Source organism: Chiloscyllium punctatum, chromosome 31 (genome assembly GCF_047496795.1).
Source record: "Chiloscyllium punctatum isolate Juve2018m chromosome 31, sChiPun1.3, whole genome shotgun sequence".
NCBI classification, from domain to species: domain Eukaryota; kingdom Metazoa; phylum Chordata; class Chondrichthyes; order Orectolobiformes; family Hemiscylliidae; genus Chiloscyllium; species Chiloscyllium punctatum.
The window spans coordinates 74,350,551-74,422,639 of NC_092769.1; the positions used below are offsets into that span (position 1 = coordinate 74,350,551).

A 72,089-nucleotide genomic window follows, 5' to 3' on the forward strand; every position below is an offset into this window, starting at 1 on the left:
TCCTTCATTGTGGATGGATAAAAGTCTGGAACTCCCTTTCAACTGCCGCTGTTGGTGCACCTGGTGCATGCCCTAGAGATGTTCCCTGAAACACTACACAAGTTGGCGTCCTGTCTCCTGATGTAGAGGAGACCATATTGAAAAAAATAGATGGAGTAGATGAGGTGGGTGGATGTACAGGAAAATGTCTGCCGGATGTGAGGGGGATGTTTTACACCTGTGGCAGCAAGGGAAGGTTTGATGGGGGACATGGACCTAATGATGGCGTCGCAGAGGGAATGGTCTCTGCAAGCACAGATAGAGATGGGGAGGGAAATATATCGGTGGTGGTGAGGTCTGACTGTAGGTGGCAGAAATGGCAGAGGATAATGTGCTGTACCTGGAGATTAGTTGGGTAGAAGGTGAGGACCGGGGGCTTCTATCTTATTGCAGAAGGAGGGGTGAGGTTCGAGGGCAGAGGTGTGGGAAGTGGAGGAGATGCGCTGGAGGGCAATGTTGATCATGTGGGAGGCGAAATTGCAGTCCCTAAAAAGGACATATGGGATGTCCTGGAGTTGAATTGCTCCTCCTGGGAGCAGATATGGAGGAGGCAGAGAAATTTAGAGTAAGAGATCGCGTTTTTACAGGAGGAGGTGGGAGTCAGTGGGATTGAAAAGATGTCCATGTTGAGGCGGTCTCCAGGGATGTAGACAAAGAGATCTAGGAAGGGGAGCTGTTGGAAATCGTCCATATGAACTCGAGATCAGGGTGGAAGGTCTTGGTGAAGTTGATGATCCATTTAACCTCCTCATGGAAGCACGAGGTGGCACCGATACAGTCATCGATGTAGTGCAGGAAAAGGTGGGGGATGGTGCTGGTGTCATTACAAAAAATGGACTGTTCCACATAAAAAGGCAGGCATAGCTGGGGCAGATGTGGGTCCCTGGCTATCCCTCTGGTCTGATGTGAGTGGGAGGAGTCAAAGGAGAAGTTGTTCAGGGTGAGGACTAGCTCTGCCAATTGAGTGAGTGTGTCAATGGAGGGGAACTGGTCGGGTTGACAGGAGAGGAAAACTCGGAGGGCTTGTAGGCTGGACGTAGGGGTTGGATGTGGACGTCAATTCATATGAGCCACAAGTGAAAATTCAGTCCTTTCTGTCGAACCTGCCATTCTTAGGTTTGTAAGCGAATAGTAAACTGAACTGAATTGGTTGCTCTGCAAGACCATAAGCAGCACAATAGGAGTGAGAACTAGCTTGATGGCTCTTTAACCCTTTACCTTTAGGAAATTTGGACAGGGTATTTCTTTCATCGAATTCATGTAATGGAGATGACATTCGTTGCTTAATATCCAACCAGTACCATTGTTGGACTTGTGACCAACAGGAAGTATACTTTTTGTCCAGAACACACAATAGTCTACAAATCCAAGTTTTGAAATTCAATGAGCTCAGTGGGTCTCGGGATCTGTGATATGATTAACACAATGGCATATATTCTGGCACAAGTTCAGCCATGCCCCAGTTTTGAGTGCAACGGCAGTGGTTCCAAGAATCTCAGGGGTCTGTACGCTGTAAGTCTGCTTGGCCATGAAGGAATCATAACGAAATCCAGTGCTCCACTCGTCTCTCTCTGAGTAGCACTTAGCAACAACAGCACTGTTTAAATTATTTTTCTCTCATCTCAGCCTTCAGTTCTGTTGTAACTTTCCTATCATTCAAATCAAACATTCAGTCTTTTGTTTCTTAATTTGCATAAAAACCAAGAGACAGAGACAAGACCAGTTTCCAATTCAGGGTAATGAACAATTTATTTGATTTTTACAAGGTACACACTTGTCTTACATTCCCATCGTCTACCATAAACTTTGCCATACAAGTGTAGACAGAATTATGAAGAAGAAGTTCTATTAACAACACTGTAGAATGGAACAAAGAAATGGTAAGAAAATCTAGAAAAGTCACAATTTTCCTGTAATTTGTAACAAAAGGAAAGGGTTTGTTATGTTACAGGGAGTTTGGTGCAATCTGTGGATTCAGACAAAGCAGTATTTTAGTGCAGTGCTGTCATATTCTGCTTTATAATGCTATTAAATCAGACCGTGCAGGCTCCTTCATAGGCCTGCCGATACATACATGCTGTTAGCAAGCCCATCTCAGACCACTCTTTCCATTCTGAAATTTACACCTCACAGCAGTGCAGTTAGCAACCAAGTTGTATTGCCGGGACGTAAAGGGAATTGGGAGGAGGAGAGGGTGGGAAGGGAATGGGATATTTGAAGTGCAAATAAGTTGTGTTATTTAATTTAGTTTTCATAGTATTTAATACTTATGACTCAAACTGATCCAAACTGCATCGTTGAACGTTGAATAATTTCTCTAGGCCTTTTTATCTGTGGCTTTGGGAGATAGGTCTTGGAATAAAAGATTACAGCAGCAGGAGCAGAAGATAAAGAGGCATGATGGCATTAACACTCGGGTTCACAGTGGAAACATGCCTTAATTAGATCCACAGACCAACAGTTAGCACATTTTACAAAGAGAAAAAATTAAGCTGTCCTGAATACATTTTTCTGCAGCCCTGTAAGTCTACAAGGAAATAAAATTGGCCAAACATTATTGTGGTTGGACTCTGGCAATACAACATCAATCACTGGACGAATTGAGTCTGTTCTGGCTAATACCAAAATACTTTTTTCATATAGATAGGATAGCTTCTATTGGTCTAAAGACAACTTAAACTCTTCCTCTCCAACTGTCTCCGCTCAAATCATTAATCAATAAAACCTCTCACAGATTAGCTGCATTCCATTGAATAAAGTAAGCTAGAGAGAGCACCAGTGATTACATGTTTTAACACCTCAATTTTACCAGTATATGAAAATAACAAACCACTACATAGAAAATGTATCAAAATAGTTTATTTTTCTGCTAGTAGGCTATTGCTTTCAGCTTGTAGTAATAGAACTTCAGTTTGTTGTGTTAGCTGGTACAGAAGTGTTTGAAATATCTGCAGGTCAGATCTGGCTATGGTTCAATTCTCGCATTGTAAAAACAAAAACAATGACTCAACACTTTTAAATAATCCATTTGACTTTTGACCTGCCAATGAGATAGGGATGAAGTCCAGTGGACCTCTGTGCCTTGGCTTATCAGTTAAAAGTAATGCAGTTAATTTCTATTTACAAGGACTCAGGCTCTATTTACAAAATTATTCTTTGTTTTTGTTGATATTTAGTTCTACCTTAGGAAGACGGAATCCTGCTTTGGATCCACTTTCATTACTGGATGAGGAGGACAGGCGGGTCTTCTTAGAAACTAGAGAGATACCGCTGCCCTCTGCTGCTGCCTCACCTTCACCAAGGGTGACCTCATAGGAGCCCTTTGACTTTGCCCCAAAGCCTCCAAATGTCCCAAATTTCAGCTTTGATTTCTTTCCTTTTGCACCTGCAGTCCCTTCTCCAAAATCTAATCTGCCCTTGGGGGATGATGGTGAAAGGTCATGCTCATCACTCAGAGATGACGACCTATGACGTTCTGATTTTTTGCCTTTAAATAATGAGAAATCTAGTGTGCCAGACTTGCTTTTTGGGGAAGTGCTTATGTCCAAACTAGAAGCTTTACCAGATCCAGCAATTTCTGCTCCTTCCACCTCAACTTCACTGAATCCCAGGCTACCCTTTGAACCCTTAATATCAATCTTTGGCCCCGATACACTAAATTCACCCTCAGCTCCTTCAATACTACCTTTCCCTTTAGACTTAGAAAAATTAAATTTGGGCATTTTAATTTTCCCCTTTTTTACCTTAACCCCTGAACCATCCACATCATCTTCTCGTATGCTAATATTTGTCTGTGGTCCTTTAATGTCGACACTTGGACCTTGTACGCCTGAAGAACTGACACCTGTTGCCATGTGATGTGATTCTACATTTGGCCCTTTTATTTGAAATTGAGAACGTTTGAATTTAGGTATTGTGATTTTATCCAATGGAACATCAAGATCAGCTATTGCTGCTTTAATATCTGCACTTATGTCCGTAGCTTTGACATCAAGCTCTGGACTTTTCAGGTCAATTTTGGAACTGGAAGTATTAACATCACCTTTGATTGTAGGGCCTTTTGCATCAAATTTCACATCGGCTGATGGCAGTTTTACTTCAGGGCTCTTTAATTTAGCACTTAAGTTCACATCTGGTACAGCAACATTTATATCTCCCTTTATATCTTGCTCAAACTTTGGTCCAGAAAATTCTACGTTAGCTTTTGGCACATTAATATCAACACTGGAACCTTTTCCTTTTAAACTAGCAATGTTAATATTTGATGTATCCATTTTCACATTTGGCCCCTTAATGTCCAATTCAGGGCATTTTATGTCAGTGTCCAAACTTCCTTCTAATTTAGGGCCCTTCACATTAACACCAAAATCAGAGGCAGAGATCCCTTTTACCTTCTGCTCTGCAAGGTTTATATCAGCTTTTGGAAGATTGATCTGGGGCATCTTTAGCTTTCCTTCTCCCCCTTTAATGTCAATATCAGCACCACAAACATCGATATTAGGACCTTTTACACCCACATCTGGTCCTCTAAAGCTTCCTTTGATATTTGGGCTGGAAATATTGACATCTCCTTTTATCTGTGGATGCTTTGAATCTAAGTCCATTTTAGGTGCTGAGATATCAACTGATGGTATAGCAATTTTGGGCCCTTTGAATTTACCATCAGCATTTATGTTCACATCAGGTGTTTCAAGATTGACATCTACAACTGGTGTCCTAAGATCACCTCCTACCTTCAGTGCATTTGTGTCAAGATTCACATCAGGACCTTGCAATTTGGTACCAGAAATGTTAATTGCAGGCATGCTCAGCTTTCCTTCTGTACTCTCAAAATGACCATCTGGTAACTTAAGACTTGGTCCTTTCAAGTGTAGATCTGAGTCAGAGATGTTGGGTTGAAGCTCATCAATGTTAACCTCAGGTCCTTTAATTCCAGTGTCTAATTTTGGTATACTAACATTCATGTCCACACCTGAACCTTTGAATTTTGGGCCTGAAATATTAAGCTTTGGTTTCTTAATTTTCATTTTTAATTTACTTTCTGGTTTTTCAATATCAACATTTGGAGCTTCAACATCAAAATCTATTTCGGGTCTCTTTATGTCAATCGTTGGTCCTTTTACATCTCCTGATACTTCACCTTTCAGATTTGCGTCCTTTAAATTAATATCCAAATTTGGCTCAGACATTTTGGGTGATTTGATGTTTAGTAAAGGCAATTTTAATTTTGTGCCCTTAGCTTTGAAACCATGTCCTTCCAAGGCAACATCCGTATTGACATCAACTCCCGGTGCTCTGATGTCAACATGTGGACCTTTAATGTCCAAAGATGAAACATCAATACTAGGTGCTTGTAAGTCTCCTTCAATCTTTGAACTAGGTAGTTCACCTTTCGCTTTTGATGATGCCAGATCAAATTCAACATCTGGAAATGTCAATTTGCCCATTTTTCCAAATCGTTGTTTCTTTACTTTTGGATGCTTGATGTTCAGTTGTCCATCGGATGATCCAAGTGTTACACTTAGATTTGGTGACTTAATACCTGCTTCTGGCTTGGATAAATCAAGTTCACTCATTGGAGTGGTTACCTTTACATCTCCTGCAGGTTTCTTTGATTTGATATTGAATTTGGGCATCTTAAACTTGCCTTTTTTCCCTTTGGTACTTATGTTCAGGTCTGGCGAATCAACACTCAAATCTATGTCAGAACCAGAAATGTCCAGAGATGGAGCATTTATGTCACCTTGTGGTCCTTTAATTCCAAATCCAAACTTTGGCTTCTTCATTTTTGGCAGTTTCAGATGTGCACCTTGACCATCTGTATCCATCTCAGGTGCACTAACATCAACACCTAAACTTGGAGACTTAATATCAGCTGTACCTTCCAGTTTGGGGCCTTTCAAGTCAAAATGCATGTCTGGGGAGGTTATATTGGGAGCTGAAATACCCATGGAGGGCAATGAAACCTTGCCCTCATTTCCTTTCACATCAGGACCCTCAATTTTCATCTCAGGTGCCTTAATATTTACTTTGGGACCTTGGATATCAAAACCTGAACCTTTAATGTCACCCTCCATGTTAATGTCAGCAGCAGCACCATGACCACCTGACAGTTCAGGACCCTTAAACCCAAAATCCAAATTAGGAGCTTTAAGTTTGGGTAAAGAGATGTTAATGCCTGGCATTTGAAATCCAGGACCTTTGATTTTACCATCAACATCCATATCTACGTCAGCAACTTCAACCCCACCTTTTATCTTTGGTCCAGATATAGTAACATCTGTCTCAGGAACATTGGCTTTAATGTCCAATTCAGGTCCTTTCAGTTTGGGTCCACCCATCTTAAATGTGGGCATATTAATTTTTGGCATTTGGAACTGTCCGTGTGCACCGTCCAAGTTAATGTCTGGAGTCTCTACATCAATCTTTGGACCTTTAATTTCTCCCTCTATACTTGGTGAAGAGATGTCACTTGTCTGATCACCCCTTAATTTTGGGGCTTTGAAATTCAAATCAATGTTGGGAGCTGTTATATGCGGCAAATGTATTGAAGGCATTGAAAATTTTGCACCAGTTTCTTTAACATTAGGCCCATCAATATCTAATTTGGTGCCTTTGATGTCACCCTCCATATTAATAGCAGGGACTTCCAAATCCCCAGAGACTTTTGGGCCTTTAAGTTCCAAGTCTAAATGAGGCTTTGGGACCTTTGGAGCAGAGATGCTGATTCCAGGTTTTTTAATCTTTGGGTCTTTGATGTCACCAGCCAAAGTAACATCAGGGACATCCACATCGCCTGACAGTTTTGGACCTTTCAATTCCAGGTCAAAATCTGGCTTTGAGACCTTCGGACCAGAAATTTTGAAACCTGGTAATTTGAATTTAGGGCCTTTGGTTTGACCAGAACCACCATCAATGCCAAGATCTACATCTGGCATTTTTAAATCACCTTCCATTGTTGGTCCTGTGAGATCCACATCTGCCTCAGGAAGACGAGCATCAATATTCACATCAGGCCCTTCTCCTTTCCCTCCACTAAACCCGAATTTTGGCATTCTGATTTTAGGCATATGGAATTTCGCACTTGGACCTTTAATATTAGCCTCAGTAACATCTATATCCACCTTGGGACCTTTAATGTCACCCTTTATTTCAGCAGAGGGGAGGTCAATATCGTGTTCACCTTTCACCTCTGGGCCTTTGAGACTCAAATCCAAATCAGGAACCTTGATCTTGGGCAATGACATGGAAGGCATTGAAATATTGAAACCACTTCCTTTGGCCTCGGGTCCCTCAATATCAACTTTAGGACCTTTAATATTGACATCTGGGCCTTTGAGATCACCCTCGAGATTAACATCTGGGACATCGACATCTGCTCCGGCCTTTGGGCCCTTGAATTTCAAATTCCAATCTGGCTTTTCAAACTTGGGTCCTGATATATTGAAATCTGGCATTTTAAATTTTGGGCCTTTGATTTTACCAGAGCCTCCACCAACATCTAGATCTACATCAGGTACATCAATATCACCTTCAATCTTTGGACCAGTTAGACTGACATCTGCAGCTGGAAGATTTGCATCAATATTGACATCGGGGCCTTCTACTTTACCACTACCAAAACCAAACTTGGGCAATTTGAATTTGGGCATGTGGAATGATCCACTGGGACCCTTAATGTCAGCCTCAGGAACATCTATGTCCACCTTGGGACCTTTGATGTCACCCTTTATTTCAGCAGAGGGGAGGTCAATATCGTGTTCACCTTTCACCTCTGGACCTTTGAGACTCAAATCAAAGTCAGGAACCTTGATCTTGGGCAATGACATGGAAGGCATTGAAATATTGAAACCACTTCCTTTGGCCTCGGGTCCCTCAATATCAACTTTAGGACCTTTAATGTTGACATCTGGCCCTTTGAGATCACCCTCGAGATTAACATCTGGGATATCGACATCTGCTCCGGCCTTTGGGCCCTTGAATTTCAAATTCCAATCTGGCTTTTCAAATTTGGGTCCTGATATATTGAAATCTGGCATTTTAAATTTTGGGCCTTTGATTTTACCAGAGCCTCCACCAACATCAAGATCTACATCAGGTACATCAATATCACCTTCAATCTTTGGACCAGTTAGACTGACATCTGCAGCTGGAAGATTTGCATCAATATTGACATCGGGGCCTTCTACTTTACCACTACCGAATCCAAACTTGGGCATTTTGAATTTGGGCATGTGGAATGATCCACTGGGACCCTTAATGTCAGCCTCAGGAACATCTATGTCCACCTTGGGACCTTTGATGTCACCCTTTATTTCAGCAGAGGGGAGGTCAATATCGTGTTCACCTTTCACCTCTGGGCCTTTGAGACTCAAATCAAAGTCAGGAACCTTGATCTTGGGCAATGACATGGAAGGCATTGAAATATTGAAACCACTTCCTTTGGCATCAGGTCCCTCAATATCAACTTTAGGACCTTTAATATTGACATCTGGCCCTTTGAGATCACCCTCGAGATTAACATCTGGGACATCGATATCTGCTCCAGCCTTTGGGCCCTTGAATTTCAAATTCCAATCTGGCTTTTCAAACTTGGGTCCAGATATATTGAAATCTGGCATTTTAAGTTTTGGGCCTTTGATTTTACCAGAGCCTCCACCAACATCTAGATCTACGTCAGGTACATCAAAATCACCTTCAATCTTTGGACCAGTTAGACTGACATCTGCAGCTGGAAGATTTGCATCAATATTGACATCGGGGCCTTCTACTTTACCACTACCGAATCCAAACTTGGGCATTTTGAATTTGGGCATGTGGAATGATCCACTGGGACCCTTAATATCAGCCTCAGGAACATCTATGTCCACCCTGGGACCTTTAATGTCACCCTTTATTTCAGCAGAGGGGAGGTCAACATCGTGTTCACCTTTCACCTCTGGGCCTTTGAGACTCAAATCAAAGTCAGGAACCTTGATCTTGGGCAATGACATGGAAGGCATTGAAATATTGAAACCACTTCCCTTGGCATCAGGTCCCTCAATATCAACTTTAGGACTTCTAATATTGATATCTGGCCCTTTGAGGTCACCCTCGAGATTAACATCTGGGACATCAACATCCGCTGCAGCCTTTGGGCCCTTGAATTTCAAATTCCAATCTGGCTTTTCAAACTTGGGACCTGATATATTGAAATCTGGCATTTTAAGTTTTGGGCCTTTGATTTTACCAGAGCCTCCACCAACATCTAGATCTACATCAGGTACATCAATATCACCTTCAATCTTTGGACCAGTTAGACTGACATCTGCAGCTGGAAGATTTGCATCAATATTGACATCGGGGCCCTCTACTTTACCACTACCGAATCCAAACTTGGGCAATTTGAATTTGGGCATGTGGAATGATCCACTGGGACCCTTAATGTCAGCCTCAGGAACATCTATGTTCACCTTGGGTCCTTTGATGTCACCCTTTATTTCAGCAGAGGGGAGGTCAATATCGTGTTCACCTTTCACCTCTGGGCCTTTGAGACTCAAATCAAAGTCAGGAACCTTGATCTTGGGCAATGACATGGAAGGCATTGAAATATTGAAACCACTTCCTTTGGCCTCGGGTCCTTCAATATCAACTTTAGGACCTTTAATGTTGACATCTGGCCCTTTGAGATCACCCTCGAGATTAACATCTGGGACATCGACATCTGCTCCGGCCTTTGGGCCCTTGAATTTCAAATTCCAATCTGGCTTTTCAAACTTGGGTCCTGATATATTGAAATCTGGCATTTTAAGTTTTGGGCCTTTGATTTTACCAGAGCCTCCACCAACATCTAGATCTACATCAGGTACATCAATATCACCTTCGATCTTTGGACCAGTTAGACTGACATCTGCAGCTGGAAGATTTGCATCAATATTTACATCGGGGCCCTCTACTTTACCACTACCGAATCCAAATTTGGGCATTTTGAATTTGGGCATGTGGAATGATCCACTGGGACCCTTAATATCAGCCTCAGGCACATCTATGTCCACCTTGGGACCTTTGATGTCACCCTTTATTTCAGCAGAGTGGAGGTCAATATCGTGTTCACCTTTCACCTCTGGGCCTTTGAGACCCAATTCAAAGTCAGGAACCTTGACCTTGGGCAATGATATGGAAGGCATTGAAATATTGAACCCACTTCCCTTGGCATCAGGTCCCTCAATATCAACTTTAGGACTTCTAATGTTGATATCTGGCCCTTTGAGATCACCCTCGAGATTAACATCTGGGACATCGACATCTGCTCCAGCCTTTGGGCCCTTGAATTTCAAATTCCAATCTGGCTTTTCAAACTTGGGACCTGATATATTGAAATCTGGCATTTTAAGTTTTGGGCCTTTGATTTTACCAGAGCCTCCACCAACATCTAGATCTACGTCAGGTACATCAATATCACCTTCTATCTTTGGACCAGTCAGACTGACATCTGCGGCTGGAAGATTTGCATCAATATTGACATCGGGGCCTTCTACTTTACCACTACCGAATCCAAACTTGGGCATTTTGAATTTGGGCATGTGGAATGATCCACTGGGACCCTTAATGTCAGCCTCAGGAACATCTATGTCCACCTTGGGTCCTTTGATGTCACCCTTAATATCCGTAGAGGGGAGGTCAATATCGTATTCACCTTTCACCTCTGGGCCTTTGAAACTCAAATCAAAGTCAGGAACCTTGATCTTGGGCAATGACATGGAAGGCATTGAAATATTGAAACCACTTCCCTTGGCATCAGGTCCCTCAATATCAACTTTAGGACCTTTAATGTTGACATCTGGCCCTTTGAGATCACCCTCTAGATTAACATCCGGGACATCGACATCTGCTCCGGCCTTTGAGCCCTTGAATTTCAAATTCCAATCTGGCTTTTCAAACTTGGGTCCTGATATATTGAAATCTGGCATTTTAAGTTTTGGGCCTTTGATTTTACCAGAGCCTCCACCAACATCTAGATCTACATCAGGTACATCAATATCACCTTCAATCTTTGGACCAGTTAGACTGACATCTGCAGCTGGAAGATTTGCATCAATATTTACATCGGGGCCCTCTACTTTACCACTACCGAATCCAAACTTGGGCATTTTGAATTTGGGCATGTGGAATGATCCACTGGGACCCTTAATGTCAGCCTCAGGAACATCTATATCCACCTTGGGACCTTTGATGTCACCCTTAATATCCGTAGAGGGGAGGTCAATATCGTGTTCACCTTTCACCTCTGGGCCTTTGAGACTCAAATCAAAGTCAGGAACTTTGATCTTGGGCAATGACATGGAAGGCATTGAAATATTGAAACCACTTCCTTTGGCATCAGGTCCCTCAATATCAACTTTAGGACCTTTAATATTGACACCTGGCCCTTTGAGATCACCCTCGAGATTAACATCCGGGACATCGACATCTGCTCCGGCCTTTGGGCCCTTGAATTTCAAATTCCAATCTGGCTTTTCAAATTTGGGTCCAGATATATTGAAATCTGGCATTTTAAGTTTTGGGCCTTTGATTTTACCAGAGCCTCCACTAACATCTAGATCTACGTCAGGTACATCAATATCACCTTCAATCTTTGGACCAGTTAGACTGACATCTGCAGCTGGAAGATTTGCATCAATATTGACATCGGGGCCTTCTACTTTACCACTACCGAATCCAAACTTGGGCATTTTGAATTTGGGCATGTGGAATGATCCACTGGGACCCTTAATGTCAGCCTCAGGAACATCTATATCGACCTTGGGACCTTTGATGTCACCCTTAATATCCGTAGAGGGGAGGTCAATATCGTGTTCACCTTTCACCTCTGGGCCTTTGAGACTCAAATCAAAGTCAGGAACTTTGATCTTGGGCAATGACATGGAAGGCATTGAAATATTGAAACCACTTCCTTTGGCATCAGGTCCCTCAATATCAACTTTAGGACCTTTAATATTGACATCTGGCCCTTTGAGATCACCCTCGAGATTAACATCCGGGACATCGACATCTGCTCCGGCCTTTGGGCCCTTGAATTTCAAATTCCAATCTGGCTTTTCAAATTTGGGTCCAGATATATTGAAATCTGGCATTTTAAGTTTTGGGCCTTTGACTTTACCAGAGCCTCCACCAACATCTAGATCTACGTCAGGTACATCAATATCACCTTCAATCTTTGGACCAGTTAGACTGACATCTGCAGCTGGAAGATTTGCATCAATATTGACATCGGGGCCTTCTACTTTACCACCACCGAATCCAAACTTGGGCAATTTGAATTTGGGCATGTGGAATGATCCACTGGGACCCTTAATATCAGCCTCAGGAACATCTATGTCCACCTTGGGTCCTTTGATGTCACCCTTTATTTCAGCAGAGGGGAGGTCAATATCGTGTTCACCTTTCACCTCTGGGCCTTTGAGACTCAAATCAAAGTCAGGAACTTTGATCTTGGGCAATGACATGGAAGGCATTGAAATATTGAAACCACTTCCTTTGGCCTCGGGTCCTTCAATATCAACTTTAGGACCTTCAATATTGACATCTGGCCCTTTGAGATCACCCTCTAGATTAACATCTGGGACATCGACATCTGCTGTGGCTTTTGGGCCCTTGAATTTCAAATTCCAATCTGGCTTTTGAAACTTTGGTCCTGATAAATTGAATTCTGGCATTTTAAGTTTTGGGCCTTTGATTTTACCAGAGCCTCCACCAACATCTAGATCTACGTCAGGTACATCAATATCACCTTCTATCTTTGGACCAGTCAGACTGACATCTGCAGCTGGAATATTTGCATCAATATTGACATCGGGGCCCTCTACTTTACCACTACCGAACCCAAACTTGGGCATTTTGAATTTGGGCATGTGGAATGATCCACTGGGACCCTTAATGTCAGCCTCAGGCACATCTATGTCCACCTTGGGTCCTTTGATGTCACCCTTTATATGTGCAGAGGGGAGGTCAACATCATGTTTACCTTTTACCTCTGGGCCTTTTAGACTCAAATCAAAGTCAGGAGCCTTGATCTTGGGCAACCCTATGGAAGGCATTGAAATATTGAAACCACTTCCTTTTGCATCAGGTCCCTCCATTTTGGGACCTTTAATTTTCACATTTGGTCCTTTGAGATCACCCTCAAGATTAGCTTCATGGACATCCACATCTCCAGTGATCTTTGGACCTTGCAGCTTGATATCAAAATCAGGTGATTTGACTTTAGGTCCTGAAAGACTAACGTCTGGCATTTTAAACTTGTGCCCTTTGATTTTACTTCCACCGCCAATGTCTACATCTACTTTGGGTACATCAACATCACCTTCTATCTTTGGACCACTTAGGCTGGCATCTGCAGCAGGAACGCTGGTCTCAATATTCATACTGGGACCTTCTACTTTCCCTCCACCTATTCCGAACTTAGACATTTTAAACCGTGGCATCCGGAACTTTCCACTGTGACCTTTGACGTCAGCTTCAGGAACATCTATATTCACCTTGGGTCCTTTCATGTCACCCTTCATATCAGCAGAGGGGAGATCAGCTTTCACATCTGGGCCTTTGAGACTCAAATCAAAATCAGGACCCTTGATTTTAGGTAATCCTATGGAAGGTATTGACATCTTGAAACCACTTCCTTTAGCCTCGGATCCCTCAATATCAAATTTAGGACCTTTAATGTTGACATCTGGCCCTTTGAGATCACCCTCGAGATTAACATCTGGGACATCGACATCTGCTCCGGCCTTTGGGCCCTTGAATTTCAAATTCCAATCTGGCTTTTCAAACTTGGGACCTGATATATTGAGATCTGGCATTTTAAGTTTTGGGCCTTTGATTTTACCAGAGCCTCCACCAACATCTAGATCTACGTCAGGTACATCAATATCACCTTCAATCTTTGGACCAGTTAGACTGACATCTGCAGCTGGAAGATTTGCATCAATATTGACATCGGGGCCTTCTACCTTACCACTACCGAATCCAAACTTGGGCATTTTGAATTTGGGCATGTGGAATGATCCACTGGGACCCTTAATATCAGCCTCAGGAACATCTATGTCCACCTTGGGTCCTTTGATGTCACCCTTTATTTCAGCAGAGGGGAGGTCAATATCGTGTTCACCTTTCACCTCTGGGCCTTTGAGACTCAAATCAAAGTCAGGAACCTTGATCTTGGGCAATGACATGGAAGGCATTGAAATATTGAAACCGCTTCCTTTGGCCTCGGGTCCCTCAATATCAACTTTAGGACCTTTAATATTGACATCTGGGCCTTTGAGATCACCCTTGAGATTAACATCTGGGACATCTACATCTGCTCCGGCCTTTGGGCCCTTGAATTTCAAATTCCAATCTGGCTTTTCAAACTTGGGACCTGATATATTCAAATCTGGCATTTTAAGTTTTGGGCCTTTGATTTTACCAGAGCCTCCATCAACATCTAGATCTACGTCAGGTACATCAATATCACCTTCAATCTTTGGACCAGTTAGACTGACATCTGCAGCTGGAAGATTTGCATCAATATTGACATCGGGGCCTTCGACTTTACCACTACCGAATCCAAACTTGGGCATTTTGAATTTGGGCATGTGGAATGATCCACTGGGACCCTTAATATCAGCCTCAGGAACATCTATGTCCACCTTGGGTCCTTTGATGTCACCCTTTATTTCAGCAGAGGGGAGGTCAATATCGTGTTCACCTTTCACCTCTGGGCCTTTGAGACTCAAATCAAAGTCAGGAACCTTGATCTTGGGCAATGACATGGAAGGCATTGAAATATTGAAACCGCTTCCTTTGGCCTCGGGTCCCTCAATATCAACTTTAGGACCTTTAATATTGACATCTGGGCCTTTAAGATCACCCTTGAGATTAACATCTGGGACATCGACATCTGCTCCGGCCTTTGGGCCCTTGAATTTCAAATTCCAATCTGGCTTTTCAAACTTGGGACCTGATATATTGAAATCTGGCATTTTAAGTTTTGGGCCTTTGATTTTACCAGAGCCTCCACCAACATCTAGATCTACGTCAGGTACATCAATATCACCTTCAATCTTTGGACCAGTTAGACTGACATCTGCAGCTGGAAGATTTGCATCAATATTGACATCGGGGCCTTCGACTTTACCACTACCGAATCCAAACTTGGGCATTTTGAATTTGGGCATGTGGAATGATCCACTGGGACCCTTAATGTCAGCCTCAGGAACATCTATGTCCACCTTGGGACCTTTGATGTCACCCTTTATTTCAGCAGAGGGGAGGTCAATATCGTGTTCACCTTTCACCTCTGGACCTTTGAGACTCAAATCAAAGTCAGGAACCTTGATCTTGGGCAATGACATGGAAGGCATTGAAATATTGAAACCACTTCCCTTGGCATCAGGTCCCTCAATATCAACTTTAGGACCTTTAATGTTGACATCTGGCCCTTTGAGACCACCCTCGAGATTAACATCTGGGACATCGACATCTGCTCCTGCCTTTGGGCCCTTGAATTTCAAATTCCAATCTGGCTTTTCAAACTTGGGACCTGATATATTGAAATCTGGCATTTTAAGTTTTGGGCCTTTGATTTTACCAGAGCCTCCACCAACATCTAGATCTACGTCAGGTACATCAATATCACCTTCAATCTTTGGACCAGTTAGACTGACATCTGCAGCTGGAAGATTTGCATCAATATTGACATCGGGGCCTTCTACTTTACCACTACCGAATCCAAACTTGGGCATTTTGAATTTGGGCATGTGGAATGATCCACTGGGACCCTTAATATCAGCCTCAGGAACATCTATGTCCACCTTGGGACCTTTGATGTCACCCTTTATTTCAGCAGAGGGGAGGTCAATATCGTGTTCACCTTTCACCTCTGGACCTTTGAGACTCAAATCAACGTCAGGAACCTTGATCTTGGGCAATGACATGGAAGGCATTGAAATATTGAAACCACTTCCCTTGGCATCAGGTCCCTCAATATCAACTTTAGGACCTTTAATGTTGACATCTGGCCCTTTGAGACCACCCTCGAGATTAACATCTGGGACATCGACATCTGCTCCGGCCTTTGGGCCCTTGAATTTCAAATTCCAATCTGGCTTTTCAAACTTGGGACCTGATATATTAAAATCTGGCATTTTAAGTTTTGGGCCTTTGATTTTACCAGAGCCTCCACCAACATCTAGATCTACATCAGGTACATCAATATCACCTTCAATCTTTGGACCAGTTAGACTGACATCTGCAGCTGGAAGATTTGCATCAATATTGACATCGGGGCCCTCTACTTTACCACTACCGAATCCAAACTTGGGCAATTTGAATTTGGGCATGTGGAATGATCCACTGGGACCCTTAATGTCAGCCTCAGGAACATCTATGTCCACCTTGGGACCTTTGATGTCACCCTTTATTTCAGCAGAGGGGAGGTCAATATCGTGTTCACCTTTCACCTCTGGACCTTTGAGACTCAAATCAAAGTCAGGAACCTTGATCTTGGGCAATGACATGGAAGGCATTGAAATATTGAAACCACTTCCTTTGGCGTCAGGTCCCTCAATATCAACTTTAGGACCTTTAATGTTGACATCTGGCCCTTTGAGATCACCCTTGAGATTAACATCTGGGACATCGACATCTGCTCCGGCCTTTGGGCCCTTGAATTTCAAATTCCAATCTGGCTTTTCAAACTTGGGACCTGATATATTCAAATCTGGCATTTTAAGTTTTGGGCCTTTGATTTTACCAGAGCCTCCACCAACATCTAGATCTACGTCAGGTACATCAAAATCACCTTCAATCTTTGGACCAGTTAGACTGACATCTGCAGCTGGAAGATTTGCATCAATATTGACATCGGGGCCCTCTACTTTACCACTACCGAATCCAAACTTGGGCAATTTGAATTTGGGCATGTGGAATGATCCACTGGGACCCTTAATGTCAGCCTCAGGAACATCTATGTCCACCTTGGGACCTTTGATGTCACCCTTTATTTCAGCAGAGGGGAGGTCAATATCGTGTTCACCTTTCACCTCTGGACCTTTGAGACTCAAATCAAAGTCAGGAACCTTGATCTTGGGCAATGACATGGAAGGCATTGAAATATTGAAACCACTTCCCTTGGCGTCAGGTCCCTCAATATCAACTTTAGGACCTTTAATGTTGACATCTGGCCCTTTGAGACCACCCTCGAGATTAACATCTGGGACATCGACATCTGCTCCGGCCTTTGGGCCCTTGAATTTCAAATTCCAATCTGGCTTTTCAAACTTGGGACCTGATATATTCAAATCTGGCATTTTAAGTTTTGGGCCTTTGATTTTACCAGAGCCTCCACCAACATCTAGATCTACATCAGGTACATCAATATCACCTTCTATCTTTGGACCAGTTAGACTGACATCTGCAGCTGGAAGATTTGCATCAATATTGACATCGGGGCCCTCTACTTTACCACTACCGAATCCAAACTTGGGCAATTTGAATTTGGGCATGTGGAATGATCCACTGGGACCCTTAATGTCAGCCTCAGGATATTCTATGTCCACCTTGGGACCTTTGATGTCACCCTTTATTTCAGCAGAGGGGAGGTCAATATCATGTTCACCTTTCACCTCTGGACCTTTGAGACTCAAATCAAAGTCAGGAACCTTGATCTTGGGCAATGACATGGAAGGCATTGAAATATTGAAACCACTTCCTTTGGCATCAGGTCCCTCAATATCAACTTTAGGACCTTTAATGTTGACATCTGGCCCTTTGAGACCACCCTCGAGATTAACATCTGGGACATCGACATCTGCTCCGGCCTTTGGGCCCTTGAATTTCAAATTCCAATCTGGCTTTTCAAACTTGGGACCTGATATATTCAAATCTGGCATTTTAAGTTTTGGGCCTTTGATTTTACCAGAGCCTCCACCAACATCTAGATCTACATCAGGTACATCAATATCACCTTCTATCTTTGGACCAGTTAGACTGACATCTGCAGCTGGAAGATTTGCATCAATATTGACATCGGGGCCTTCTACTTTACCACTACCGAATCCAAACTTGGGCAATTTGAATTTGGGCATGTGGAATGATCCACTGGGACCCTTAATGTCAGCCTCAGGAACATCTATGTCCACCTTGGGACCTTTGATGTCACCCTTTATTTCAGCAGAGGGGAGGTCAATATCGTGTTCACCTTTCACCTCTGGGCCTTTGAGACTCAAATCAAAGTCAGGAACCTTGATCTTTGGCAATGACATGGAAGGCATTGAAATATTGAAACCACTTCCTTTGGCCTCTGGTCCCTCAATATCAACTTTAGGACCTTTAATGTTGACATCTGGCCCTTTGAGATCACCCTCGAGATTAACATCTGGGACATCGACATCTGCTCCGGCCTTTGGGCCCTTGAATTTCAAATTCCAATCTGGCTTTTCAAATTTGGGACCTGATATATTGAAATCTGGCATTTTAAGTTTTGGGCCTTTGATTTTACCAGAGCCTCCACCAACATCTAGATCTACATCAGGTACATCAATATCACCTTCTATCTTTGGACCAGTTAGACTGACATCTGCAGTTGGAAGATTTGAATCAATATTGACATCGGGGCCCTCTACTTTACCACTACCGAATCCAAACTTGGGCATTTTGAATTTGGGCATGTGGAATGATCCACTGGGACCCTTAATATCAGCCTCAGGAACATCTATGTTCATCCTGGGTCCTTTGATGTTACCCTTTATATCAGCAGAGGGGAGGTCAATATCATGTTCACCTTTCACCTCTGGACCTTTGAGACCCAAATCAATGTCAGGAACCTTGATCTTGGGCAATGACATGGAAGGCATTGAAATATTGAAACCACTTCCTTTGGCCTCGGGACCCTCAATATCAACTTTAGGACCTTTAATGTTGACATCTGGCCCTTTGAGATCACCCTCGAGATTAACATCTGGGACATCGACATCTGCTCCGGCCTTTGGGCCCTTGAATTTCAAATTCCAATCTGGCTTTTCAAATTTGGGACCTGATATATTGAAATCTGGCATTTTAAGTTTTGGGCCTTTGATTTTACCAGAGCCTCCACCAACATCTAGATCTACATCAGGTACATCAATATCACCTTCAATCTTTGGACCAGTTAGACTGACATCTGCAGTTGGAAGATTTGATTCAATATTGACATCGGGGCCCTCTACTTTACCACTACCGAATCCAAACTTGGGCATTTTGAATTTGGGCATGTGGAATGATCCACTGGGACCCTTAATATCTGCCTCAGGAACATCTATGTTCATCTTGGGTCCTTTGATGTTACCCTTTATATCAGCAGAGGGGAGGTCAATATCATGTTCACCTTTCACCTCTCGACCTTTGAGACCCAAATCAATGTCAGGAACCTTGATCTTGGGCAATGACATGGAAGGCATTGAAATATTGAAACCACTTCCTTTGGCCTCGGGTCCTTCAATATCAACTTTAGGACCTTTAATGTTGACATCTGGCCCTTTGAGATCACCCTCGAGATTAACATCTGGGATATCGACATCTGCTCCGGCCTTTGGGCCCTTGAATTTCAAATTCCAATCTGGCTTTTCAAACTTGGGACCTGATATATTGAAATCTGCCATTTTAAGTTTTGGGCCTTTGATTTTACCAGAGCCTCCACCAACATCTAGATCTACGTCAGGTACATCAACATCACCTTCTATCTTTGGACCAGTTAGACTGACATCTGCAGCTGGAAGATTTGCATCAATATTTACATCGGGGCCCTCTACTTTACCACTACCGAATCCAAACTTGGGCAATTTGAATTTGGGCATTTGGAATGATCCACTGGGACCCTTAATGTCAGCTTCAGGAACATCTATGTCCACCTTGGGACCTTTGATGTCACCCTTTATTTCAGCAGAGGGGATGTCAATATCGTGTTCACCTTTCACCTCTGGGCCTTTGAGACCCAAATCAATGTCAGGAACCTTGATCTTGGGCAATGACATGGAAGGCATTGAAATATTGAAACCACTTCCGTTGGCCTCGGGTCCCTCAATATCAACTTTAGGACTTCTAATGTTGATATGTGGCCCTTTGAGATCACCCTTGAGATTAATATCTGGGACATCGACATCTGCTCCGGCCTTTGGGCCCTTGAATTTCAAATTCCAATCTGGCTTTTCAAACTTGGGTCCTGATATATTGAAATCTGGCATTTTAAGTTTTGGGCCTTTGATTTTACCAGAGCCTCCACCAACATCTAGATCTACGTCAGGTACATCAATATCACCTTCTATCTTTGGACCAGTTAGACTGACATCTGCAGCTGGAAGATTTGCATCAATGTTGACATCGGGGCCCTCGAGTTTCCCTCCACTCATTCCAAAAGTGGGCTTTTTAAATTTAGGGATGTGAAATGATTCACTGGAACCCTTAATATCAACCCCAGGAATATCTATATCTGCCTTGGGTCCTTTGATGTCACCCTTAACAGTTGCAGAGGGAAGATCAATATCATGGTCCCCTTTCACCTCTGGACCTTTGAGACCAAACCTGTGTCCTGATATATTGAAATCAGGCATTGTAATTTTAGGGCTTTTGATTTTACCATAGCCTCCACCAACATCAAGATCCACGTCAGGTGTATCAATTTTACCTTCTATGGTTGGTCCAGTTAGACTGACATTTGCAGCTGGAAGATTTGCATCAATATTGACATCGGGGCCCTCTACTTTACCGCCATCGCGTCCAAACCTGGGCATTTTGAATTTGGGTATGTGGAATGATCCACTGGGACCCTTAATATCAGCCTCAGGAACATCTATGTCCACCTTGGGACCTTTGATGTGACCCTGAACATTTGTAGAGGGAAGGTCAATATCATGGTCAGCTTTCACCCCTGGTCCTTTAAGATTCAAATCAATGCCCTGACTGCTTACTTTGTGTAAACCTACAGCAGGTATCGAAAATGTAAGGTCACTACTTTTGGTATGTGGTCCCTCAATATCAACTTTAGGCCCTTCAATATTCACATCTGGGCCTTTTAGATCACCCTCTAGCTTAACAGTGGTGGCATCAACATCTGCTGTGCTTTTTGGGCCTATGAATTTCAGATTGATATCAGGCTTTTCGATCTTTGGTCCTGAGATGCTTAAATCTGGCATCTTTAAATCGGGACCTTTGATTTTAGCTGATCCTCCTCTGACATTTAAATCCACATCAGGTACACAAATGTCATCATCTATCTTTGGTCCCTTTGAATTAGCATCTGTACTGTGCCATCTAATGTCAGTGTCTGGTATATCTGTTTTTATATCTAGTTTGAGTTCTTTGATCTCTCCCTTTATATTTGCTGAGGGGAGATCAGTACCATGGTCACCCTTTTCTTTTGAGCCTTTAAGACTAAAGTCAATGTCTGCAGTTTTTACAGTGGGCAGATTCATAGAAGGCACTGAAAACTTAAGCCCCCTTTCCTTGATGTCAGGTTGCTTAATACAAACTTTTGAATCACTAGTATTCAGATCTAGACCCTTGACGTCACCCTGTAGTTTGATGTCAGGTAATTCAACATTTGGACCTTTCTGCTCCAAGTAAATATCTGGCTTTGGTACCTTTGGCCCATAGATAGTGAATCCCGTCTTGTTAAGTGTAGGGCTTTTGATGCCAGTCTCCAGTTTAATGTCAGGCACATCAACATTCACTGTTGCTTTTGCACATTTGCCTTCCAGGTTAAAATCAGGCTCACAAATTTTGTGTCTGATTCCTGGCAAGTTAAAATTCGAACTTTTGATTTCACTATCACCCCCTCCAACATTCATATCTACTGCGGGTATTTCAACATCGCTTTCTATCCTCGGTCCAGATATTTTAATGTCTGCCTCTGGAACGTTCATACTGATTTTCAGATCCGGTGCTTCTGTTTTTGTCCGCGTATTTGTATTTATATCTGAGCCTGAAACACTGAAGTTTGGTGTCTTCGTTTTGATATTTAGTTTCCCGTCTTGTGTGTTCAAACTTGAACCATCAGGCTGCATCCTCAACTTTTGACCATCAGTTCTTGGACCTTTTAAATTGTCACAACTTCCAGATACATTAAGATCAGCATCAGTCTTTGGAGAAGCAATTACTGTTTTTGCTCCAATTGTATTAATATCAATAACTGGATCTTTCACATTTGTCACTCCAGCTTTGCAGTCAAGATCAGATATTTGCACCGTTCTTCCATATCGTCCTGCTATATTGGCTTGTGGCATATGGAAAGTAGCTTGGCCGTATTCCATATCTGGTCCAGTTACCTCTACAACTTTTGTTTTCACAATGTGCATTGTATGAGTGGTCCGTTGACAGTCTCCCGTTTGAAATTTCAGAAATTCAGTGTCTGGGAGATTAACATCTACGTCCATCTCTGATGTTTCCAGTTTTGGTCCTGATCTCTCAGTGGTGACTTGCTCATATCTTGGAACTTTTATTTTAAATTCTGGATTCTGGATGTCTGTGTCTGTCATGACTGTAGGACCAGAAGTATGAATAGTACGTGTAATAACCTTTCTGGTGATGTGTACATTGGAAGTTCGGTCGGCTTGATCTGGTGCCTCTGAACCATCTTCTGACTTCAGGCGAGGCTTGATTTTTGTTCTAAAAATCCTCTGATAGTCTTCATCATCTCCACTCTAGAGGGAATATAAAATCTTGTGTCATATCGAACTTCATTTTTTTAATTAAAGTGGATTTGTCAGATTTCTATCCAGGACAATTTCGTCCTAGTTTCAGGCTTGTGCAGACCTTGTCAGTCTCAGCTAGTGTGGCAGCATGAGACCTGGGGAGGAAATAAAATATCAACCAGAATACCCACTCTAATACCAGTGGTTCTTTTGGAAAGAGGTTGTGTGTGGACATTCAGTGAGGATAGGATCAAGCTTAGCTGTAATATATTCCTCTGTCCACAACTGAAATATTTTTGATTATACATGATGCACCTCTTCCAGTCAGTCCCTTCCCACCAGTTATAACTGCAGATGCAATGTGAACCTTTTGAGGCTATCAGGAAACACGTTAGTTACTGTGCTTATTTGGGTGCCATGCCACTATGTTTTTTTTTACTGGCAAAACTTCAAAAAGTGTGCATGTGCAGAACTTTCCATAAGCGCAATGTGAACCTTTTGGGTGTCAGGACACACAGCCCATGATAAATGAGTGATGTTTGGACAACCACAAGCTGCAGGTAGAGTTAGCTCCTTCAGAAGTGATGGAGAAGATTTAGAGAAATATGTGGTCAAGGATTAAAAGAAAAATATATTAAAGAGCTTATTAGTTGCCTCTGATACTGAAGTGACTTCACAATTGGGAGGGTCTAATTACAATGCAAAAAATTTATATTAGCAGTTTCTATTAAAGTGAATATTGGAACTTATAATAAATGAATTTGATGAGTTATGCATGGATTTTAGTGTGCTACATGAAAGATGCAAGTAGTCCGTAATTTTGTTTCAATAAAGAGAGTTGAATATTATTTTGTTATTTATAAACATAAATTTCTGCCACCTCAGGTGACGTAAATGTAGACGTGCATCTGACCTGTTCAACATTGAAACCTGACTGAAGAGTGCTTTTCATCAGTGCCTCAAGAGGGCAGTGTTTGAGGCTGCAAAAACATGACCTCCTTTCATTTCCAATTATTGGAGAAAACAAATTTTAGAAATGTTCAGGGTTTTGATACCATGAACAGCATCCTCTGTTTCTTTTGGTTTCTCTACAATGTTGTCCTCTCCAGTTGTATTCTTGACTGAGTGACCATCAGATACCTTAATTAAGTAACCAGTTACTAAACAGACATATACATGAATAAGATACAAATTAGGAGCTGGCATGGCACGGTGGTTCAGTAGTTAGCACTTCTGCCTCACAGGGTCAGTCAGACAGGTTCGATTCTACCCTTGAGTGACTGTCTGCGTGGAGTTTGTACATTCTCCCATGTTTGCATGGGTTTCCTTTGGGTGCTTTGATTTCCTCCCACAGTCCAAAAATGTGCAGGTTATTTGGATTGGCCATTCTAAATTGCTGATGGTGTCCAGGGATGTGCAGGCTGGGAGAATTAGCCATGGGAAATGCAGGGTTGCAAGGATATGGTAGTGGTGTGGGTCTGCTTTTGGGACAGTTAGTGTGGACTTGAAGGTCCAAATGGCCTGTTTCCACACTGCAGGGATTCTATGAGAATGCTATTTGGCACCTCAGTTCCGCTTCATCATTCATTATGATCATGGCTCATCCAATCATGGCCCGACTTTACGTTCCTGCCTCCCTCAAAATGGATCCTCCACTCCACTCGCAATTATATTTAGCTGACTATGTGTGAACAGATTATTCAACTGTGGGAACCAACACGGAAAGCCCCTATCCTGTCCATGTGCACTCATCATTCATTTCAATCAGGAGCAGGAACCCTGAATAGTGTTCCTTTCATTACTCAAACACTGTGGCCAACTATAGTGTTCCCTACCTTCAGAATAACCTGCTCAGCACAGTTCAGGATGGAATTTTCACCTTCCTGGTCTGCATTATCCATGAGTAATTGGGAAGTCTGGTTATTACTTATTTCATATTTCAATCCCACATTTCCACCACTTACACCCAAAAATAAAGCTACCAAATGCTACTTTGAAACTGTTGGCATATTTGGAGGTACAGTTGTGCAACAGAATGTGCCATGCAGTGTGCCCCACAGAACTAAGGACTTTCAAATATTCTAGGCTCACTCTTTCTTGAAACTTGTATGCAGCATAAAAATAGCATCATTCTCTATCTCCAAGTTGTAAATGAAAGCATTAATTAATTATAATGTGACTTTATTCTATAACGCATTGTACATACCAGTATAGCATCTGGACTTGTAGCTTCAGGTCGATCTGGATTCCATGAATAACTTCCCCCAGGAGAAAGCTTTTCTCCTTTTCGATGCAGCTTCAACCCCACAGTGTGTCGGTCCACAGTTTGTAATATTTTCTGTGCTTCTTCGTATCCCATGTCATCAAAGTAGATAGTTGCACTCACAATTTGGTCACCTAAGAAAAAAAAGGTCATGTTTATACATTTATCCATTGCCTTTCAAATCTCTGAACATTTGAAAGCATTAAGAGACTCCAAGGTAAAAGCCAAGCTCAGCCCTGACTCAGAATAGTCTGCACAGGAGTAGTATGGCTGATTGGGACTAAAACTGCAAAGCTGAGCACTGTCTAGTGTGAATCTATGATATACAGAAACAGTTCCTAGTCTGTGCAGCATTAATAATCTCAGTTGAGCTGCAGAACTAGCTAACATTATTATCACTGCCCCAACCTATACCTTTTTATTATTTGTTCATGGGATGTGGGCATTGCTGGCCCAGCCAGCATTTGGTGCCCATCCCTTACTGCCCCTGAGAAAAGTGGTGCATGTTGTCTTCTTGAAGCACTGCAGTCTCTGAGATGTCAGGGCATCCACAGTGATGTTAGGAAAGGAGTTCTAGAATTTGACTTTGTGACTGTGAAGGAATTGCAATATAGTCCCAAGTCAGCATGATGTATGCTTGAAGGGGAACTTGCAGCTGGCAGTATTCCCATGTATCTGTTGCCCTTTCTACGTACTAGAACTCATGGGACTGGAAGGTGGTGTTTGGTACTGTTGGTGAGTTGCAGTATTTGAAACACACTCATGCCACTGCGAACTCTATTAAATGATTCCAGCTGAAATGTGGAGGTATTTCTGGACATTAGTTGAGGATAGAATTGTGGTTTGGTTGTGATGCTGAACAACTTGCCAACACTCATGGACTTAAGTCTTGTTCAACTAGATGAAGTATTACAGACAGCCATTGGAATCTGCACCTGATCAGGAGTCAGAGTGTGCAGAAAACCCAAAGAAATGCAGATGCTGAAAAGCAGAAATGCAAATAAATTGTGGAAAGCAGAATTTGCAGGTCTCGCTGCATCTGTAGCGAGAAAGCAGAATTAACATTTCAGGTCCAGCGACCCTAAAGAAACAAAGTATTTGTTATCTCATAATGTTGTAGCTTTTGTCAAGAGCAGAGGAAAATTGATACATAATATCAACTATGGCCCAAAATTGACTAATAGGTTCCAAAGTTCCCTAATTGAGTGACCTCAACTGGCCCTTAATTCACAACAATTAAACTTTGCAGCTTTGAATGGACCCAGCTATTGTAGTAAAATAACATATTTCATAATACATAGTTCAACTGTTTTCTATGCTGGGGTTGGGAAGGACAGGGTGCTTTTGAAAATATTACATGGCATTGTAACCTCTCCATCTCAACCACCCAGTCCAGTTGTACACACCAGGTGGTAAAGACAATATCAGCATTCATTTTGTGTACATAAATTGGTAATCCTGTGACAGGTACCAGAATCTTACATGATTAAAATGACACCTAGAATATGCCATTACCACATCAAAATGTTCCCCCTTGACCCTCACCCACCCACCCCCACCCAATGTGAGAACTCTCTGCACGTACAACTTACTGTACAACTTTATAATTAATACAAGGTTTCTCTCGATTATCTTACTTACCTGTGCAAAGGGGTAATTGGAAGGCAAGAGATGCTGTACATTAAAGTTTTGTTTAATTTTTGATCACGGTGGCTCAATGGTTAGCACTGCTGCCTCACTGCAACTGGGTTCAATTTCAGTCTCAGGAGACTGTCAGTGTGGAGTTTGCATGTTCTCTATATGGTCTGTATGGTTTTTCTCCAGGTGCTCTGGTTTCCTTCCACAATCCAAAGGTGTGCAGATTAGGTGAACTGACCATGCTAAATTGCTGATAGTGTTCAGGGATATGCATTAGTTAGGGGTAAATGTAGAGTAATAGGGTAGGGAAAATGGATCTGGGTAGGATACTCTTTGAAGGGTTTGTGTGGACTTGTTGGGCCAAATAGCCTGTTTCCACACCGTAGGGATTTTATAGACTAATAGTTCTATCCTTACAAAATAGTGCACCGTATAATTTATGGCAAACTTGGTCAAGAGAGATTCCATCAATTCATTTTAAAGTCTCTAGGACTGTACTAAACCCAGAATATTTCCGAGAGGTTTCTGATCATGTAGACAATTTTAAAAAGGTGTTTAAACAATCACAGCAAAATCTCCAAGAATTAAGTTAATTAGGTTTGGTTTGGAATAAAATGTGGGGTTAAGAGGGTCTCTATGTTTAGGAATCAAACCATTTGTTTGAGTGTTCAACTGAAGATCTGCGTCCCCTCAAGAGGGGCCTCTTGGTTTGAGTTCAGTCAAAGGAATTGACAAATGCAGTCTATTCAAAAAGCAAGGTTCATTAGTTTATTAAGTTAAGGTACCTTGACGCAATTCTATCCAGCAACACAGAGATTGAAGCTTCTGTGTTCCGTGGTGAAGTTGCGTAATTACATTTGAAAATTACACATTATTTATGTTTTTTAAGAAGTAGTTTAGCCTTAATTACAAGAAAGACCAATCACATATAATAAGGAGACATGATTTACAGCAAGATAATCCAATGATATTTCCTGGAAAAGGGTTCTTAATTACAAAAAAAAGTCCAATCAACTGTAATATGGTGATATGATTGAAGACAGGCTCATCCAATGGTATTTTCTTTAATAAGGATATCTTATTTACATAAATTGTCATGCCATGTATTAGTTCAAGGTTAGTTCAAATGGTCAATTAATGTGTCACTATTCATTTTATGAAAACTCTATTGTCCTCTTATCTTTGAACTACAAGTTAATTCTGCAAATCAGCAGTATGTTCAGCAGTATGGTTCACAGGCCATTTTATTCTTTTAAATCGAGAAACCATTTTGTTGTAATAAAAATCTACATATTTTGTTGCCTAAATTCAAATTTTAGATCCTCACAACAACCAGGGTATAGTATAGGCAAGGAACACGAGCAATGCAGAGCCGAACCATACCTTCCTTCATCACTCCGCTCTTTCCCGCTGGAGAATTCTGCACCACGTCCTTGATGAAGATCCCTTCATCACCACCACTTATACTGAACCCATGCGCAGCTGCTCCTGACCAACTTGGGAGCAGCACATCTAAATCATCTTCCTTTTTTGCCATCTGCCGAAATCAGAAACAGCAAAGTATTAGCTGATCCCTCCTCCCTGAGGGAAGGCTAGAAGGTGAGATGTCAGGCTGTCTGAATTGGGCATTACCATTGCTATGTTGGTTATGAAAAACAAAGTTCAATGCATAGAAGTGTGGGAAGATTGGATAGAGATAATGCCAATAAATGGTACAAACTTAAAGCAGATGCAAGAGACAAATCTGGCACAGTCTTTTTTTACTTTTGAAGATGGAAAGACACGTTAACAAAATATAAAGCATTGGGCATTCTGAATCAAATTAAGTAAGTAATTGTTAAAATTTATAAAATACTATTTGACCTTAATAGGGTCTTGATTTCTATTCTGGGAACCACATTTTAGGAAGGATATGAAGGCTTTGACGAAGGTACAGAAAGTACTTACTGGACCTATTACATTCAGGGCATGGAGTAGTGGGATACATCAGGGCCCAATAATTGGGACCCACAGGTCTGGAAGGAATGTGCTCAGTTCAGGTGTGGGGCCAGGATTTCTGTCCCTGCCCCGATTACTGTTGCCTGGAGAGATTGGTCTTAGATGATGTTACATAAATGGTTTCTAATCAAACTTGTAAAAGATATTGAGATATACGTAGGTGGGACTTGAACCCAGGCCTCCTGGCTCAGAAGTAGGGACACTACCATTGTACCACAAGAACCTACTTTGATTATTTTATTGTTGTATTAGCTATGACCTTCAAGTGTCTTGGATTTAAAAGGCTGGAAATAATTGGACCAAACTGGAACACCAGAGTTCAATTTTAAAGAATACACTTCTTCCTTATTTTGTATAATTTTACTTTCTTGTGATAAATTTACAAAGCTTACAGTAATTTTAAGTATGGGGCTAGTTGAAGCATTGGTGTTTCTTTCTAGGTGGTGCAGGAGATGTAAAATTTGACCCATGTCCACAGGGTGCAATTACAGTGTAACAAGTTGAAACAGTTTCAGTTATCCATGTATATATAGGAACATCAAATAGGAAGATTGGCAATAGGACAAGGCTTTGTAATGAGAAAATACATGCAGGCATTGATTTTTAAAATATGATAACAGTATCTCAATCTAGTTTTCAGATGGGCTTATTCCACCTACTGATGTTATGCTTCGTATCAAACTTTTTAAAAATTGCCCAGCAACAAAAAATACTACCTAACTGGCTTTAAATATTTCTTGCCTCCAATCACCTTGGAGGTAAGGAATTCACAGCAATTAGATTTAAGTTTTGAAAAGGATAGGTTGTTAAAAGCCAAATAATCACCATGTACTTCACATGGAATAATCTTCTTAATAAACTGTGGATCATCGGGGATCTGCTGGTATTTTCTGAACTAAGCAACTACAGAGGAACCTGGATTGTCTGAACGACACGGGCGGGGAGTATTTTGTTCAGATAATTGAAATTTGGATAACTGAATGCCTAATAACACAGTTTAGCCAAGCATTGGGACCTTGTGATCTTGCCGGATAGTCTGAAATTCGGATAATCGAATGCCAGATAATCGAGGTTCCTCTGTACTTGAAATGGGGTGTGTTCACAAACACATTTGTGTGCCATTGTGTCAATGGGGTTTGAGGGGTAGACAAATGGAAAGAACATACCTTTGTGCAGTTTCTCTGTCTCTGAAAGTATGAAACAAAATCGCTGCCGGTTCTTTGGTTGGTGCAAGGTATATTACTTCACTTTTGTGCTTGCTTCAGGCTCACAGCACTGGAAAAAGAGGAGCAGTTGTCACGATTCAGCAAGTTTCAGGAGATTTATTCTAAGTCCCATGTACCATCTATAAGTCTGATCATTTGTTTTACATTTATATAGGGAAATACCTTTTCACCCAGAAAATGGCAGATGCCTGGAATTCACTGCCCGGTTTGGTGGTTGAGGTGAAAACGTTCAACTCGTTGAAACTCAACCTGTGTCTGTAGCTGAAGCACTGTCATGTTCCGGAAAGTGGAATCAGAACTAAACTAATTATTAGTTGATTAGAATGGGCAGTCAGTTTGTTGTTAGTGTTTATTCAGCTGGTCCAGACACGATGGGCTGAATGGTCTCTCTCTGTACCCTCGCATTTCATAGTTGTATGACTCCAGAAAAAAAATTAAGAAAACTGATGGATTGTCACAACAGTATACCTAATGCAATGAAATGAAAACCACTACCCTTACCCATGACTTGTGACTCCATTCCAGTGCTCCCCAATAGCCTGAGCAGGACATCTGAGAAGATCCATCAATACTTTCCCTGGGGAAAGCTCCTGCATTCAAAGAGTTTCCTAACGCCATAAAAACCTCCTGATCTATCATAAATGATACAGAATTTTCTTAACTGCAAGAAAAAGCTCTGCCTCTTTCAGCAGAATAAATGAGAAGCATAAATTATGTTACACAGGCTATCAATTCTGTGCCTTGCTGTTTGTCAGATCAATGATGATGACTGAAATCTTGCTTCTCCCCTGACGACTTTGTTATCAATTGAGTCAAACAGACCCATTCAATAGATATATCAACAAAGTGTCAATTTTGGCCATGAGCCCTTGCAGATTTTCTCATACTATTTTCCCAAACTCACTTATCACTTCCCACAGGCACCCCGCTGGTTAAATTCCCCTACTCACTCTGGGCAGATGTACTGGCCACTGCCAGGACCTCCCAGGATTTCTGGCATTGCCACCATCTTTAAAGACCAGACTTGTACCTGGTCATATTCTGGAGTCCACAGCTGACCTGCACAGTTCCTGTCAACTATGCCAGCATCTGCAGTCCTCACATTTGCCTAACTATCCCAGACGTGTCAGACAAAGGGAAATTGACATCCACTTTGCGGACTTGGGGATCCTGGTGGAGAGGGGTGCATGGAATCATTGTCCTTGGAGTATTCACTGAGATGCTGATGCCCGGTGTCAAGACGGAGGGCTAGAAGAGTAAGCATTGAAGCTGGATTTATCAGCTTACCCCTGATTTTCACGTTGAGAATTCTCGCTATCTAGTTAAATCCAGTGGGTGGGAGAGTGGGAGACTACATATTGATAAGGCAATATTGCATAAAAGTAGTGATGTTAGCAAATAGAACTCTTGTCACTCACTAGTGAGAGCCTCATCTTGCCATTCAACACTTGGAATTGATCGATTATATGAAGTAGGCTTTAGTAGTAGATCTCAAACAAGGCATGACAAAGTCAACGAAGGCTAATTTCTTTACTTGTCATTTTGTTGAATGTGAACATCGAGCAAGGATAGGATAAGACTAGCCTGTAATGGGCACCATGGTTTACTGGCCATGCAGAACCAATTTAAACTGTTGGAAAAAGAACCAAAGATGTCATGAGAAAAAGTGCTTCTTTGCAGAATGGTTAGAATATGGATTGCTTTTCTTGGGAGGCATATTGAAAAAGCGGGGAAAAAAAATTGAAAACAATTAAGGAAATGGTAGGATAGTGGAACTTGGAGGTTACTCTTACAGAGTGCCAACATAGAGACACTTAGAACAAAATGGCTTTATTCCATGCTGTAACCATTCCTGTGATTCTATTATGATCACTTGTTTGTTCTTCTTCATAAGGAAATGCCATCCATGGAAGGTATGGTAATAGAACAGCAAGCCAAGGAAAAGTCCCCCAGCAAGAATTAGTACCTTCAAGAGAAGGAAATGCTTAATATTGACATTGGGAGTTGGACTTGAATGTCCATGCATAGTCTTGTTTTCCTGAGTTCCCTTACTTTGATGAGCACAAAAGCTTCAAAAAGAATCCAGACAAGAACAATCTGCTTTGGAAACAGAATTCTTTTGCACTGGTTATATTCTGGGGAATTAAAATGCTGGTGTTTTGACAGCTGTGAAGGAAATGTAGCTTTCAAAGGGTCAATTCCAGTTCTCTACAGTGATTATCCAACAATGCTTTCCTCATGCATAACGTGCTGGGGCCAGTCTCCCATTACTGCCAACTTTAAATCAACAACTGCTCTTCTAATTTGACAAAACTCTGCTTTAATCTGATTAAAACCTTTTTTGACTATCACAAACACAAAAGAACAATCTTTTTCAACAACTTAAGAGTTTGCAACACTGCTTTGAAATCTAAGGTTGCCTCTTATTAGAGTCATAGAGATGTTCATCACAGAAACAGACCCTTCAGTCCAATTTGTCCTCTGCCAACCAGATATCCTAAATTAATCTAGGCCCATTTGTCAGCGTTTGGCCAATATCATCTGAACCCTTCCTATTCAGATACCCATCCAGTTACTTTTTAAATGTTGTAATTGTATCAGCGTCCACCTTGACCTCTGGCAGTTCATGCTTCAAAACAGGGACAACTTCCCTGCACTTTTTTCTAAATGGTGTTGCGGAATCTTTCACATTCATCAGACAAGCCAGCATTATCTAGCCGTATATGAGGAACTGGGGATTCAGGTATTGAAAGACACCTGTGGATTTGTAATTTGCCATGAGACTGGAAAAGAAAACCACTGGATATAAATCCTTGAAATTAAAGTAAATAAAAGCTGAGTCACTCAGAACACCAGCCCAAACATTTTGGGGTTAGAAACTAGAAAGAGAATCAGACCATTTGGTCCTTTGCATCTGCTTTACCATTTAGTAAGATGATGGCTGATCCTCTAACTTAATGTCGTATTTCCATCTTCACCCATGTTCCTTGATACTTTTAATATCTAAACGTTTATTTTTCTTAGATATATTGTGACCCAGCCCCCAGCCTTCTGTGGTAGTGAATTCCATAAGTTGACTACCCTCTGAGTGGAAGAACTGTTTCCTCATCTCAGTCCTAAGTGGTATATCCCATCTCTTGAGACCATGTCCCTTAATTCTAGAGTCCCATACCGGGAAAACATCCTCCCTACATCTAGTCTCTCTAGCCCTGTGAGAATTTTGTCTGTGTAAAATAAATTGCCTCTCATTCTTCCAAACCCCAATGAATAATAATCAAACAAATTTCTCTTCATTATGACAGTACTGCTGTCCCTGCTATCAGCAAAGTGAACCTCTAAGATAAATATATCCTCTCTCAGGTAGGAAGAACAAAAGTGCACACAATTCTCCAGATGGAGTCCTACCAACAACCAGTTTTTTTTTATTATTTATTCCCAGTATGAGGGTTCCGTTGACTAGGCCAGCATTTATTGCTCATTCCTATTTTCCCAGAAGGCAATTGAGCCAACCAAATTGCTGTTGGTTTGGAGTCACATATAGGCCGGACCAGGTAAGCTTGGCAGTTTCCTTTCCTAAAGGACATGAGTGAACCAGATGAGCTTTTCCAAACAATTGATTTGTAGTTATCATTAGCCAGATATTTGTTGAGCTCACACTTCACCATCTGCAAAGGCAGAATTCAAACCGGGGTCCCCAGTGCATTACCTGAGTCGCTAGATTAACAGTCCAGCAATAATACCACCAGGCCATCGGCAGCTCCTTATAACTGTAGTATAATTGTAGTAAGACACCCCTACATGTGAACTCCAATCCTCTTGCAATGAAAGGCTATCGTACCATTTGCCTTTATACAAGACTGATTTTTACTCATTCGAAATAGGTTGTGAGGTCACCTGACTAAGTGTGTTTTCTTGCCACTGTCAGTCAGCTGGATGGCTGGAATGCTCAGTTCTGCACCTGCTGAGGTTCCCCTGCAGGACTTTCCACCTTAAACTCTCCCTTCAGTGGTAACCCTCAGGTTAAACCCATCATCTCTCTCTCTCTCTTTAACCATTTACTTTTACCATACTGGTCCTCCATTTTGAGTTACACAAGACTAATATATAGAAACTGGTCCGACAGTCCAGTGCAAATCTGAGAAAGTGCTGCATAGACAGGAATGCTGTCTTTCAGACGAGGTGTTGAGCACTTGTTCAGATGAAAGAAAAAAAAACTTAAGATACTAATTGAAGAGCAGGAGATTTCCACAGGACTCTTCATCAACATTTCTCCCTCAAAGAACAATGCCAAAAACATTAACTGGTTACTCACCTCCACAGGAATTGAGCTGTCTATATTTGTCTGCTGACAGAAGAACACTTCTGATGGTTGGTTGTGAAGTGTTTTGAGATGCCACCAAGGATGTGATTAAATGCGATATCAGCACAGGCTCTGTCTTTATTGCATATGGGTTGCTTGCCCAGCCTTGTAAGTATCCCATCTGCTATGGGAGGATTTCAATCTGTCTGTCCTAGGACTACAAACCCACCCCAAATCACATTCCTACAGGGTGACAGAAGCCTGAGAGCGCATTAGTCATATATCAGCAACAATAGACAATCTCATACAGCATTAAAGCTGAAGCAGTTGTAAAGCACTTGAGTTTCTTCCACCACAAGACATGGCCAAACGCTGTTCTCTGTCGACTCTAGTACAACAGGACTCAGCATGTTCCGCAACCATAATCTGTATACAGTCTGACTGAGGGGTATTGAAGCACAGTGAACATAAATATTGGGAAGGATAAGATACTAAAGTTTTCTCTTGCACTGAGGTGGGGAGTGGAAATCAGCCAGGTTTCCATGCCTGCTTATTCATCCAGTGACTCAGTTTGAAAAGTGATTCAGTGTGGTTGCCAGGAATTGAAATGAAAAGCAGAATTATCATGCAGTTCAATTTATAGATGGAGAAGAATGGCCACCCCAAGAGTGGGGAGGGAAGGCAGAGAAAAAAAATCCAAAGGAACAATAAGACTTTACAGGAAATATTATAGAATTGGGACTTGTTACCTTTGATTGATATAATACAGCATTATTTGTGTAAGATGGGTGTGAACTGACAACGGCACCACTATAGACATAGGAAACAGTCAGTTCCTGAAACACAGGCTACTCAAATAAAAAGGTCTTTGACTGATCAAAGGTAAGCAGAACAGGAATCTAGAGACAGACCTGCGTCAACAGGGGGTGCAAAGCAGAACAAATTTAACAGGAATAATGAGTGAAATCACCAACAATGGCATGGACTTCAGGATATTCTGGTTAAATGTGAGCGGGTCCAATCCCTTCTTCCCATAGATAACTACACTTTCTGCACTGAAGGGCCCTAGGTTTGAAGCATTGCACTTCTTTGATGTGCTGATTTGGGAATAGTTGGGGTAATGCTCCTGATACTTACTTAAGCAGATGGCCTCTGGAAAATGCAAGGGTATGGACGTCAGGTTAGATGGCATTTTGTGATTCCCTACCCCCCTCCTTTTATTCAGTGCTGAGGTTGATACTAGGAGGGGTATGCAATCTGTCTCTTCCAAGCTCATCCAGTAAAACTCGTGAAAACCTCAACACCAAGACACTTAAACTCAAAGCTTCTCAGACGAACATTTTCAACCAGAAAATATTATTATGATGTTTACACAGATAGTAAAGGACTCATTTTCAAACTGGGGTTGGGAATTCAACACCTAGATAAATTCCAGATCCCAAACCCATATCTCAGCTGCTGTTTTTGAATGCACAACTTAATTGGGCAGGAAGTAAGCTTGGCACCCATTTAGAGGCAAGAGTGTGGTGCTGGAAAAGCACAGCCAGTCAGGCAACACCCAAAGAGCAGGAAAATCAAAGTTTTGAGGCCTCACTTTCACCCATTTAGAGGCGTTAAGGCACTTCCAAGAGGTGTGTTGGGGTAGCCACTACCTTACTGGGTAAATCCCTCAAAAGGTTAGGCGTGATGCAATGCAGAACACGTCCACAGATGCCAAGTTATAGTGCATTGCTCACTCAGGCTCCAGTTGGTCTATCAAATGTAATTTTAACACAATAACAAATAAACTTTCTAATAGTAATATGCACCAGGTAGTTTAGATGAGCCAGAAGAAAACATGGAAATTTATACAGTGGACTTGCCCCTTTAACAAAACCTTAAAAAAAAATGGAGCGTGTTAACTGGCCCTAAGAGGATTTCTGGTTCGCTCTGGTAGATTTCATGCACCCACACAGTCCCCAATGCCACACATTTGAAATCAAACCCATAACGAATCATTTCCCCACAGCCACTTGAAAATCGGATCCAAAATATGTGACTTTGAAATGGGGGCTGAATGAAACCTCTACATCCTTGTCCAGTTATCCCGGGCTTTCAAACCTGCAGGACCTAAATACCATACATTGTTTTGACTCCTTCGTTTGCTTTTAACTTTGAAATCAATAGAGGGGACGATGAGCATAACAACCTGCTCATCATCATCAATAGCCTTTTGATCACGTTTTGAGAACTAAAATCAGCCACATGGCATCGAATGATAAACTAAACTGTAATTCCACTAAAGTGGACAGAATTAATTCTTTTTGAAAATGACTTTGTCTTTATTTGCTAACTTGCTTCTAAACATGCTCTTTGCAAAGGACATGATTTTTATGTTCTTTTGCCACTTCATGCAAAGTCTTCCTTTACAGATGAGTCTGGGCAGCCTATTCCATCACACAGGTAGCCCAGTCCCCTCCGTACATTTTGCAACAGGAAACATTGAAGAACAATATTGAACCCACATGCAGCCTGGTTGACTTTTGTCTCTCCCTAACTGACTTAAGTCAGGCCATTGCCCCACCCTGCCTGAGAGCAGCGTTCAAATCTGGGTTCTCAGCATTAAAACATCTCTAAGGTCCTTATTTGTTTAAAAGGAGTGAACATCAAACCCTCAGTTGACAAAATGTGGACCTGCCCGGGCCTGCACAGTTAGTATGAGACATGGATCAGTTTGCAGGTTTAATCTTTTGTTGTTGTTGCCTATATTGCAACACACCCAGTGCTTTGTTCACACCTGTACTGTCTGCAGGAAACTCTCAGAGTTTCTCAAGCAGGATTTATCCCTAGGACTAAAGCACTTAAGTATTCCAAGACCTCAACATAAAATATTGACTACATAAACATGGTGGTGATTTAAAATCTGTGCAGGGTGCAGACCTAAGTATGCAAGGCAATCCCTCAAAATTTCATCCAAGTGTCCATTCCATAAATATGTGTGTGTTGATACCAATGTTTGGCTGCACACTGAAAATTTGGTTTACCCACTCAGGTTATCAGACAATCTCATCAATAAAACTGTGGCAATTGCGTCAAGGTCTCATTATGAGACATTATCTTTTTCCTCTGATTGTTTAATAACTGGCAGTATAGATCTTTAAAGAATTTACTGCAAATAGCACAAAGATTGTTTTATTACACAATGGTGTAATTGTAGATAATGCTTGCAATGATTTAGACATGTTAACCTTTAGGCTTCAACATAATTTACACTGAGTACCTCAGCAAGGGCTTCACAGCTGTGATTGTCAACCAGCAGCACATTCCAACATGCACTTTCTAACAGATCATATCTACCCTAAGACTTCAACATTGCTGTCAGAATGTGAGATGCTCTTTAGTAGTCCTCTTGCATTTGTAACTCATAAAGTTGTCCACGCTTTCCCTCAACTTGCAACCCAGAAAATGTCTTCCCTCTGCCACTTGTCCAAAGTCCCAAATGGACTCTTCCTACATTCTTTTTGTTTTGCGCACATGCTGTATTAAAATTAAGCTTCATTGTCCTGCTATCAGTTCTAAAACCACATTTTGAGATTTGTCAGAATTGGGGAACATCTGATGTTATCCATCCAGCCATTCAGTCTCAGGGTCCATCATCATCAACACTGACAAACATCAGTGGTCTCTACTGCTTGGATTGGTAAAGCCAGAATTTATTGCCCATCCCTTGAGACGGTGATAGTGAGCTACCTCTTTGAACCACTGTAGTCCATTTGCTGTAGGTAGACCCACAATATACTTCTGAGTCCAGATAGTGAGTGGCTTGGAGGGGAACTTGCAGGTGGTGGTGTTCCTATGTGTCTGTTGCCCTTGTCCTTCCAAATGGAAGTGGCCTTGGGTTTGAAAAATGCCGTCTAAGGGACTTTGGTGATTTTCCAGAGTGCATCTTGTAGATGGTATCCTGCTGCTGCTGAGCATTGGTGGTGGAGGGAATGGATGCTTGTGGAGAGGTATCCATGTGAGAAGATGTGAGCTCAACCAATCAGACTCATACGTCAGTAATCACAACTTGGGCACAGGGATAGGAAACAGGCAGGAAGGCTAAAACTATAGCCCAGCAAGGATTCAGTACCTTCGCCTAACAAACAAGTTGTTCCAGAAATGACCCTTATTCCGCCAACAATTTACTGGACCGTCAAACCAAAGCTTGGCAAATCCTGATTGCTATGTCTTGATCTATTTTAATGCTGCAAGGCTCTTAGTCTTTCAACAGAGTTTCTCCCTTCTAAACCTACTGTTCCTTCTCTGCAGATTTCAACCCTTACTGCCAAAAGTCTGACCAGCTTCACATTGCCCTTAGTAGGCATGACAAAGCAAAAGAATATCAACTGGCTGCTTTGTTACCGAGTATCACAAATTAGCATGATCTCGGCTTCGCCTAATGACCCCACCCAACAAACATGCATATTCCTCAATGTAGCTCAATACTATACAGTATCGTATGTGGCTCAGTGATTAGCATTGCTGCCTCACGGGACCTGGGTTAGATTCCTGCCTGTCTGTGTGGAGTTTGCACATTCTCCCCATGTCTGTGTGGGGTTTCCTCCTGGTGCCCCCATTTCCTCTCACAGTTCAAAGATGTGCAGGTCAGGTCAATTGGCCACGCTAAATTGCCCACAGTGTTAGGTGCGTTAGTCAGGAGTAAATATAGGGTAGGGGAATGGGTCTGGGCGGGTTTCTTTTCGGAGGGTCGGTGTGGACTTGTTGGGCCGAAGGGCCTGCTTCCACACTGTAGAGAATCTAATCTAATCTAAAGGTTACTAATGTTCCTGATCACTCACAACATGACCAAATGGGTCATATCTATCAGAAATTCCCTTCTCTCTGCTCATCTTTATTAGATTGGAATTTCTTTTCCACCGATGCCTGCAAAGGACAGTAGACAACAGAAATGGTAACACTCACAATAAAAAAATTGAAGTATCCACGAAATTATTAAAACTGCCTACAACGGTCTCCCATCTCTGCCCTACTTCAACTTATGTGCTGCTGGCTCTCACCCACGCTTTCTGACTATTCCAGACTGGGTAGTTGTACCACCATCACCCACCCCCACCTCGTCTTCCACCCTCCTTAAAATTAAGCTCACCCAAATCTTAGGGTGTAGGTTTGCTCGCTGAGCTATAGGTTTGATATCCAGACGTTTCATTACCTGGCCAGGTAACATCATCAGAGGCGACCTCCAAGTGAAGCGAAGCTGTTGTCTCCTGCTTTCTATTTATATCTTTCTCCTGGATGGGGTTCCTGGGGTTTGTGGTGATGTCATTTCCTGTTCATTTTCTGAGGGGTTAATAGGTGGTATCTAGATCTATGTGTTTGTTTATGGCATTGTGGTTGGAGTGCCAGGCCTCTAGGAATTCTCTGGCATGTCTTTGCTTAGCCTGTCCCTATAAATAGAAAGCAGGAGACAACAGCTTTGCTTCACTTGGAGGTTGCCACTGATGATGTTACCTGGCCAGGTAATGAAACGTCTGGATATCAAACCTACAGCTCAGCGAGCAAACCTACGCCCTAAACCTCAACCTGAGCTACAAACCTTCACAAACCTTGCAATCACCCAAAACTCTGTTGGCCCCATGTTAACTCACACAAAAATTTATTTATCCATTATTCCAGTAATGACTGATCGAAAAGGGCATTCACCAACACCTCAGTTTTAAAGTTTTCACTCTTTCAAACCCCAACATGGCCTCAACCCTTGCTGTAGTTGTATAGTTATAGCATTTATAGTTCCTACAAGGTACAAAAGCAAAATAGTAGATTAGATTCCCTACAGTGCGGAAGCTGGCCCATCAAATCCACACTGACCCTTCGAAGAGTAACCCACCCAGACCCATTCCCCTACTAATGCACCTATCGCTATGGGCAATTTAGCGTGGCCAATTCACCTGACCTGCACAGCTTTGATGCTGGAAATCTGAAAATGAACCTTCAATAGAACATCTTACAACTATCTATATTTCTATAATTCCATCTTCTTGTGAATCCATGCTAACCGAAGGGTCGTTTCCATGCACTACATCTCTATGACTCTGTAAAACCAAACCTCTTCAACCAAATCTTGGTCACCTGCCTTAATATCTCCTTCTGTGGCTCAGTGTCAATCTTTTTTTGAAAACGCTGCTATAAAGTCCTTTTGGACTGAAGTTGATGTTGATAAACCTCCGCTAAGAGTCACCCCTCCCACTAATATGTCACATACCCCACATGTCAAAGGGTTTAAAAAAAATAAATATCATAAGCAGTTCCCTCACTTTTCAAGTTTTATGTAACTTATGAACCAATTTCTGGTCCCCGTGATAAATAGAATTTAATTAAAAAGCAGATGATTTGAACTGTTACACAAGCGCTTTGTATAAGTGAGGAAAGCTTGTTTACCACATAACGTCTGGTACTGTCTAAGTATTTAAAAGAAGGATTTGGGAATAAAGCTTCCACAAAGGATGGCAGGAAAGGAATTTCTACAGCAGGAGGAGAAAAGCAAGTCTCGAGATAAAGAGAGAAAAACAGAAACACAACAGTAGCTAGCATGAGAGAGACAAACAGATCACAGATAAACCGACAGTGAATTATACGATTAAGAGGAGAGAGAAAAAAAATTCAATAGTTGGAGAATTTTTGAGTTTTGCTGTAAAAGCCCATTTTGTTGAAGCTTTTCATCTTGCACACATCTGGACGCTTTGTAAGAATACCAATTCAAGAGGACAAACCAACATTTTCTACGAAATCAGAAGAGAATTTGAGAACTGAACTGGTTGAGAACTGAACTCTGGTTGGTGCAAATGTCATCACGGAGAATACACCATGTGATTTAAAATGTTGGGGTTTTTTTCCCCCTCAAATTGGTATTCTTGATGAATTGTCTTGAGGAATGCGAGACAAAAAGTTTGACAAAATGTGTCTTTTTCAGCACCAAATGGCAGCCAGGAAAACATGCATTTATGGACACAGTGAAAGAAAACAGGAACAGAAAAGCAGATAGCCAAACAAAATGGTGTGAAAGATAAACAGACATCAGGACAGACAGTGAAGACAGAATTAAATTAGACAGAATAACAAGAAGTGATAAAAAGAGTAAGAAAAGGGAATCCTTTAAGAGTCACTTGTTGAATGAGACTGGAACTGTTAAATAGCAGGGAGACTCAGAGACAGTAAGGAGGGGTTAGAGAGCCAGTGGTGAAGATGGAAATTAGACATACTGGCTGAGATAAAGCAGTTCTCTGCCAAACCAGCACCTTCATCCCCTCCCCTACTCACCTATTGTACATATGCTACTTTCTCCCCACCCCCACCCTCCTCTCATTTATCTCTCCACACTCTGCCTGTATTCCTGATGAAGGGCTTTTGCCCGAAACATCGATTTTACTGCTCTTCGGATGCTGCCTGAACTGCTGCGCTTTTCCAGCACCACTCTAATCCAGACTCTTGTATCCAGCATCTGCAGTCATTGTTTTTACCCAGCCCTATGTCCACAACAGGCTGACAAACAAGCATCCCGATGAATGTGGGCAGGTCTGACGAACTGATAAATCATCGGAATTAGTCTCAGGGTCTCATTATTCCAATTAATCTCACATGTCCCAGAAAAATGCCCACATTAGCTTCTGTTGGGGTAATGCTGAGGCCAACCTGTCAGGTTTTAGTTCTGGAAAAGTCAGTTGGACAACAACAGGATTAATTGGATAGAACCCTCTTTTGTTAGCTGTCAATTCATTGAATTTAATTTGCTTTATTCTGTTCAGTGCTCTCTTTCTGAACAGGATATGGATCAGCCATGACCCTGAGTCCAATACAATTTGACACACAGCAGTCCACCACTGTTTCACCTATTAGTTGTTCTCCCCCCCCCCCCCCCCGCCCCAAAATGGCAGCTCCCACATCTGGCACACAGTCCCTCACCTATTCTTCTTAGAGTCCTAGGTGATGAGTGGCATAGATTTTACAGCTATGCGAGTATCACTTACACACCAACCCTATCCTCAGCTTGAGATTCACACATTTGGTCCGTCCTCCTAAATCCATTTGTCTCACCATACCCTTCAAGTAGGCGAAGTCTTTTCCCTGGGGTCGGGGAGTTCAGAACTAGAGGGCATGGGTTTGGGGTGAGAGGGGAAAGATATAAAAGAGACCTAAGGGGCAACGTTTTCACCCAGAGGGTGGTACATGTGTGGAATAAGCTGCCAGAGGACGTGGTGGAGGCTGGTACAATTACAACATTTAAGAGGCATTTGGATGGGTATATGAATAGGAAGGGTTTGGAGGGATATGGGCCGGGTGCTGGCAGGTGGGACTAGATTGGGTTGGGAAATCTGGTCAGCATGGACAGGTTGGACCGAAGGGTCTGTTTCCATGCTGTACATCTCTATGACTCTAAGTATCAATCCACGTTCACTAACATCCCTGGATTCTGCATCTATCACTGCTTCTTACTAGACATTCCATGCCCTAGCATTATCCTGCCAAAACAAAACCCAATCTCTCCCTTCATTGTTCAGGAGATGGTGTTCAATTTTTGTTCTCTGCTTACTAAATAAAATAGATTTCCACTAGTTACTTCAGCTAAGTCACCACTATTCTGAATACTTTCAGTAGGACACCTTCTGCAACCACACAACATCCTGACTTGGAACTGCATTGGCTCTGAGTCTAGGAAAGGGGATTTTATTGTGGAGCTGACAAAAGCTGTTCATATCTCCACATTCACATTTTTTAAAAATATAACTTCATACATTTTCAGTAAGGTCTCTTAAAGGATTGTTGTTTTGCTTACTTATGGATTGAAGTAATCCTGAAGTGATCGGTTCCAGGTGAATATTTTCTAGTTTAATGCTAAAACAGGGCTAATTCTGGGATGAACCTATTAGTCAGCTATTAGAAACACCTTAATGAATCTTACATTGTTTCTAATGATGTTCCAGAACAGGAGATTTTATTTTTCCCTTTTAGGTGTAACTCTCTGTGTCTGTTTTCCACAAAGTAAACTTTCAAACCCAGTTTCGAAAATTAAAGGGGTGGTAGGGGTTTGAGACAAGCGGCTGAATTTAGCCCGGTGTGTGATTAAACCTTTCGACTATTTTTTGTTTCTGTTGTCTGCTCCTATGTAAACAACAGGGGCAGTCAGTGGCTTCAAAGGAAATCAGCAAATCTGGACCCTGCACTCATAACATTCTCTGCTGCATTCCTTAGATTCTTAGGCCTTTCTGAAAATTGCCTCAGGCACATGGGGGGCTCTGCATTATTCACTGTGCAGCTGCAAGGATAAACACAATCCAAGCAATTTAAAGCCTTCCTTGTCTCCACACTCCCAAAGATTGGATAGTCCCAATGGCTTCCTGTCTCCTAATGCCACATATTTAAATGTTAATTATTGTGTATAAATCCTTCCATGACCTCATCCATTCCGAGCTTGCTAACCCTCCTTCAACCATAAAACAAAAGCTCTTCTCCATCATCAAATCCTCTGATTGCATACCGTATCTGCTCACTTAATGTTTGTACCATCTTAGGCATTTCGGCTACTGTCAACCAGTCTCTGCAGTTTTCTCTCACCGTGTTGCCCTCATTTTAGGTTGTTAAAGTTTGCCTGTTTGACCAAAGATTTGGTTACTTTTCCTCATGCCATGTTCATTAGCTCAGCTTTCCAACCCTTTAAACTTCTGAGAAGCAGCCTGGGACCTCCTTCTACAGTATTGAAAAACAAGTTGTTGTCTTTGAAATAACTCCACAAAGGCCAGTATCCTGTCAGCAAGTCACCCCTTATTTACACGTGCATAGAATTTGACATTGGGGGGGTCCGGCTTCCTCACAGCCATTTCTCCGAGTGAACAGAACCTCTGACACTCCTGCTTATGTCTGTCAGCCAGGGCTCCCTGATTAGACTAAATTATCAGTCCCAATCAGGGAACCCAAATTCTATGAGGTCTTTCCGGCTGACATTGTTACAATCACTAGTCTTGATACACACATAACTGGTAATAGTTAACGGTATTCCGAAGGCTTGTCAAGGTAAAGTTGCCGTCGTCCCAGAGGACCACAGGGACTGTTCTCTCTAATATAGAGACAACAAGTGATGAGTTTAACCTGAAAGTCATCATGCCTCAAAGCAAAGGGTCAAGGTTGAAAGGTGGGACCTTCATGGTGATCCTCAGCCAGTATAGGAACTGAACCCACATTGCTGGTGTTACTTAACATTTCAGAACTGGAAAATGCTAACATTTGTGGAAATACATAGGTGATAATTGGACAGGCCTCCCTGTGATTCTATCTGAAAGTCCATGGTCTGATTGCAATCAGTCAGCTTGGAGGTACATTGAAACTGCAGGTTTCGCACCAGCTGGTCACAATCCCCATAACTGTACCAATTCGAAAACAATGAAAGACGCTCCTTATATCAACCCAATTTGAAATCTCGTCCTGGTCTGGCCTCAGCTCAAGCCATATTGTCCCACTGCCACAGAGCAGAAATATAGCAAACTGCAATTAACCATGTGGCCAATGGGGTGAATCCAAAGCCAAAGTGAACAACTTTCAAAACAGCCCAAAACAAATGCTTGCTAGCTTTAACATGGAATCATTTCTGGATTCGGTTTTGTCCATGAGCAGAAGTAACTGCCAGACCCATTCTGAATTCACTGCAGGCAAGACGCTGTCTGACTTGACCCAAATAGTAGAAATGGTCAGCTGAGTGAGGTCCAGAACAGTACCACATCAGGAGACTGGCCTTTCAGGAAACCAAAATTGGAGAGGGGGGTGGGTACAAGTAAAAGAATTCTTCCTTCATATTTTATTCGCTTCTGTTTGCTAAAGGTCTCATGAGCCATGGCACGTAGAACTGGAAACCTCTATCTCTCTGCACCAAGAGTTTTTATTTTCAGTTGTGGGACGTGGGCACCACTGGCAGCATTTATCGCTTCGTCCCTAGTTGCCCTTGAGAAGACGGTGGTGAGGCAAATCAAATTCAACGACAGTCTGTTAATAAAAAAAAAACCCAGAAAGAGAAAAAACAACTTCCCTCTCTGCCAGTTTTTTTAAGCGCACACTGAAGGGAGAGCAAACTGCATTCCTCCAGTTAACATCAACAGGGTTCAGAAACAAAGCCAAGAAAAATAACACAGTTCTTTTCAATTCAGCCGAGGCACAGATTCCTTGACCTACATAACAGTTTGTGGCACAGAAGTTACTTGTTTACTTCGTATTTTTTTAGACTTAATTTAAATTGAGACTTGTGTTTAGCAATTAGCTAAATGCTATTAAGAAAAGTTAATTTGCATTCACTTTCGTTGTGAAGGCACCCATTCTTGCAAAGCCCTTGTCCTCTCAGCTGTTTGCTATCACTTGATCACAGTTTGTATGACCAGTCGCTGTTTGTGAGAGCTTACTGTGTGCAAATTGGCTGCTGCATTTCTTACATTACAAAAGTGCCTGCGCTTCAAAAGAACCTTCTTGTATTTTTGGGTCCTTCTGGGATCATGAAAAGTGCTGCAGAAATGGATCAGATTCTGGGTTAGTCAGCTCCTGGCTCTTTGATCTTGGTCTCCGTTAGTCCAAAATACAACTATGCTCTACAGTAAAGAACCAGGTTAAGCTCATCTCAGCTCAGTCAGCACCAACACAGTATAGGAAAAGTATCCTAGGCTTCCTGCTCACAACAGTTACAATTCTTGAAAAGTGAAGACTTGTTTAGTGTGGGGCAAATGAGGCTAGATTTTTGCCCAATAACCATCCTCTCCCCTGCCTATTCATACTGCTTGCAATACTTCATTCACAGCTTAGCTTCACACCTAAGGAAGGCTCTTAGGTGAGGTACAACATGGTGGTCATAACTCCTAGAATACAACGAGAGATAGGCATAAACACACCTTCAGTGCTGTGAAAGCCAGTTGAAGACAGGCATGGAAAGGTGCAATAAGAAAGTGCAGAAAATATATTGCTCATGCAAATATTTGTCAGTAGATAGGGCCTAAATTGGGTTGGGATATCTGGTCAGCATGAATGGGTTGGACCGAAGGGTCTGTTTCCATGCTGTACATCTCTATGACTCTGTGGTCTACAGTTTAGCAAGTTACACTTTTTCTCTGGAAGACTGGACTGTTTGCCAAAACCTAAAGTAGCAACAGCCAAAATTATGTAGCTTTTCAATAGCCCTATTGCATTACATCAAATTCCAACCAGAGATGGTAACGGGAAAGAAATAAGCCAATGTTTCTACACCTGATGGCTCTTGAGTGAACCCCTGACTAAAAACTATGTTGTGATTTCAGGCAAGGACTAGAATTGAGATGTCACCCTCCCATGTTGGTGGATCAGACACCCTAACACATATTGCCCATGTTCGTCCATGAGGTATAACCACTTGTGAGAGGTACTGGAGAGATCGCCACACATTGAAAGAGTCAATGCCTTCAGAAGAGATGAAGGAAATGACGGGCAAAAATGACAAGGGCAAGAATTTAATTGGAACAAGATCACCTCCAAGCTATATACCACTCTGATCTAGGCATAGATGACTGTTCCTTCATGTGGCTTGGCTCTCCAAGCTGGATTTCCCTCCAAATGCCATATTGGTGAAATACCTTCCCAACCATCCCAAAGTGCCTTGCCATAACCTATGGTCAAATAATCCTTCAAAACACTGAATGTAGCCCACTCCAAAGTGGTGTGCAGTATTCAAGCCATCTTCTGCACTGCAACCAAACAGCAAAACGTTCATGCATCGATCCCCAGGACAATCTCAAAAACTTCCCAGGTAACTGGCTGAAGGGCAAAATGTCAAGAGCAGGGTCATTCACTTCCTCAGTTAGAGGACTTATGCATATGTTAAAAAGAGAATCACCCCTTCACAGTGTCTCAGAGGCTTCACCCGGTGTGAGGCTTTCCAGACCAGGAAAGAGTTTGAGAGTTTCCCCAAATACTCTCTGGGGCCAGCAATCAGATGCAAGTTATGGCCACAAAACTGTCAACGAGAACAAATCCATGGACAAAACCAACGTCGTCTACAAAACTCCATGCAAGGACTGCCACAAACACTATGTAGGACAAACAGGAAGAAAGTTAGCCACCAGGATACACGAACACCAGCTAGCCACAAAAAAGACACGACCCTCTCTCCCTCGTAGCCCTACACATGGAGGAAATAAACTACTATTTCGACTGGGACAACACATCTATCCTGGGACAGGCTAGGCAAAGACATGCCAGAGACTTCCTAGAGGCCTGGCACTCCAACCACAACGCCATAAACAAACACATAGATCTAGATGCCATCTATCAACCCCTCAGAAAACGAACAGGAAATGATATCACCACAAACCCCAGGAACCCCATCCAGGACAAACATATAAATAGAAAGCAGGAGACAACAGCTTCGCTTCACTTGGAGGTCGCCTCTGATGATGTTACCTGGCCAGGTAATGAAACGTCTGGATATCAAACCTACAGCTCAGTGAGCAAACCTACACCCTAGAGAAATAAGCTAGACAAATCCAGCTAGGGTGCTGCTCCCATTCTGTATAGGGTCACCTCTATTCTGTAGGTCTAGATCTTAATTGAGGCCAAGATTGCAAAGTCCCACCCGGCTGTTCTGCTCATATTACAGCTCCCCTTCTGAGCCAAATAAGGACCCTGTATATAATGTATCTCAAATGCACTGCAACACTGCCCTCTACTTTCCCACACTTGTGCTTGCTTAAAAATCCATAGTCCCAGCCCCCTGCAAGCAGGAAATCCTAAATTATCTGTGAGTTAACAGTACTCCAGGAATAGCATTAACTGACGGGCTGTGTCTTTGTTGAGGTAGTAAATGCAGCAGCTGGTCTTTTCAGAGTTACTTAATCTTTCTTGTGACATGTAGATATTGTTCCAGTTTCATTCACTAACACCAACACCACTTCAGTCCTGATTCTGCTCTGGTGTAGGACGTACCCGCACGTCATACTCAATGGGCTTCACTTGATGGTTTGCCAGTTTAGGCCACCATGGGAGACATCTCAACTGAAAGAAATTTTGTTTATATCTCATATTCACTTACTATCAGACAGTTATCAGGAGCAAGAACATTCCTCAATTCTACTACTCGTCATTAGCTGGCCCTCTCATTTTCTGCTAACATCCAGCTCCAATGGACTAACCCGAGCACAAAGCAGGAATTGAATCTTCATGCACAGCTGTAACGCATAGCACAGGTTCTCAAACAGGGCCCTCTGCAGCTCAATGGAGTGTGCAAACGGGTTAAATGGGCTGTAAATATTTGAACGAGGTGCCTGGGGAAGAATATGGTTTTCAGACAGTTTCAACATCAGAATGTGTTCCAAATAATGATGTCAGTATTTGTGGGAAGGAAGGTAGCCCTGGGAAGTTATCGTTTTTGCCGGGTGAATCTGTGTCCTTGCAGGATTTGGAGATGCCGGTGTTGGACTGGGGTGTACAAAGTTAAAAATCACACAACACCAGGTTATAGTCCAACAGGTTTAATTGGAAGCACACTAGCAGGGCTCCGAAAGCTAGTGTGCTTCCAATTAAACCTGTTGGTCTATAACCTGGTGTTGTGTGATTTTTAACATTTGCAGGGACTCCTCACAAAATTGCCACCAGGAATGTGCCTGTATTTTCAAGGGGTTCTGGACTGTAAGCTTTGAAATCATTAACTAAAATGTAACCTCAGTATAACTGTGTAATAAAATAACTGTCTAAACCCTCTAAATAATGTGTACATATCTTTCGCATGTGTGGAGCATAAACTAAGGCTGGCCTTATTTTCTATGCTTTAAATACTTTGTAATACAGTACATACTAGTATGCACAAGTCTGCAGGGTTTATATACAATTGTTCCATGTCCCACATTGTTAAATTGCCGAAAAAGGATTATGTGTTATACAAATTAGCTTTTTGATGAATTAATATTAATTATCTACAATATTGCGTAATGACATATTCTAGCTGTGATTGAGCTGCCAGGCTTATGTTTATCCCTGCTCTCAGCTTTTGCAAACTTTATCCACTTTGCAAGTATATACACCTGGTCTTGTCTCAGAAACTCATCAGTGTTTAGCATAAGGCTTCGTTTTGAAAAAACAGTCACCATTGGAATGCAGGAAAACCACAGTCGCCATTTTGTGAACGGCAGTCATAAAGTGAACGTGCAGTCCAGCTGTTTTCGCGAGTGTGTTTGTTCAAAATTGGAACGTTGGCCGAAATACCGGGACAACTCCCTGCTGTTCTTGCAATAGCACAGCGGGACCTTCAGCATCGCCCAACCCAGGAAGTTTGTGTCTTGGTTTAATATTTCATCGGAAAGGCAACGTTAATGACAATGCAGCACTCTCTTTGTACTGCACTGCAGTGTTAGCCTGGACCTATGGGGTCAAGTTTTTCAGAGAAACAGATGTAAACGTCTCGACTTTTTAAGGGTACACAAAATGACTACCATGCTCACACCAGGATAACTGGTTTGATATGAGCAGTAAAAATCTCAAAGCCTGACAAACTCGACATCTCTTTCTGATGATCAATTATTTTGATAGACCATGCTTGACACTCTCTTCCCTTACTACCTGTCCTCTTTACCACAGTCAGTCCAAACAGCGAAGCTCTATTAGAGTCATAGAGATGGACAGCATGGAAACAGACCCTTCGGCCCAACCCGTCCATGCCGACCCTGATATCCCAACCCCAATCTAGTCCCACCTGCCAGCACCCGGCCCATATCCCTCCAAATCCTTCCTATTCATATACCCATCCAGATGCCTCTTAAAATGTTGCAATTATACCAGCCTCCACCACATCCTCTGGCAGCTCATTCCATCCACGTACCACCCTCTGGGTGAAAAGGTTGGTTATTTTCAGTTAAGTCCGAAAACAAATGCTGAGTCTCAGTGTGCTAGGAGTTCTGTGATGCTAGCCACTCCATATTTCTGCCATTTTACCAGAAGTTCAATTCCCGCCTCAGGCGACTGACTGTGTGGAGTTTGCACGTTCTCCCCGTGTCTGCGTGGGTTTCCTCCGGGTGCTCCGGTTTCCTCCCACACTCCAAAGATGTGCAGGTCAGGGTGAATTGGCCATGCTAAATTGCCCGTAGTGTTAGGTAAGGGGTAGATGTAGATGTAGGGGTATGGGTGGGTTACACTTCGGCGGGTCAGTGTGGACTTGTTGGGCCGAAGGGCCTGTTTCCACACTGTAAGTAATCTAATCTAATCTAATCTAATCTAATCTAATCAAAGTACAATACCCATTCTTTGTTAAGGCACTGACAACCAGAGCTATTAGGCCATGGAAGATGAGCCTAATACTCACGGAATACACAGACTAAGGAATCTGGAGCCTCTTATCCTGAAGTCAATTTAGGCTGAATCAGGATTGCAAGAAGGTGGGCTGGGAACCACAGAAGGTATTAAATTTGGAAACATCTAGAAGAATCAGTCAGGCTTCTCACTCCTGGATGCCACACAATGATGCCCCTCTGCAAAGTGTGTGGTTGAAAAGGAGCTGGGACTTAATGGCTCTCAGTAGCTTAAGAGCCCATGGAGAAAGTGAGTCCTGCAGGTGCTGGAGATTAGAGTCAAGAGTGTGGTGCTGGAAAAGCACAACAGGCCAGGCAGCATCCCAGGAGCAGGAGAATCGACGTTTCGAGCAAAAGCCCTTCATCAGGAATTATTCTGATGACTTTCCTGCTCCTCAGATGCTGCCTGACCTGCTGTGCTTTTCCAGCACCACACTCTTGACTCTAATAGCCCATGGACTCTATTTATAGGGGCACACATTAAACAGGTCCACCCATGGGATGAGTTCCCCCATTCTCATCAGGAGTCAGAGGGTCAGGGGAAAAAGTTTTGAAATTTACTTGTCAGCAGTTAGAGCTCATACCAGCTGCAGTATCTGTGTGAGCTACTTTTAATAATATACCAGAGAACTATAGAATGTGCTCAAGAATGACAGTGAATATAAGGGAGTACCTGAAAGAAACCAAATCAAAACTAAACCCTAGACAAAAGTGAATAATGCCAGGAAGGAGATCCAAGAGGTGGGGAATGCAGGAAGAAATGTTGGCAGCAAGGACAAGGGTTGGCTGTCAGTGGAACACTCCCCCAACCCACCGCTCCCTTGTTCCTGCCTGAAACATTGACTCTCCTGCTCCCCGGATGCTGCCTGACCTGCTGTGCTTTTCCAGCACCACACTCTTGACTCTAAGCTCCAGCACCTCCAGTACTCACTGGGTTTTTTATCCCCCAGTGCCACACTCTATCTACACTCTAGCATCTGCAGTCCTGACTATCTCCAAGGTGACAACAGGATAAGAATCTGAAGTGAACATTAATGGGCCACTTAAGGGCCTCAATAATCAGCACAATGGGAAGATCGACAATGGGTCCGCCTGAATTGAACTTAATTCTGATGGAGCCAAAATTCATACCACCTAATTAAATGGTCTTCCCATTTCTTGGCATGCTATCAGAGGATTCCACCCAACATTTTACATTAGATATGAAAATCAGAAGAAGACATCTATGGACCTGAAACATTATTTGTTTCTCTCTCCACAGTTGCTGCCAGACCTGCTGACTATTTTCAGCATCTTTTCATGACATTTGGTACCTCCTAATGGCCGAGCAAGCATGGTGACCCTGAATAAAATTGGCTAACTTGAGAATGCTGTTGAAGCAACTCTACCAGTAGCATCCTTCACCTGGTTTCACGACTGCTCTCTACATCAAGAGACCATTATTTGACCTTGTTTACAGGTGAGTAAGCTGTTTGAAGTACTTTGTTACATGACTAATATGGCGTGGCCTGCACTGATTCAGCAGATTTTATCAGGGGGAGCCTGTACAAGTTTCCTCAATGCTTATAAATAGTTTCGACATTAGTTGATGGGAAGGAACCATCAGGTTTTGTGGATGGGGAAGCAATGGACCAATACAAAATGGCTTGAAAGAACCACCATTTTGTCATTTTGTGGAAAATCTGTAACTACAGCTTGCTCTTAATCTATCTTAATAGAGTCACAGAGACGTCCACTTGGCTGCTCGTGCTACGTTCCCCTGAGAATCCATCACCCCCTCTACATTTTCCAAAACAGCATACCTGTTTGAAATGGGTATATCCACAAAAGACTCCTGCACTAGCTGCCTACCACTCTTACCCTTCCTGGAGTTAACCCATCTATGTGACTGTATCTGAGACATTTCCCCCCTTCCTATAACTGCCATCCATCACATACTGTTGCTGTTGCAAATCCCTCATTACTTCTATCTGTCTCTCCAACCGACCCACTCGATCTGATAAGATTCACATCCAACAGCATTTACGGCAGATATAATCCGCAGTAACCCTTAAACTCTCTTTAAACTCCCACATCTGACAACAAGTACATATCACTTTATTAAAGGCCATTTTTCCTCATTCACAATCTACAGACCCAGAAAATAACACCGTCTTATTCCTCTACAAATTTAAAATTCGTAAATTGAACTACTCCCACTTCAGGACAATATACATCTGATTTCCATTCACTAGAACTTCGAGAGATCTGTTTCGCCACACACCTTTAAGAATATAAACATTACCGCTGAAATAAATGCTGCACAAAACTCTCAGGGATACAAGTGATTCTGAGGCTGACTATTGCTGTAAGCTATCCTGCAAAATTCCTATTTGCCATTTTAACAGGAGTTGCTAATGGGTTAAAATGCTGAATGGAAGCTTTACTTGTGTATGTAAACCAAAAGGTTAGAAAATAATAGTATCTGGAAATGTAACCACTCCAAAACACACCCAGAGTTTAACAAACCCCCGAAGGGTAGGCTCTCATTCACCAAAACCTGGCAGTAAATATTTACAAATTGTTTCCCACGGTCAACACAGCAAATATCCCCACGCAATGTCCTTTCTTTAAAACAAAATTGCAACTTTTTAAAAAAATCAGTTGCTGTGCATTGTTAGTTGGTTGCCACATTCTCAGAGTTAAATTGACAGATTTTAAAATAGACAACATGGAACCTTTGTCTTACACTCTCGGTTTATTTTGTTAACTCACTTCCCACCAAAAATGTTGACACATTCCCAACTATTCTCGCCAATAAATCTCTCTCTGAAGCCAATACACTTTTTTGAAGTTTCTACAGAGCACCTCATCCTATTTTAGAGCTGTCTTAAAGTGCTTCTCGCTCAATCGATTAACTATGAACAGTATTTTGCAAAAGACTAATATTGGCAAAAAGTGTCTGCAATATGCAGGGATATACGCTAGGGCATCTCACAGCAGTACAACTAAAAACTGACAACTGAAAAAAACAATTGATATTGTTGGTTGAGAGATGAATGCTCACCCAGACATAAGGAGAACTTCCGACCTTTAAAAAGTGCCTCATGGTTTTTAGCACCCAGTGAACAAGAGTCTCAGTTTAAAATATTCTGAAAACAATGCCCGGAAAAGTACTTTTTCTCAGCAGTGCCTTCTCTGTCCAAGAAACAAATCTTTTCTTTCATCATTTCTGACAACCTCATTTAAACAGATTTTTCACAGATAAAGTGTGTTCTCATTCAACGTTTCCACTCTTACAAAGCTGCTGTGCTAAAATTGTTAGTAAAGGCTTTTCTTTTTACATCGATAAGTAAAAACCAATTTTTCTTGTGTAAATCATATCTTTGGTCAATGCATGTTTAGGTGAAAATTGTCACGAGTAAAATTATTCAGCCTACATTTAAAATTGCCATCTTATCCAACATATGTAATTTTTTTCAGGTGCATATCTCGTTGGTGTCTGTGCCTCAAAGTTTCCCGGTATCTTCATCAGTCTTTGTCTGTTAGTGTCTGCGTGTTTCAAAGCTTACATGACTTCAATAACTGCGTTGCACCATGACCACGTCTTATCTTAGTTTTTGAGTGCAGTGTCAGTATGGCATATCCACACTTTTCAGTATGTGATGAAGTAGCTGTGTCTCAGTATGTACCTCTGTGCCTGTGGTGCTCCTCGGTAACCTGTATCTCAGTCTGCATTGCTTCTTATCTGCCTGTTTCTAATTAACTTCACTGCCAGCTCGCACTAAAAAATAATTGTACACCCTCAAGATTACTTTCTGAGGTTGGGAAAGCAGGCTAAAATAACATTGTACACTTACAAAAAGAGAGCACAAAGAATCAGGCCAGAACCTAAACCACAGAAACATTTCTCAAAGTTTCCTGGAATCAGTCTTGAACCTGGGAAGACTGCAAATACCAAAAACTTGGATACATTTGCTCGGTAGAGCATGCCTGCAGGGTTGTGTTTGGTCTCTGTGTTTGATCGCAGAAGTCAGAATTCAGCAACACACCGGCAAAAATGTGTGTGTGTGTGTGTGTGTAATTTGGCATGCCATAGTTCTCAAGATATCTCTGTGTAAAAATTTTCATCTTCTTGGTAACCTTCTCCATTTTAATTTCCCGTGACCATAGTTGTAAAGGCAACTATCCCTGTAAACACATCACGCTGTTGTTACACCCCCTAGCCAATGGAGGTGCAGCAGTGCCATCACTGGCCGGAGGGTGGTATGGCAGCCTAACAAGTTTACATAGGACAACCTACACTATTTTTAATTCAGAGGTAGGGATTTATCATATATGAGGATTAGATGTACAGCTTTCAAATAGGGATTGAATTACAGCTGAGCAGCGCATTACTCCTCACTTACTGATTAAAACAGCAAGTGTTGGAGAAATTCAGCACGTCTAGCAGCATTAGGAGTGAGAAACTGAGCCAAGTCCAGTATCAGACTTCTTCAGAACTGCAGTTTCAAAACATTTTTTTAAACTCCAACAACTGCAGTATTTGCTTTTGTCTTATTACTTAAAAAATCTTTACTTTGTTTTAAGTTCCTGTATCCAATGCTGTTACAAACTGGTACACATTAAGGCTCTGATTACAGGGTTGTGGTCATTGAACTCACTCTAATCGTCAGTCAGGTTTGGCTTATTCAGGAAAGATTAGATTAGATTCCCTACAGTGTGGGGACAGGCCCTTCAGCCCAACCAGTCCACACCAACCCTCCAAAGAGTAACCCACCCAGACCCATTTCCCTCTGACTAACACTATGGGCAATTTAGCATGGCCAATTCACCTGACCTGCACATCTTTGGACTGTGGGAGGAAACTGGAGCACCCAGAGGAAACCCACGCAGACACGGGGAGAATGTGCAAACTCCACACAGACAGTTGCCCGAGGCTGGAATCGAACGAGGGACCTTGGTGGTGTGAGGCAGCAGTGCTAACCACTGAACCACTGCGCCATCCCTAATGCCCCAGCTGCTGCCAGATTTGCTAAGTTTCTCCAGCAGTTTGTGCGTTTGTTGTCCCCGTATTGACTCAGCTCACAGACTGAAGACGACCTCCTCCTGATCAGACTGGGGGCATCAAAAGGATGCTCCGATCACTCTGAAGAACCATCACCATGTCACCTCTGCATGACCTCAAGACTTGTAAATCTCTGCCTCGACCCAAAATGCTGACCACTATCCCCCCCCCCCCCCAGTTTGTCGAGCAGCATGGGGGCGGGTGACATTGCTTGAACAGTAATGGGATTTCCCCTTTCCAGGCTCTCTTCCTCTTGCTCCCCTTCGTCATTGTCATCTGGTCCTCGGCAGAGGGGGCTGAGGGTGCAGCTCTGTGGCTCGTCTTAAGGCATCTGGTCCCAGAGGCTACCGGGTGCCCAAGAGTCTGAACAAGGCGTGGTCCGGTCAGCTATTCGGCTAGAAGGGCCATCACTGTCGAGTCTAATCCTGTCTACAAAGCCACCAGACAGCTGGGGGGGGGGTTCTCAATGGTGCGATTTTGCCCAAATTCTGACTTTCCTAACATACAAGCAATTAGATTAGATTCCCTACAGTGTGGAAACAGGCCCTTCGGCCCAACCAGTCCACACACGAAGAGTAACCCACCCAGACCCATTTCCCCTCCGACTATTGTATCGAACACTATGGACAATTTAGCACAGCCAATTCACCCTAACCTGCACATCTTTGGACTGTAGGAGGAAACCCACAGGGCGAATGCACACACACACAGACCCTGGTGCTGTGAGGCAGCAGTGCTAACCCCTGAGCCACTTTGCCGCCCTTTGAGGCAACCTAGACATCTACGCCAAAAAGAGAAAATGTTGGAAAATCTCAGCAGGGTCTGGCAGCATCTGTGAGGAGAGAAAAGAGCTGACATTACGAGTCTAACTGACCCTTTGTCAAAGCCCTTTTGGTTTCAGATTGCAGAATCCGCACTAACTTGCTTTTAGACATTACGCCAGTGAGTTCACTCACTGCAGAGCAAGGCTGTGATGTGGAAACGACCATCATATTGTTTTGTGCACTACATGGTGTGTGGGGGGGGGGAAAGGGGAGCGTTGGGGCAGTAGACTTGCACCAGTCATTTTTGAGTCCTATGATCATGGGGGGGAAGGGGAGCGTTGGGGGCAGTAGACCAAAGCGCAGCGTCCACCCACAGGTCCTTCTGGGTGGATTCGCAGATCTGGCGGGAGGGCATCTCGCCTTTGAAAGAGACCCCAACCTCGCCTGTAAATCCCTGTTCCGATTCATCTGGCCCGCCTCTTTGAGCAGCTCGGGGAGGGTGGGAGGGAGGCTGGTCTTCAAACTTTCGGAAGGGGAAAAAAAACCACCAAAATCCCACTCTCCCGCCGCAGTGCGAGGCGTCACGTTTGAATTCAAAAATAAAAATCCTCGCCCCCCCCCTCCCTTCCCTTCCTCTCCCCAACACCATCTTCCCACATCGCCTTTGTTTCGTAAATGACAAAGTGATTTCTCTGAAAAGCTGCAAAAAGGATTTATTATTGGCTTTGTTAAAAATAAATGCTATCCCGATCGGATATGGGATCCACCCTACTTCAGCGAGAGAGAGAATAAACAGGCAGTCTGGGCACACTGCAGTTTGCAAGATTAAACTCGGAGGCAAAGTGACCCACCCTTCCAATCTTGGTCCAGTTTTACACATGCATCATCTGTCAAGACACTAGCGCGAAAGGCAGGGCAAGAATGGTTTCTATTTTCTGTGTACCTGTTAAATCCATTATCTGGGGGACGGATAAACTAGCAAAAGGCGAAGTGAAAAATCACACCCAACGCCAGGTTACATACAGCCCAACAGGTTTTATTTGCAAGCGGTGCTCCTTCACCAGAGCGTCGCTCCGGAAAGCTAGTGCTTCCAACTAAACCTGTCGGACTGGAACCTGGTGTTTGAGGGGGGGGGGAGGGGTTGAGGTTTTAACTCTCTGTCCAGCCCAAGGCATCTCCGAATCAACGATGACAAAACCTCCCTGATGCCCGAAACGTCGGTTTCTCTTGCTCCCGGGAGCAGCCGTGGGCTTTTGCCAGTAACATACTCTCGAGTCTTCAAAACAAAAATCCTGGGATGCCTCAGTCTGAACTGAACTCTGCCGAATCAGGCGCCGCTTTATTCTGGGTTCCACTGCAACGGGGGGGGGGCATGAGAGGGTTCGACTGTTGGACTAACTTCGGAACTGTATTGTCGACTATCACCCCCCCCAACCCCATCAGTCCGGTCGAGGGGTTAAAGTATGTGAGACAGAACAGCAAACTTCAAATAATATTTGCATATGGGAGACTTGACAAAAGTCAATCTCACGGATCTAAACTTGCTTGTTTAATCTTCAAATAACCTCGCCACACCTAACTCTACAGTCTGCAAGTCACTCCCCCACCCCTCTCACTCTCTCGTTGCCTCACACATAAAATTCTGGCAGTGATTACATTTTTTTCTCTCTCTCTCTCTCTCTTCCCTCACTCACTCTCCACCTCCCACACCCAGTCCCCTCAAAAGTCTGCTTTAAGTTACTCTGTCTTTTCCAACCGCAGTCATGAATTCCAAGGTTAGACTCTGGCTCGCTGCCCAGACCTGGGGTGGGTGGGGGGGGGGAGGGAAAAAAGGCTTTGCCATACCCCTTCTCCACACCCATGTCAAACACGATTGCAGAAACTTCGTGCAAGAGATTTTTTTTAAAAAAAACTTGCCAACAAGGTTTATTTTTCCAGCTTCAGTTGTAAAAACAGAGACCCACTGGAACAAATCTCCACAAATGCAATATTTTTTCTCTCTCTGGTGACATGTGTGAGTGGCCAAAACATTAGGGGGGGGGGGGGGGGAAAGGTTTTGACGGGCAATCAGATTCCTGCAGGTCCCCTGTCTCTGGGCTGCTCGATCTATCTACAAAAACTTTTATGAGTTGTTCAACTTAAATTTTTTTTTGGTTAAGACAGCTCGCAAGCAAGACCAGGGGGCAGCTGAAAGAATCCACGCCCACGTTGGGAGCTCTCGACACTATCCAAAAACAGCAATCGTTTTCGCTTTGCCAAAAAAAAAGTTTTTTCACCCCCCCCCCCCAAAATAAACTTTTAGAGAATTCGACCAGGAGTGAATCGTTGCTGCCACTCGGTAACACGCGCGCATTCATCTCAAAACTCCCAATCGAAATCTTTGCAGCAAGTTCTGAGCAATTAAACACATCTCTTGGAGATTTGCAGTTGGACTTACCTGGCGGCAGCGATTTATAGGCTAAAGCCCTAGCCGTCCCATCGTGCCGGGGCGCCCAATGCTTGTGTGGAATAGCCCGTTCGTCAACGCAGCACTTAAAGTGTAGCACCAACCTCCAGATTCCCGATAATAACACTCTACTGTTACAGGGTTGGGCTCTTGTACATGATCGGGTGGGTCCTTTGGGGGGGGGCGGAGACTCGCTTGGTGATGGAGGATGGACCAAAGGAAAAAATGGGAGAGAGAGCTGACAATCAGGGAGGTGTCCGCGGAGTCATGCGCCCGGGCGAACCCACCTCTCCAACGGTGCCACTAAACAGGGTTGGCAGAGCAGGGGCGCAGGGCAATCTGAGGGTGGGTGGTCAGTCAGATGGAGGGGCACAGCACAGAGGGACACAGTACAGTCTGGTTATAATGTGTCGGTCAGACCAGAGGGACACAGTACAGTCTGGTTATGATGTGTTTGTCAGAGCAGAGGGACACAGTACAGTCTGGTTATAACTGTCTCTGACAGACCAGAGGGACACAGTACAGTCTGGTTATAATGTATCTGTCAGAGCAGAGGGACACAGTACAGTCTGGTTATAATGTGTCTATGAGAGCAGAGGAACACAGTACAGTCTGGCTATGATGTGTCTATGAGAGCAGAGGGACACAGTACATCCTAGATATAATGTATCTGTCAGAGCAGAGGGACACAGTACAGTCTGTTTATTAATGTATCTCTCATAGCAGAGGGACACAGTACAGTCTGGTTATAATGTGTCTGTAAGAGCAGAGGAACACAGTACAGTCTGGTTATTAATGTACCTGTCAGAGCAGAGGGACACAGTACAGTCTGGTTATAATGTGTCTGTAAGAGCAGAGGAACACAGTACAGTCTGGTTATTAATGTACCTGTCAGAGCAGAGGGACACAGTACAGTCTGGTTATAATGTATCTGTCAGAGCAGAGGGACACAGTACAATCTGGTTATTAATGTACCTGTCAGAGCAGAGGGACACAGTACAGTCTGGTTATTAATGTACCTGTCAGAGCAGAGGGACACAGTACAGTCTGGTTATTAATGTATCTCTCAGAGCAGAGGGACACAGTACAGTCTGGTTATAATGTATCTGTCAGAGCAGAGGGACACAGTACAGTCTGGTTATTAATGTACCTGTCAGAGCAGAGGGACACAGTACAGTCTGGTTATTAATGTACCTGTCAGAGCAGAGGGACACAGTACAGTCTGGTTATAATGTATCTGTCAGAGCAGAGGGACACAGTACAGTTTGGTTATTAATGTATCTGTCAGAGCAGAGGGACACAGTACAGTCTGGTTATTAATGTACCTGTCAGAGCAGAGGGACACAGTACAGTCTGGTTATTAATGTACCTGTCAGAGCAGAGGAACACAGTACAGTCTGGTTATTAATGTATCTGTCAGAGCAGAGGGACACAGTACAGTCTGGTTATAATGTATCTGTCAGAGCAGAGGGACACAGTACAGTCTGGTTATTAATGTGGTAAAAACAATGACTGCGGATGCTGGAAACCAGATTCTGGATTAGTGGTGCTGGAAGAGCACAGCAGTTCAGGCAGCATCCAAGTAGCTTCGAAATTGACGTTTTAGGCAAAAGCCCTTCATCAGGATTCCTGATGAAGGGCTTTTGCCTGAAACGTCAATTTTGAAGCTACTTGGATGCTGCCTGAACTGCTGGTTATTAATGCGTCTGTCAGACAAGAGGGACACAGTACAGTCGGGTTATAATGTATCTGTCAGAGCAGAGGGACACAGTACAGTCTGGTTATAACTGTCTCTGACAGACCAGACGAACACAGTACAGTCTGGTTATTAATGTATCTCTCAGAGCAGAGGGACACAGTACAGTCTGGTTATTAATGTATCTGTCAGAGCAGAGGGACACAGTACAGTCTGGTTATAATGTATCTGTCAGTGCAGTTGAACACAGTACAGTCTGTTTATTAATGTATTTGTCGAACCAGAGGAACACAGTACAGTCTGGTTATAATGTGTCTTTCAGAACAGAGGGACACAGTACAGTCTGGTTATAATGCGTTTGTCAGAGCAGAGGGACACAGTACAGTCTGGTTATAATGTATCTGTCAGAGCAGATGGACACAGTACATCCTGGTTATAATGTGTCTGTCAGAGCAGATGGACACAGTACAGTCTGGCTATAATGTGTCTGTCTGAACAGAGGGACACAGTACAGTCTGGTTATAATGTGTCTGTCAGAGCAGAGGGACACAGTACAGTCTGGTTATTAATGTGTCTGTCAGAGCAGAGGAACACAGTACAGTCTGTTTATTAATGTATCTGTCAGAGCAGATCGACACAGTACAGTCTGGTTATTAATGTATCTGTCAGAGCAGATCGACACAGTACAGTCTGGTTATTAATGTATCTGTCAGAGCAGAGGGACACAGTACAGTCTGTTTATTAATGTATCTGTCGAACCAGAGGAACACAGTACAGTCTGGCTATAATGTGTCTTTCAGAGCAGAGGAACACAGTACATCCTGGTTATAATGTGTCTGTCAGAGCAGATGGACACAGTACAGTCTGGTTATAATGTCGTTCTCAGAGCAGAGGGAAACAGTACAGTTTGGTTATTAATGTATCTGTCAGAGCAGAGGAACACAAAACAGTCTGGTTATAATGTGCCCGTCAGACCAGAGGAACACAGTACAGTTTGTCTATAAGGTGTGTGTAAGACCAGAGGAACACAGTACAGTCTGGTTATAATGTGTTTGTCAGAGCAGAGGGACACAGTACATTCTGGTTATAATGTGTTTGTCAGAACAGAGGAATACAGTACAGTCTGGTTATAATGTGTCTGTCAGAGAGGAGGGACACAGTACAGTCTGGCTATGATGTGTCTATGAGAGCAGAGGGACACAGTACATCCTAGTTATAATGTATCTTTCAGAGCAGAGGGACACAGTACAGACTGTTTATTAATGTATCTGTCGAACCAGAGGAACACAGTACAGTCTGGTTATAATGTGTTTGTCAGAGCAGAGGGACACAGTACAGTCTGGCTATAATGTGTCTATGAGAGCAGAGGGACGCAGTACATCCTGGTTATAATGTTTCTGTCAGAGCAGAGGGACACAGTACAGTCTGGTTATAATGTGTTTGTCAGAGCAGAGGGACACAGTACAGACTGGTTATAATGTGTTTGTCAGAGCAGAGGGACACAGTACAGTCTGGTTATAATGTATCTGTCAGAGCAGAGAAACACAGTACAGTCTGGTTATAATATATCTGTCAGAATAGAGGGACACAGTACGGTCTGCTTATTAATGTATCTGTCAGAGCAGAGGGACACAGTACAGTGTTGTTATTAATGTAACTGTCAGAGCAGACAGTCACATTACAGTCGGGCTATATTGTACCTTTCAGAGCAGAGGAATACTGTACAGACTGGTTATAATGTGTCTCTGAGAGCAGAGGGACACAGTACATTCTGGTTATTAATGTATCTGTCAGAGCAGAGGGACACAGTACAGTCTGGTTATTAATGTATCTTTCAGGGCTGAGGAACACAGTACAGTCTGGTTATAATGTGTCTTTGAGCGCAGAGGAAGACAGTACATCCTGGTTATAATGTGTCTGTCAGAGCAGATGGACACAGTACAGTCTGGTTATAATGAATCTGTCAGAGCAGAGGGACACAGTACAGTCTGGTTATAATGTCGTTTTCAGAGCAGAGGGAAACAGTACAGTCTGGCTATAATGTGTCTTTCAGAGCAGAGGAACACAATACAGTCTGGTTAAAATGTGCCCGTCAGACCAGAGGAATACAGTACAGTTTGTCTATAAGGTGTGTGTAAGACCAGAGGAACACAGTACAGTCTGGTTATAATGTGTTTGTCAGAGCAGAGGGACACAGTACAGTCTGGTTATAATGTGTTTGTCAGAACAGAGGAATACAGTACAGTCTGGTTATAATATGTTTGTCAGAGCAGAGGGACACAGTACAGTCTGGTTATAATGTGTTTGTCAGAACAGAGGAATACAGTACAGTCTGGTTATAATGTGTCTGTCAGAGAGGAGGGACACAGTACAGTCTGGTTATTAATGTATCTGTCAGAGCAGTGGGACACAGTACAGTCTGGTTATTAATGTATCTGTCAGAGCAGAGGGACACAGTACAGTCTGGCTATAATGTATCTGTCAGAGCAGAGGGACACAGTACAGTCTGGTTATTAATGTATCTGTCAGAGCAGAGGGACACAGTACAGTCTGGTTATAATGTGTTTGTCAGAACAGAGGAATACAGTACAGTCTGGTTATAATGTGTCTGTCAGAGAGGAGGGACACAGTACAGTCTGGTTATTAATGTATCTGTCAGAGCAGTGGGACACAGTACAGTCTGGTTATAATGTATCTGTCAGAGCAGAGGGACACAGTACAGTCTGGTTATTAATGTATCTGTCAGAGCAGAGGGACACAGTACAGTCTGGTTATAATGTGTTTGTCAGAACAGAGGAATACAGTACAGTCTGGTTATAATGTGTCTGTCAGAGAGGAGGGACACAGTACAGTCTGGTTATTAATGTATCTGTCAGAGCAGTGGGACACAGTACAGTCTGGTTATTAATGTATCTGTCAGAGCAGAGGGACACAGTACAGTCTGGTTATAATGTATCTGTCAGAGCAGAGGGACACAGTACAGTCTGGTTATTAATGTATCTGTCAGAGCAGAGGGACACAGTACAGTCTGGTTATAATGTATCTGTCAGAGCAGAGGGACACAGTACAGTCTGGTTATAATGTGTCTGTCAGAGAGGAGGGACACAGTACAGTCTGGTTATTAATGTATCTGTCAGAGCAGTGGGACACAGTACAGTCTGGTTATTAATGTATCTGTCAGAGCAGAGGGACACAGTACAGTCTGGTTATAATGTATCTGTCAGAGCAGAGGGACACAGTACAGTCTGGTTATTAATGTATCTGTCAGAGCAGAGGGACACAGTACAGTCTGGTTATAATGTATCTGTCAGAGCAGAGGGACACAGTACAGTCTGGTTATAATGTGTCTATGAGAGCAGAGGAACACAGTACAGTCTGGCTATGATGTGTCTATGAGAGCAGAGGGACACAGTACATCCTAGATATAATGTATCTGTCAGAGCAGAGGGACACAGTACAGTCTGGTTATAATGTGTTTGTCAGAGCAGAGGGACACAGTACAGACTGGTTATAATGTGTTTGTCAGAGCAGAGGGACACAGTACAGTCTGGTTATAATGTATCTGTCAGAGCAGAGGAACACAGTACAGTCTGGTTATTAATGTACCTGTCATAGCAGAGGGACACAGTACAGTCTGGTTATTAATGTATCTGTCAGATTTAAGGGACACAGTACGGTCTGCTTATTAATGTATCTGTCAGAGCAGAGGGACACAGTACAGTCTGGTTATTAATGTATCTGTCAGAGCAGAGAAACACAGTACAGTCTGGTTATAATATATCTGTCAGAATAGAGGGACACAGTACGGTCTGCTTATTAATGTATCTGACAGAGCTGAGGGACACAGTACAGTGTTGTTATTAATGTAACTGTCAGAGCAGACAGTCACATTACAGTCGGGCTATATTGTACCTTTCAGAGCAGAGGAATACTGTACAGACTGGTTATAATGTGTCTCTGAGAGCAGAGGGACACAGTACATTCTGGTTATTAATGTATCTGTCAGAGCAGAGGGACACAGTACAGTCTGGCTATAATGTGTCTGTCAGAGCAGAGGGACACAGTACAGTCTGGTTATAATGTGTCTTTCAGGGCTGAGGAACACAGTACAGTCTGGTTATAATGTGTCTTTGAGCGCAGAGGAAGACAGTACATCCTGGTTATAATGTGTCTGTCAGAGCAGATGGACACAGTACAGTCTGGTTATAATGAATCTGTCAGAGCAGAGGGACACAGTACAGTCTGGTTATTAATGTACCTGTCAGAGCAGAGGGACACAGTACAGTCTGGTTATAATGTCGTTTTCAGAGCAGAGGGAAACAGTACAGTCTGGCTATAATGTGTCTTTCAGAGCAGAGGAACACAATACAGTCTGGTTAAAATGTGCCCGTCAGACCAGAGGAACACAGTACAGTTTGTCTATAAGGTGTGTGTAAGACCAGAGGAACACAGTACAGTCTGGTTATAATATGTTTGTCAGAGCAGAGGGACACAGTACAGTCTGGTTCTTAATGTATCTGTCAGAGCAGTGGGACACAGTACAGTCTGGTTATTAATGTATCTGTCAGAGCAGAGGGACACAGTACAGTCTGGTTATAATGTATCTGTCAGAGCAGAGGGACACAGTACAGTCTGGTTATTAATATATCTGTCAGAGCAGAGGGACACAGTACAGTCTGGTTATAATGTATCTGTCAGAGCAGAGGGACACAGTACAGTCTGGTTATAATGTGTCTATGAGAGCAGAGGAACACAGTACAGTCTGACTATGATGTGTCTATGAGAGCAGAGGGACACAGTACATCCTAGATATAATGTATCTGTCAGAGCAGAGGGACACAGTACAGTCTGGTTATAATATGTTTGTCAGAGCAGAGGGACACAGTACAGACTGGTTATAATGTGTTTGTCAGAGCAGAGGGACACAGTACAGTCTGGTTATAATGTATCTGTCAGAGCAGAGGAACACAGTACAGTCTGGTTATTAATGTACCTGTCATAGCAGAGGGACACAGTACAGTCTGGTTATTAATGTATCTGTCAGATTTAAGGGACACAGTACGGTCTGCTTATTAATGTATCTGTCAGAGCAGAGGGACACAGTACAGTCTGGTTATTAATGTATCTGTCAGAGCAGAGAAACACAGTACAGTCTGGTTATAATATATCTGTCAGAATAGAGGGACACAGTACGGACTGCTTATTAATGTATCTGACAGAGCTGAGGGACACAGTACAGTGTTGTTATTAATGTAACTGTCAGAGCAGACAGTCACATTACAGTCGGGCTATATTGTACCTTTCAGAGCAGAGGAATACTGTACAGACTGGTTATAATGTGTCTCTGAGAGCAGAGGGACACAGTACATTCTGGTTATTAATGTATCTGTCAGAGCAGAGGGACACAGTACAGTCTGGTTATAATGAGTCTTTCAGGGCTGAGGAACACAGTACAGTCTGGTTATAATGTGTCTTTGAGCGCAGAGGAAGACAGTACATCCTGGTTATAATGTGTCTGTCAGAGCAGATGGACACAGTACAGTCTGGTTATAATGAATCTGTCAGAGCAGAGGGACACAGTACAGTCTGGTTATAATGTGTCTGTCAGAGCAGATGGACACAGTACAGTCTGGTTATAATGTCGTTTTCAGAGCAGAGGGAAACAGTACAGTCTGGCTATAATGTGTCTTTCAGAGCAGAGGAACACAATACAGTCTGGTTATTAATGTATCTCTCAGAGCAGAGGGACACAGTACAGTCTGGTTATTAATGTATCTGTCAGAGCAGAGGGACACAGTACAGTCTGGTTATAATGTATCTGTCAGTGCAGTTGAACACAGTACAGTCTGTTTATTAATGTATTTGTCGAACCAGAGGAACACAGTACAGTCTGGTTATAATGTGTCTTTCAGAACAGAGGGACACAGTACAGTCTGGTTATAATGCGTTTGTCAGAGCAGAGGGACACAGTACAGTCTGGTTATAATGTATCTGTCAGAGCAGATGGACACAGTACATCCTGGTTATAATGTGTCTGTCAGAGCAGATGGACACAGTACAGTCTGGCTATAATGTGTCTGTCTGAACAGAGGGACACAGTACAGTCTGGTTATAATGTGTCTGTCAGAGCAGAGGGACACAGTACAGTCTGGTTATTAATGTGTCTGTCAGAGCAGAGGAACACAGTACAGTCTGTTTATTAATGTATCTGTCAGAGCAGATCGACACAGTACAGTCTGGTTATTAATGTATCTGTCAGAGCAGATCGACACAGTACAGTCTGGTTATTAATGTATCTGTCAGAGCAGAGGGACACAGTACAGTCTGTTTATTAATGTATCTGTCGAACCAGAGGAACACAGTACAGTCTGGCTATAATGTGTCTTTCAGAGCAGAGGAACACAGTACATCCTGGTTATAATGTGTCTGTCAGAGCAGATGGACACAGTACAGTCTGGTTATAATGTCGTTCTCAGAGCAGAGGGAAACAGTACAGTTTGGTTATTAATGTATCTGTCAGAGCAGAGGAACACAAAACAGTCTGGTTATAATGTGCCCGTCAGACCAGAGGAACACAGTACAGTTTGTCTATAAGGTGTGTGTAAGACCAGAGGAACACAGTACAGTCTGGTTATAATGTGTTTGTCAGAGCAGAGGGACACAGTACATTCTGGTTATAATGTGTTTGTCAGAACAGAGGAATACAGTACAGTCTGGTTATAATGTGTCTGTCAGAGAGGAGGGACACAGTACAGTCTGGCTATGATGTGTCTATGAGAGCAGAGGGACACAGTACATCCTAGTTATAATGTATCTTTCAGAGCAGAGGGACACAGTACAGACTGTTTATTAATGTATCTGTCGAACCAGAGGAACACAGTACAGTCTGGTTATAATGTGTTTGTCAGAGCAGAGGGACACAGTACAGTCTGGCTATAATGTGTCTATGAGAGCAGAGGGACGCAGTACATCCTGGTTATAATGTTTCTGTCAGAGCAGAGGGACACAGTACAGTCTGGTTATAATGTGTTTGTCAGAGCAGAGGGACACAGTACAGACTGGTTATAATGTGTTTGTCAGAGCAGAGGGACACAGTACAGTCTGGTTATAATGTATCTGTCAGAGCAGAGAAACACAGTACAGTCTGGTTATAATATATCTGTCAGAATAGAGGGACACAGTACGGTCTGCTTATTAATGTATCTGTCAGAGCAGAGGGACACAGTACAGTGTTGTTATTAATGTAACTGTCAGAGCAGACAGTCACATTACAGTCGGGCTATATTGTACCTTTCAGAGCAGAGGAATACTGTACAGACTGGTTATAATGTGTCTCTGAGAGCAGAGGGACACAGTACATTCTGGTTATTAATGTATCTGTCAGAGCAGAGGGACACAGTACAGTCTGGTTATTAATGTATCTTTCAGGGCTGAGGAACACAGTACAGTCTGGTTATAATGTGTCTTTGAGCGCAGAGGAAGACAGTACATCCTGGTTATAATGTGTCTGTCAGAGCAGATGGACACAGTACAGTCTGGTTATAATGAATCTGTCAGAGCAGAGGGACACAGTACAGTCTGGTTATAATGTCGTTTTCAGAGCAGAGGGAAACAGTACAGTCTGGCTATAATGTGTCTTTCAGAGCAGAGGAACACAATACAGTCTGGTTAAAATGTGCCCGTCAGACCAGAGGAACACAGTACAGTTTGTCTATAAGGTGTGTGTAAGACCAGAGGAACACAGTACAGTCTGGTTATAATGTGTTTGTCAGAGCAGAGGGACACAGTACAGTCTGGTTATAATGTGTTTGTCAGAACAGAGGAATACAGTACAGTCTGGTTATAATATGTTTGTCAGAGCAGAGGGACACAGTACAGTCTGGTTATAATGTGTTTGTCAGAACAGAGGAATACAGTACAGTCTGGTTATAATGTGTCTGTCAGAGAGGAGGGACACAGTACAGTCTGGTTATTAATGTATCTGTCAGAGCAGTGGGACACAGTACAGTCTGGTTATTAATGTATCTGTCAGAGCAGAGGGACACAGTACAGTCTGGCTATAATGTATCTGTCAGAGCAGAGGGACACAGTACAGTCTGGTTATTAATGTATCTGTCAGAGCAGAGGGACACAGTACAGTCTGGTTATAATGTGTTTGTCAGAACAGAGGAATACAGTACAGTCTGGTTATAATGTGTCTGTCAGAGAGGAGGGACACAGTACAGTCTGGTTATTAATGTATCTGTCAGAGCAGTGGGACACAGTACAGTCTGGTTATAATGTATCTGTCAGAGCAGAGGGACACAGTACAGTCTGGTTATTAATGTATCTGTCAGAGCAGAGGGACACAGTACAGTCTGGTTATAATGTGTTTGTCAGAACAGAGGAATACAGTACAGTCTGGTTATAATGTGTCTGTCAGAGAGGAGGGACACAGTACAGTCTGGTTATTAATGTATCTGTCAGAGCAGTGGGACACAGTACAGTCTGGTTATTAATGTATCTGTCAGAGCAGAGGGACACAGTACAGTCTGGTTATAATGTATCTGTCAGAGCAGAGGGACACAGTACAGTCTGGTTATTAATGTATCTGTCAGAGCAGAGGGACACAGTACAGTCTGGTTATAATGTATCTGTCAGAGCAGAGGGACACAGTACAGTCTGGTTATAATGTGTCTGTCAGAGAGGAGGGACACAGTACAGTCTGGTTATTAATGTATCTGTCAGAGCAGTGGGACACAGTACAGTCTGGTTATTAATGTATCTGTCAGAGCAGAGGGACACAGTACAGTCTGGTTATAATGTATCTGTCAGAGCAGAGGGACACAGTACAGTCTGGTTATTAATGTATCTGTCAGAGCAGAGGGACACAGTACAGTCTGGTTATAATGTATCTGTCAGAGCAGAGGGACACAGTACAGTCTGGTTATAATGTGTCTATGAGAGCAGAGGAACACAGTACAGTCTGGCTATGATGTGTCTATGAGAGCAGAGGGACACAGTACATCCTAGATATAATGTATCTGTCAGAGCAGAGGGACACAGTACAGTCTGGTTATAATGTGTTTGTCAGAGCAGAGGGACACAGTACAGACTGGTTATAATGTGTTTGTCAGAGCAGAGGGACACAGTACAGTCTGGTTATAATGTATCTGTCAGAGCAGAGGAACACAGTACAGTCTGGTTATTAATGTACCTGTCATAGCAGAGGGACACAGTACAGTCTGGTTATTAATGTATCTGTCAGATTTAAGGGACACAGTACGGTCTGCTTATTAATGTATCTGTCAGAGCAGAGGGACACAGTACAGTCTGGTTATTAATGTATCTGTCAGAGCAGAGAAACACAGTACAGTCTGGTTATAATATATCTGTCAGAATAGAGGGACACAGTACGGTCTGCTTATTAATGTATCTGACAGAGCTGAGGGACACAGTACAGTGTTGTTATTAATGTAACTGTCAGAGCAGACAGTCACATTACAGTCGGGCTATATTGTACCTTTCAGAGCAGAGGAATACTGTACAGACTGGTTATAATGTGTCTCTGAGAGCAGAGGGACACAGTACATTCTGGTTATTAATGTATCTGTCAGAGCAGAGGGACACAGTACAGTCTGGCTATAATGTGTCTGTCAGAGCAGAGGGACACAGTACAGTCTGGTTATAATGTGTCTTTCAGGGCTGAGGAACACAGTACAGTCTGGTTATAATGTGTCTTTGAGCGCAGAGGAAGACAGTACATCCTGGTTATAATGTGTCTGTCAGAGCAGATGGACACAGTACAGTCTGGTTATAATGAATCTGTCAGAGCAGAGGGACACAGTACAGTCTGGTTATTAATGTACCTGTCAGAGCAGAGGGACACAGTACAGTCTGGTTATAATGTCGTTTTCAGAGCAGAGGGAAACAGTACAGTCTGGCTATAATGTGTCTTTCAGAGCAGAGGAACACAATACAGTCTGGTTAAAATGTGCCCGTCAGACCAGAGGAACACAGTACAGTTTGTCTATAAGGTGTGTGTAAGACCAGAGGAACACAGTACAGTCTGGTTATAATATGTTTGTCAGAGCAGAGGGACACAGTACAGTCTGGTTCTTAATGTATCTGTCAGAGCAGTGGGACACAGTACAGTCTGGTTATTAATGTATCTGTCAGAGCAGAGGGACACAGTACAGTCTGGTTATAATGTATCTGTCAGAGCAGAGGGACACAGTACAGTCTGGTTATTAATATATCTGTCAGAGCAGAGGGACACAGTACAGTCTGGTTATAATGTATCTGTCAGAGCAGAGGGACACAGTACAGTCTGGTTATAATGTGTCTATGAGAGCAGAGGAACACAGTACAGTCTGACTATGATGTGTCTATGAGAGCAGAGGGACACAGTACATCCTAGATATAATGTATCTGTCAGAGCAGAGGGACACAGTACAGTCTGGTTATAATATGTTTGTCAGAGCAGAGGGACACAGTACAGACTGGTTATAATGTGTTTGTCAGAGCAGAGGGACACAGTACAGTCTGGTTATAATGTATCTGTCAGAGCAGAGGAACACAGTACAGTCTGGTTATTAATGTACCTGTCATAGCAGAGGGACACAGTACAGTCTGGTTATTAATGTATCTGTCAGATTTAAGGGACACAGTACGGTCTGCTTATTAATGTATCTGTCAGAGCAGAGGGACACAGTACAGTCTGGTTATTAATGTATCTGTCAGAGCAGAGAAACACAGTACAGTCTGGTTATAATATATCTGTCAGAATAGAGGGACACAGTACGGACTGCTTATTAATGTATCTGACAGAGCTGAGGGACACAGTACAGTGTTGTTATTAATGTAACTGTCAGAGCAGACAGTCACATTACAGTCGGGCTATATTGTACCTTTCAGAGCAGAGGAATACTGTACAGACTGGTTATAATGTGTCTCTGAGAGCAGAGGGACACAGTACATTCTGGTTATTAATGTATCTGTCAGAGCAGAGGGACACAGTACAGTCTGGTTATAATGAGTCTTTCAGGGCTGAGGAACACAGTACAGTCTGGTTATAATGTGTCTTTGAGCGCAGAGGAAGACAGTACATCCTGGTTATAATGTGTCTGTCAGAGCAGATGGACACAGTACAGTCTGGTTATAATGAATCTGTCAGAGCAGAGGGACACAGTACAGTCTGGTTATAATGTGTCTGTCAGAGCAGATGGACACAGTACAGTCTGGTTATAATGTCGTTTTCAGAGCAGAGGGAAACAGTACAGTCTGGCTATAATGTGTCTTTCAGAGCAGAGGAACACAATACAGTCTGGTTAAAATGTGCCCGTCAGACCAGAGGAACACAATACAGTTTGTCTATAAGGTGTGTGTAAGACCAGAGGAACACAGTACAGTCTGGTTATAATGTGTCTTTGAGCGCAGAGGAACACAATACAGTCTGGTTAAAATGTGACCGTCAGACCAGAGGAACACAGTACAGTTTGTCTATAAGGTGTGTGTAAGACCAGAGGAACACAGTACAGTCTGGTTATAATATGTTTGTCAGAGCAGAGGGACACAGTACAGTCTGGTTATAATGTGTTTGTCAGAACAGAGGAATACAGTACAGTCTGGTTATAATGTGTCTGTCAGAGAGGAGGGACACAGTACAGTCTGGTTATTAATGTATCTGTCAGAG

The 72,089-nt window shown here is 42.8% G+C and overlaps 1 protein-coding gene across 1 annotated transcript; it reads right to left on the minus strand.

The window, feature by feature from the left end:
* Window positions 1-1,762: 1,762 nt before the first annotated feature.
* On the minus strand, window positions 1,763-58,857 carry ahnak (AHNAK nucleoprotein). Its single transcript, XM_072551102.1, has 5 exons — window positions 58,711-58,857; window positions 29,790-29,898; window positions 28,009-28,162; window positions 24,931-25,121; window positions 1,763-22,733 (listed from the first exon to the last, which is right to left on the minus strand). Exons 3-5 carry the CDS (start codon window positions 28,160-28,162, stop codon window positions 3,189-3,191), a joined length of 19,890 nt encoding a protein of 6,629 aa, XP_072407203.1. The 5' UTR covers window positions 29,790-29,898; window positions 58,711-58,857; the 3' UTR covers window positions 1,763-3,188.
* Between the last annotated feature and the right edge of the window lie 13,232 nt (window positions 58,858-72,089).

Excerpts from the sequence above, each read along its gene's own strand:
- ahnak (XM_072551102.1), bottom strand. The coding sequence starts at position 28,162 with ATGGCAAAAAAGGAAGATGATTTAGATGTGCTGCTCCCAAGTTGGTCA. Across the intron at positions 25,122-28,008 it reads GAGCGGAGTGATGAAGGAAG|GTGACCAAATTGTGAGTGCA; the intron begins GTATGGTTCGGC and ends TTTTTTTCTTAG. Across the intron at positions 22,734-24,930 it reads CAAGTCCAGATGCTATACTG|AGTGGAGATGATGAAGACTA; the intron begins GTATGTACAATG and ends TATTCCCTCTAG.